At 49.9% G+C, this 71,496-nt stretch overlaps 1 protein-coding gene across 1 annotated transcript; it reads right to left on the bottom strand.

Annotated features, from left to right (window-relative positions):
- Positions 1-63,802: 63,802 nt before the first annotated feature.
- On the bottom strand, positions 63,803-71,159 carry LOC128831991 (fibrinogen-like protein 1-like protein). Its single transcript, XM_054018983.1, has 3 exons — positions 71,081-71,159; positions 67,810-67,920; positions 63,803-66,441 (listed from the first exon to the last, which is right to left on the bottom strand). Exons 1-3 carry the CDS (start codon positions 71,082-71,084, stop codon positions 65,930-65,932), a joined length of 627 nt encoding a protein of 208 aa, XP_053874958.1. The 5' UTR covers positions 71,085-71,159; the 3' UTR covers positions 63,803-65,929.
- Between the last annotated feature and the right edge of the window lie 337 nt (positions 71,160-71,496).

Here is a 71,496-nt window from a genome sequence, read left to right as displayed (position 1 = left end):
GCTGGAGCACCACGCCGCCCCCCTCCAGGTGCTGCCCCAAGCACAAGCTTGGTGGGCTGGTGCCTGGAGCCGGCCCTGGCAGGGGTAATAAAGTGGTGTTATCCTTGTGTGGATCAAGGGAAGCAGAACTATGTGAACATCATGATGGAGAGGCAGTTGGGCCAAACCTGAATGGTGCTGTGATCTGAAGAGCCAGGTCGTGATGCCTGGAGTGGGGAGTTGGGCCCAGCCCTTTGGGATAGGAACAGATGCTGCTGGGTGAGTGCAGGGTGGGCTCACTCTCTCACCAATGACTTATTACCTACCGCCTTCCCCCACCCTCCCCCCCGAGTTGCAAAACCTGGCTCTGCCATTGCTGGGGATCTTCCAGCTGGGGCTAGAAATTGATGGAGTCTAGTATTTTCCTTGATTTATCTTGTTTATTTACAAGGAATGTACAAAACCTCTCACATTTTCCAGGGTTAGGTACTGTGCTCGTAGGCTGTTGCTTGGCTTTCTTGCTTTTTGTCTGTTTTAGTTTGTCTCACACTCACTCTCTATACACAACACCCTCCAAGTGCTAGTTTCTGGGCAGACTCTGTTAGGCCTTGTTGTAGGTATGACCCCAGAGGTGTTGCTTACAGATTATCTGAAGTGAAGGGTTTTAACTCAACCTACAATGAGGATTAACCCAGCTCATAATACTATAAAACTACTCATTAAAGTGATATTCAATAGCTGTTGTTTTTAATTTAAACAGCTTACTTTGGGAGGAGCTAATGTCCCTGCCTTTAAAGCACTGGCTCCAGTTAATTAACAGTTGTAACTTTAGCTTGTCCCTCAGTCTCTTAAGAGCTGCAGAAACTGGAGGCTGGGAGAGGCCCTGACTAAACTGAACACAAAGCAACATACACACACACACCCCTCACATCCAGCCTTCATTCACATAGTCACTGGAGTAGGAAAAAGATAATTTCCATCTGCTCCTAAGACCACAATTGTAACACATTAGGTATGTCTGTGCCAAATTGTGACCTCATTTGGTCTCAGGGGCTCCACTTGGTATTGTAACTTTTATGTTTGAGTGTTACCTTCATACTATATTGCAACCTCTAATGTAGATAAGATCATCCATTTTGTGGCAGGGACAAGACACTAGGTCTGAGACACTAGCACAGAGCAACCTAGGGCCATCAGTTTTGCCTCTCAACGACCAGCTTATCTGCAAGAATGACTGTCTAGGCACAAGTTGACAAGGTTGGTGGTGGGGGTGTTGGAGGGACTGGATCTGGAAGTCCCTCAGCGGAAGCACATGGCTGAGAGATCGGCAGTTTCTCTTGCTAGCTGTAACAGCATGGCACCCACGTCTCACAAGCACCCCCTTCTGGTCAGATGTCTATAGTCTTTAAATCAGACCCAGCCATGGCATCAGGCCATACCCCCAGGACTTCCTCCCTGAAGACCATGGTTTCACTCTCAGTCTGTTTTGGACCCATCTGGGCCTCCTGACAGTTCAGTCCCCTTCTGGAGTTTATTGCTGTCCAATTGTAGGCCCTTTCCCACTGGCCTATGGCAGGGGACCCAGGCCCACTCACTTCTTCACATCCCAGCCCAGGGACCTCAAGAGTAGCAGCTATGCACCACCATATCCCCTTAGAAAAACTGCCTTCAGTCCCCTGGGCCACTTCCCCACAACCCCAATCTTCACTGAGGTTTTACCCTTAGCTTAGGGCTCTTCTGAGCTCAGGCCCAGCAGCCAGCCAGGAGCTCTTCATCACTCCCCTAGGGCCTATTAGCACTGAACTATCTATTGTCCAGCAATTCGCTTTGATCAACCAGGAGCACCATCTGCACTCCTCTGGTTCCAGCAAGGAACAGCCTCTTTCTGGTTCTGTAGCTCCTTTTTCTAGGTCCCTTCTGGGCCCTGCTGGACACCCTGCAGCCCCCCTGATTGGCTGCTTCCCCTACAGCCACTCTAGGCTGCTTGGAGGACCTCTCCACTGCTCCTTTCCTGAGATGAGTGTGGCAGGACCTTAAGGCCTCCAACAGAGGACCTCTGGGTCTAGTCTACCCCATCACTGACTGGAGGGGTCAGACTATATTTAAGAGGGAATATTCTCTGTGAAGGGGAGTCCACTGCCACATGCCAGAAGAAAAGGGTTGGAGGAGACGGAAGGGCTAAGGACACAGAACACGTGCTTCTTTTCCAAAGATTTTGTAACTCTCAAGTATCCTTTAAGAGTGAAGTCACTGTGGTTAAGAAATTCCTTTGCTAAAGCTCTGTTCTTTGCTTTCCTGCCACATCATCCCTGAAAGGGTTACTAGAGAAACCAGAGCTCCCACAGCTAGGTGAACTTTGTGGAAACATGTCTAAGCAACTGGGAGGGCTGTGGGACTAATTCCGGGGTTAAGTGGCCAGACTGCAGGGTTCCATTGCCCTAGAAGGGTGTCAGACATGGGGTCTGCACTGAGCAATGCACCTGAGAGACTGAGAGCTACCCAGATCCAGTGGGGCTTGGAAGTCAGCAATTGGTGCTACTCACCACAGACTGGTATCCATCCAGAGAAGGGGACTGAACCAGATTGTGACAACAGTAATAGCTCACAAAGTAGCAAACAAGAGCGTTACTATTGTGCCTTGTGCCTTTATTGAAAGATACTGTAGAATGTCAAAGCTTCTGATATATTACTAAAAGTTTAATGCTGTGGTATTTGGCAATGGGAAACTTAAGCTGATGACTCAAAAGCACCACCTGCTGATTCTTAACATAACTTTCCAAACTCCATCTTTCTTCTTAGAATGAAGATTTCTATAGTTGTAATTCTCTGGCTATTTCAATGCATCTAATATAGCAATGAGACAAGGTGGGTGATGTAATATCTTTTATTGGACCAACTTCAAGACCTGAAGAAGAAGAGCTCTGTGCAGCTTGAAAGCTTGTCTTTCACCAATAGAAGGTAGTCCAATAGAGAGAATACCTCATTCACCTTGTTCTTCAAATAACCTCAGACCAACACAGCTACAGAAACAATACAAATAATATCAATAGCATACTTCCTTTAATTAATATCACGACCACTACCTCTTAAGTATAGCCTAATAAGGATTTAAACAACATTAATAAAATCCCAAACCTACCATGTAGAAACTGGAAGATCAAGACACCGATTCCTTTTTTGAAAAGGACAACTCCTCATTTTTCAGTGATGTGTCTAGAATATAACTGTAGGTGCAGATTTGTGGCACAGCTAATTAAAGATGCATTTTGATGTCAAACTACTTGGCTTCTGAACAAAGTAAAATATGCTGTAAAATATGCCTGAAATTATTTTTGCCAGCAAAATTACACATACACATTTTCCCAAGTGGAAAATCTGAGGAAACTTCACATTAGGTCCTAAGTGTGTTAAGTATGAGATAAGAGGTACAAGCTCATCTTTACTATGTATAAATAACTTTTTATATTCCACGGCCCCTCAATGCAGGATTCTCCATTCTTCCCCATTGTTTACACCCACATCTTTTAAAGGCACAATCCAGTCTATATACCTTAATGCACCCATCACTGTGGTATTCAGTTGTCTTGCATAAGATCAAATAGATTCATAGATTTTAGGACTGGAAGGGACCTCGAGAGGTCATCGAGTCCAGTCCCCTGCCCTCATGGCAGAACCAAATACTGTCTAGACCATCCCTGATAGACATTTATCTAACCTACTCTTAAATATCTCCAGAGATGGAGATTCCATAACCTCCCTAGGCAATTTATTCCAGTGTCTAACCACCCTGACATTTAGGAACTTTTCCCTAAACCTCCCTTGCTGCAGTTTAAGCCCATTGCTTCTTGTTCTATCCTTAGAGGCTAAGGTGAACAAGTTTTCTCCCTCCTCCTTATGACACCCTTTTAGATACCTGAAAACTGCTATCATGTCCCCTCTGTCTTCTCTTTTCCAAACTAAACAAACCCAATTATTTCAGCCTTCCTTCATAGGTCATGTTCTCAAGACCTTTAATCATTCTTGTTGCTCTTCTCTGTACCCTCTCCAATTTCTCCACATCTTTCTTGAAATGTGGTGCCCAGAACTGGATACAATACTCCAGTTGAGGCCTAACCAGAGTAGAGCAGAAGAATGACTTCTCATGTCTTGTTCACAACACACCTGTTAATGCATCCCAGAATCATGTTTGCTTTTTTTTTTTTTGCAACAGCATTACACTGACTCATATTTAGCTTGTGGTCCACTATAACCCCTAGATCCCTTTCTGTCATACTCCTTCCTAGACAGTCTCTTCCCATTCTGTATGTGTGAAACTGATTGTTCCTTCCTAAGTGGAGAATTAAACCAAAGTAGCTCTCCTAGATATCACCTGCTAACTTTACTGTTACTTACTGAGAGTTTGTTCCTTTGTTCTTCTTTTCTCTGTTTCCCCTTCTCCCACTAAAAAAACACTACCTGGCTGATATCTACCATTATCATTCAGGAAAGGCATGCAGACAAACCAGGCCTTGTCTCATGGATTAAGAATGGCTTAGTCTTGGGTTATTCTAATCTCTGATTATAAGGAATTCCACATCTGGGGGGCAGGGGGGTATAGGGACTCTGCAAAGAACATTGTACCCCTGATCCTTGGCCTCTGTCAACACAGTTTTCTGAGGGAGCAAAGTTGCCTTGCTGGGTTATAGAGGTCACAAATAAAGAGTCAGCTATTGGAGCACACAGAGCACCAAGGTAATGTGCTCTTGTTGGAGTTTCCTGTGTGTGGTGGTGTGTTGTAATGGGGTTCACTTAGCACTCTAGCACCACCTGCTGGTTATCATGGGGAATTAGCTCTGCATGTTAGTGCACCCTCTTCAGGTGCCTCATCACCATCACTCCTCCTCTAGGACCCACATCTCTCCAAGGACCACTGCATCCTTTTCAGTGACACTGTGTCACACACTGTGCTCCCCCCTTCCAGGGGACCTGTAGTTCACTGTTCAGCCACTTCCCTTAGTGGCCACTTCCTCATAGCCCCAGCATCCTCATTGCTTCAGGACCTCAACCGACAAACTCCAGCAGCCAGGCAGAACTGTCTCTTGCTCCCTGCTAGGAGCATTGCTCTGTCTAGAGTGCTAGTAGTTCTCTCAGCCCTACAGAGACACAGTCCTTCCTCCCAGCAGAGAACTGCCTTCCTCTGCCCTGCAGCTCCCCTTTTCATATGGGCCTGCTTGGCCCTGATTGGCTGCTCCCTTCAGCCCTTCTCTGATTGGCTGCCTTCTGTACCACCTCCCTAGGGCTCTATTAACCCTGTAGATCCCAGTGTGGGGCAGACGCCCCAACACAGGTGTCCACCCCACACAAGACTTGAAGGGGTTAACTGGCCCACCGCCACCTTAACTCCCCAGGCTACACCTGGAGGAGCCAGGGAGCAGGGATTGATTAAATGAAGCTCAGGTGGACAGGATTAGGAGTGGCCTGTATAAAGCCCAGGAGCTGAGTGCAGAATAGGAGCTGCAGAAAGCAGTCTGCAATTACTCCCTAGCAGGTGTGTTTGGGACTACAGTTACTCCCTGGGAAGAGGGAGTTTGGGCTGATAAACCTGGGCAGGAGAGAGAGAACTAGAAAGGTAGGCAAGGCTTGCAGGAAAAGTAGTAAGGCATGGGGCAGAACTTGGGTGCTGATGAGTGGGAACCTGGAGCAGAGGGTGGGACTGGGTTCTCCTACCAGCCACTGGGGAAGTGCCACAGGCCAGGCAGTGGAGAGGGGACACCCTGGGATAGTTTGCCCTGAAAGACTTTAATACCCTGGAAGGGGAAAACACGAGTGACCTGGTTGGAGGGCTGAGTCACAAAGAAGAAGCAGGAGCTCTTGGCTGAAGAGAGGGGCTGTGGACAGAGAGAGAGAGAGAGAGAGAGAGAGAGAAAGAGATGGAGTGCGGCTGCAGGATGGGGCATTGGCCTGTCAGAGCTAAGCCCCAGAACCACCAGGAGGTGGCACCATCCTAGTGATGAGTAGAGTGTCCTGTCACAGATGGACTGCTGCCAGTTGGATAGTTAGAGAACCTCTGTGGCTGTGACTTTTGTCTGAGGTAGAGTATGTTGCAGTGTGCATTATCGTCGTCGTCTTTTTGTCTAGGGAAGGCTGGATGGGACTCCCTTTGGAACTGGAGCCCTTTGATGCCATTCTCATTGGCTGGAGAGGTTGCTGTAGAATGACATAAGGCACTGTTGTTAAGGGGTTTAGCTGTTGCTCCACAACATTCTGAATCTCTGCCAGCCCTGGGAGTGAGCAACCATCTGTGGAAATAGGAACCATGTGCCCCTTTCTTCACCTTAAACAATAATAACTATAGGGCTACTCAACCAGCCCCAGTGTTGCTTTTATATGGGGAGCAAAAAAGCAAGTAAATGTTAGGACTTAACAGCCAATCTTCCAGAGTTTGATGTATGTATGTTAAACTCCGTTCATGCTCCACGTGGATTGTGTGTGGGTTGGTGGAAGGAGAGGGTGGTTGGAAGCTTGCCCAGCCCTTGCTCAAGTTAGGGTCGTACAGAGGTATCAATGACTTACACCAGTGATCAGGGCCGTCCCTAGCCATTTGGGTGCCCTACGTAACTCCCCGCAGGGAGTCTGTGTGGGGGCCCCAGGCCTTCCCCCCCCCCCAAGGTCTGGGAGGCAGGAGCTGTGGGGGGCCACTTTTGGGGGCCCCACAGACCCAGAGTGGCCCGGAGGATTAGTGGGGGGCTGGGAGCAGCCCGCTCCGCTTCCCTTGCCCCGGCCCCAGCGTGTCGCTTGAGGGAGGGGACTTGGGGGAAGGGATCCCCCACTCACCGGCAGCGGCAGGAAGCGGAGCAGCCCGGCCCCAGCCCACTCTACTCCGCCAGCTCCTCGCCGCGGCGCTCCGCTTCCCGCCGCAGGTGAGAGCCGGGGCGGTCCTTTCCCCAACCTGAGCAACATGGCTGGGGCAAGGGAAGCGGAGCGGGCTGGGGCTGCACATCTCCGCTTCCCGCTGCCTGTGAGTGGAAGAAGGTGGAATAGGGGTGGGCTGGGGGCGGAGCAGGAGGGAAGGGTAAGAGGCAGGGCGGAGGGAGTTGCCCAGGGCCCCACCCCTCCTAGGGATGGCCCTGTCCCTTGCAGGGGAGGGCTGGCCGAGAGATAGGGCTGGTCGCCAAGGCTGATGCTGCTGCGTATGCAGCACGTAGCTGCCTAGGGCACCGTGAAATTTGGGGCAATTTGGTGGGACAGCCCTGCCAGTGGTGTAATGTCCTTCAAAGGCCTTATGCCAGCAAAGGACTGGGTATAGGAGAGCTTGGCTCTGCCATGCTCCATTTCATCTCTGTCCTGACCTGACCTCTAAGGCATTTCTGACTGGGATAAGGACACTTTGTGCTGCATAGGAGAATCCAGCCTTTCACCACTTTTGTTCAGCCCATCTGTTTTCTCCAGTGCTCTTACAGTGAAATAACTACTGGGGAGACAGCACAGGGCACAACATATCTTTATTACGTTGCTTGAACAAACTGAAAAGTTTTCCCAGGACTAGGCTGTCACTGCAATAAACTCATGTTAACGTGTTATACTGCATTAGTGAGAGTGATCCTAAAGGTATCAGACATGTTACCATCAAAGAGATTAGAATGCATTACCTATTTACTGGCATTCTTCATAACTTTATGATCCATTATGGTGCCTGCCCTTTGTAACGATTTAATGAGTAAGATATTGAGAATCAAACTCTATCTTGACACCTTCTTCCTGCCCTCTGTACTTATGTGAACGGGCATTTGACACTACTTTGAAATAAAATCATGAGCACAAAAACATTTCAGATACAACATGGATGCAACTCATGTACTAATGCCTGGCTATGGCTTTATTTTACTTAAGGAATTAATGAAACAGTGCTGGACTGGCAGCCCTTAGACTGATGTTATCTAGTGAACCACAGAACTGTTACAATAGAGGAAGCAATCGGCAGTTTGGGAAGCTTGTGCTGTCAGGACCCAGGGCCTGCAGCAGAGCCAGTTTCTGGGCAACGTAACGAGCACAGCAGGACTGTAATAAGCTGTCAGGCTACACTGCATGACTGGTGGGGTTGCTAACTTTCCAATTTCTGGAAACTGGACAGCCTTGCTCCACCCACTCCCCCTGAGGCCCTGCCCCTACTCCACCCCATCCCCCAAGGCCCTGCTCACTCCTCTTTCCCGCCACCCCCTGCATAGGGTTGTCAACTTTCTAATTACACAAAACCAAACACCCTTGCCTCGCCCCCTTCCCCGAGGCCCTACCCTGCCCCTTATCTGAGGCCCTCCCTCCATCACTCACTCTCCCCCACCCTCACTCACTTTCACTGGGCTGGGGCCACGGCGTTGAGGTACAGAAGGGGGTGAAGGCTATGGCAGAGGGTGCAGGCTCCAGGCTGGGGCCAGAAATGATGGGTTCAGGGTGTGGGAGAGGGCTCCAGACTGGGGTAGGGGGTTGGGGTGAGGAAGGTGGTGAGGGGCTTGAGCTGGGGGTGCAGGCTCTGGGGTCAGGCCAGGGATGAGAAGTTTGGGTGTGGGATGGGGCTTAGGGTTGGGGTTGGGCTTCAGGAGGTGGTGTGGGCTCCAGGAGGGAGTTTGGGTGAAGGAGGGGGCTCAGGGCTAGGACAGGGGGTTGGGATGTGGGAGGAGGTGTGGGGAGCAGGCTCTGGGCAGTGCTTACTTTGGGGTGCTCCCTGGAAGTGGCGACATGTTCCTCAACTCCTAAGTCCAGGGGTGGCCAGGCAGCTCTGGGCTGTGCATGCCGCAGGTGCCACCCCTGCAGCTCCCATTGGCTGCGTTTCCCAGCCAATGGGAGCTATGGAGCCAGCGGGCTGGGGCAGCACGTGGAGCTTCCCTGATCGCCCCTGCACGTAGGGGCCACAGGGACATTCTGGCTGCTTCCGGGAGCCATGCGGAGCCAGGGTAGGCAGGGAGCACCACTGCACCACTGATCGGACTTTTAACAGCTTGGTCAGCAATACTGAACGGAGCTGCCAGGGTCCCTTTTTGACCGGGCGTTCTGGTCTAAAACCGGATGCCTGGCCACCCTACCCCTGCGCCCAACCTGGGGATTGCCACACTCTCCCAATCCCACCAGTTACCTGCGGGGAGCTTGAGGGGGAAGCTCTCTCCTCCCCGCTGCACCTGCCCCAGCAGCTGGGCCTAGGTGGGGGGTGGCCTGCCGCCACCTCCCACAGCCAGGCTCTCTCTCAGGCAGCGCAGCCACCACACTGGGTGGCTGGGCTCTCACGTCGACTCAGAGCAGCTTGTGGGAGAAGTGTGTGGTCCACCTAGCCCTTTTGCTCCCCAGCACGTTTCCGGCTCACTCAGCCTCTGACTCTGGCAGCTGGGCGCAGGTGGCGAGCGGAAAGGGCGGGACCACCTACTTCTCCTTCCGGACACTCTGCTCTGGGTCATTGTGAGAGCCCAGCCGCCCAGCCAGCATGGCGGCTGCCTGCGAGAGAGAGACCCTGGCTGCGGGCGGTGGTGGCAGCAGTGGGAGAAGGACAGAGCCCCTCTCCCTGCCCTGGTAGGCCAATCTGGGGGGGCACTTGCCCCTGCATGTTCCCCCTACGCGTTGCCCCTGCTCCTGCAGGCAGCAACCGGACTTTTGGTGTCTGATCAGTGTTTCTGACTGGACAATGTCAGGTGCTGTTTTCGACCAGACTTTCTGGTCGAAAACTGGACACCTGGCAACTCTACTGACTGGTGGGAAGAATCAGCAGACGGGCTCTTAAGCCCTTCAGCTGCTCAAAGTATTTGTCCAGGGCTGTGATAATTCCTCTTTGCCCTCTGCCTGGGACCTAGCCCTGCCTCGCAACAGGTAACCAGCTGAGCTCTGACCCTTGGTTCCTATTCCTGACTTTGGCTCTGACTCAGACTCTAACCCTGGGTTCCTATTCTTGGCTACTGACTCTGTCTAACCACTGGGCCTGACCACTCAAGTCCTGGACTCTGACACTGCAAGGGCCTCAGGAGTAAGACTGAAACAACACTGCCAACATGTGTGATGGCTTCTGTGATCTGATCATTCATAATCTGACCGGCAGCATAAATCTCTTTTTGTCTCTTCTGATCATTAATTCTGGATTTGAGTCAAACTGGTGACACCTTAGGGAGCCTTTCATACTTTACATTGCCAGTCTTCTGAGTCTCCTTATTTTATCAATTGAACGGGGTTCAAGTGCCCTCTTCTGATAAAGAAATGCAGGACTAAGACTTTCATGCAGGTAAAGTGCATTGCAGTCAGTGTTTATAGGTTAGCTTAAATATTTTGACACAGACTAATGAAATGAAACCAATGTCTTGCCTACATGCACAGGGGCTGATTCTGACACCTGCTAAACCATTTTTATTCTGGTGAAGTTGGAGCCACTCCTGATTAGACTGAGGTATCTGAATTTAGATCAGGCCTCCTAGAATCAAATGGAAGAGATCTATAAGGCCATTAAGTCTTTTCCATCTGCTGGGGCAGGAAGGCCAAAATTTTCTGAGGTGGTGATGATTTTGGATATCCTACTGAGATCCTTTGGGCCTCTTCCTTCATACTTGCTGAGCACCTACAATTTCCATTTCCATCAGTGGGACAGACAGGTGCTAAGCACCTCAGACAATCGGACTCAAGGGCATGGATCCATAAAGATACTTAAGGGCCTAAATCCCGTTTTTATGCACCACCACAAAACTCCCAGGTGGCTGCTGCCTAACTCTGGAGGTGCCTAAAGTCATTCACTGCCTATGTTTTTGCAGTAAAAAGTTCCCTAGGTGCCCATGTTACTGCCTCTGGTCATGTGCATTGCTGCCTCACTCTAGGTGCCCAGATGCCTATCTCCTGCCTAAGTGCCAAAGCAATCTACAAGTTGGGGTGGAAAGATAGGTATTGGGCCCATATCCAGTAAACCTGTTCAGAGGCTACTTAATTCAGAACAGCCATTGGGGAGGGAGGAGGAGGCGGCCCGCCTGTAACCTTTAACCTAGTGGAGAGAGTACTCTGCCAAATCCCAGGTACTGGTTCAAGTCCCCCTTCTGCCGGATGAACAGAAGGGATTTCAACAAGGATCTGTAATCTCAGGTGAGTGCTCTAACCATTAGGCTATAGAGGGAATCTTACATTCTCTTGGCTCAATTAAGATTTAATTATTCAATTAAAGTGGAACAACTTGAATAGGGGAGATTTGATGGAGCCCCACTTCACTAGGCAAGAGAATAGCCTGGTTAGAGCACTCATCTGAGAGGTGGCTGAGTCCTGTACTCCTCTCTTCTCATCAGGCAGAAGGGAAACTTGAACTGGTCATCTCTCACACCTCAGGTAAATACCTGAACCATTGGGCTAAAGGCTATAAGGCAGCTCAGCCTCTTCTCCTCCCCCCTGCTGTTTTGTGTGGAGTTAGGTGGCCTCTAAGCATGCTTACTGGATCAGGTGCCACATCCAAGTTAGGTGGTGATGGGCTCATCTCCCCCCAGTTTATGGATCACAAACAGGAATAGGCACCTCCCTGCAGCCCAAACTTAGGTGCCTGGCTCCATCAGAGGGAGGGGGCATATACATATCATTGGTCTATCCCATCGCCTAGCTTAGGTGACTCCCTGCCTAGCGTGCAGACTTTGTGGATCATGGTCAGAGGCATCTGTCTCTTCCCATTCTCTGTATAGGGGGCCTAGGCACCTAACTGAGGCTGTGTAAATTGCAGTGTTGTTCCAGTGATATTTTTTTTTTGATGCCTCAAATTAAGCATTGCAAAGCTCAGTATTGCAATTCTTAAGTCCCTTTTGTAGATCCAGCCAAGATGTCCCAAATTGGGCACCTGTAACCTAAGGCATTTCCAGTGGCTGCTTTTGAAATCTTCAGCTGACATCTTAGAGAATGTATTGGGTATTAAATCGATGCCACCTCCAATTTAGTCCAAGGGCTCAGAAAATGAAATCTCTGTAGATCCATTCTCTTCATAAACACAGACAAAACAACTGCTCTTGTGGAAATAACACACATGCCCGCAAGTCTTTCTGGAGCTAAAACCATTAATAAGCCATGAATAGTTCCCAGGAAATGGCAGCATCAGTCTCAAAATAAAGCAGCACCACTGACAGGTTTTCATTTGACAGGAATGCACAGAGATGTTGGGCTGTTACGAGTTTCTTTTGAGAAGCTACATTTGACAGATGCTGCAGTCTCAGGAGTTGTCAGTCATATCCTCAGTGCTTGCAATGGTTTTATAAGGGGCCATGTTTAAAAAACAATATATATATTGGTACTTCAGGTTTCTTGCACTAGATTTATCTGTTAAAACCATGGATAGTTCACTGTCTATTGCATTTAGGAAGGATTAGGTTTTTGTCGTAAATGACTTCACTGTACAAATACAAACCAACAAAAAAAAATTCCATTGATTGAAATTTACAGATAAGCACAGTAAGAAAAATGCTGTGTGAGAACTTACGAGAGTTTGATTTAAGGTTATTTACTTTGTATATTTTGACATGGGATGTTGACAACTTGTGATTTAATGGTTATTGTTTTAACTTTTTGAATCTCAATATCTACTGTTAAACAATTGTCTGATCCTCTCCATAACTTTAAATTGATTATTTTTAAGCTTTTTAAAATTTTAATACTATATGTTAATTTGGGGGGCAGAGGGTATTGAATTCTGCCAAGCACACACAGGTCATTCCACTGTTTTTAAAATATTGTGCAAGACTTTTCTATCATTATTGTTAATTATTGTGAGCTATTAGTTGGGCAGATAGGAAAATGTCTTGGCCCTACATTCTGGGAACTCTGGTTATCATTCAGTCTTTCTAAGAAAGACAATAAAACTGTACCTGAGACAACCTTGGAGGTCCCTTAATATAATGGCTCCTGAAAAGCTGGGATATCATGGCATCAGAGAGGAATTTGTAACATAAAAAAATTGTAAAGACTGTATCCACTAAAAAAACTAAAACCCACTAAAACCTCTTCTTTGGATGGCTGCTGTGGATGGGAGAAGACTCTCACTCTTCATAAACAAACATTTGTGTTTTGTTTAAACTTTGCTATTTAGTGGTCATCTGCAAATTTATCTTCATTATAAAATGTAACTGATTAATCTTAAAGTGCATGTATATGTAACTCTGCTTTTAATTATTAAAAGCAGAAAAGACTCTTTCCAGCTGCCAACCTCTGGGATTCTGAGAAAAGATCTTGATAAACCAAGTTAGAAATTCTACAAACATAGGCTTTGTCAGAAAGTGAATTCCAGAACTAAGGTTCTCCACTGAGAACACCCTGCTACCATCGTCCTCTCTCTTTTCAAGCAAATATGCCTTCTTTCTCATGAAAGGCGATGAGATTTGTTCATGACAGTGGAGCTGCTTCACCTCACAATGATGTAACCTGTACATAAATCTGCAAATGTTCAGTGGCATTACACCACTGTCAGTGACAGATCTTGAGAGTTATCTTTATTTACCTATTTACCCACCATCTTGTTCACTTTGTATGCATGATATAGAGAACAACCTATATGCATTCCATCAAGATAATTAAAAATGTTCTTGCATCCAGAACTACATATAAATAAAAATGGCCACTTGAACCTTCTCACCACTTCAAGAACACATGAAGTACTTGCATTAAAATGTTTATGAAACACCATGCTTCTAGATAGATAGAAAGATATCCTGATTGTACAAGGAGATTGGAATGCTAAAGTGGGTACTGATGCACAGGCAGCTTGGTGAGATTATTGTGGCCCTTTCTGTAATGCGTTAACCAACGAGAGAGGATTTAGACTTTTGGAGTTTGCCAGCTATAACAATCGGGTTCTTGTAAACACATTAGGAGCACATAAAGCATCCAGTCGATCAACATGGTGTGCACCTAATGGTCTACATCACAGCCAGTTCAACTACATCATGATGCAAAACCAATTTCGTTCTGGGATTAACAGAGCTAAAACAAGGAGCTTCCCCGGTGCTGATACTGGAAGTGATCATGACCTTGCGATCCTAAATTTTTGGCTGCAGCTAAGGAAAATCGTCAGCCCAAAGTTCACCAGAACCAAGTTTGACTTAGAAGGACTCAGACTGAAACTTTGCAGAGTCATTCCAAGCAATGATCAGCTGAAAATTTGCCCCGCTGCTTGCTCTAGAGGAAGACCTAGAAACAATGACCAGCAATTTCAACACTGTAAAGAATTAGGAAGAAAGCAAAGAAAGAAGAAGTGGGACCGCTGAAGACTATAGCCGGAGAGGAGATTAAAGATAATCTAGGCATGGCGCAATATCTCAATGAATATTTTGCATCGGTGTTTAATGAGGCCAATGAAGGTATTAGGGATACTAGCACCGTTACAGAGGGGCATACGGGATGGGGGATTACCGCATCCGAGGTAGAAACAAAACTAGAACGCCTTAATGGGACTAAGTCGGGTGGACCGGACGATCTTCATCCGAGAATATTGAAGGAATTGGCGCGGGAAATAGCAGGCCCATTAGCGACTATATTTAATGAATCTGTAAACTCGGGGGTAGTCCCGTTAGACTGGAGAATAGCCAATGTGGTTCCTATTTTCAAGAAAGGGAAAAAAAGTGACCCGGGTAACTATAGGCCTGTTAGTTTAACATCAGTAGTGTGCAAGGTGCTGGAGAAGATTCTGAAAGAGAAACTAGTTGAGGACCTTGAAGTTAATGGCAAATGCGATAAATTACAGCATGGTTTTACGAAGGGCAGATCGTGCCAAACGAATCTGATCTCCTTCTTTGAGAAAGTAACGGACTTATTAGATAAGGGAAATGCGGTGGACCTAATATACCTGGATTTCAGTAAAGCGTTTGATACAGTACCCCATGAGGAACTATTGGTTAAAATGAAAAACATGGGGATCGATATGAAAATCCAGAGGTGGATAGGGAATTGGTTAATGGGGAGAATGCAGCGGGTCGTATTAAAGGGTGAATTGTCGGGTTGGAGGGAGGTTACTAGTGGAGTGCCTCAAGGTTCGGTTTTGGGACCCATCTTATTTAATCTATTTATAACTGACCTCGGGACCGATTGCAAGAGTGGGCTGATAAAGTTTGCGGATGATACGAAGGTGGGAGGAGTTGCAAACTCGGAGGAGGATAGGGATACTCTGCAGGGAGACTTGAATGAGCTTGTGAATTGGAGTATCAGAAATAGGATGAAATTTAATAGTAAAAAGTGTAAGGTGATGCACTTGGGGACGAATAATAACAATTTTAGTTACAAGATGGGGACGCATTGGTTAGAAGTAACAGAAGAGGAGAAGGACCTAGGGGTCCTTGTGGACCGCAGGATGACTATGAGTCGGCAATGTGACGTGGCGGTGAAAAAAGCCAATGCGGTCTTGGGATGTATTAGGCGAGGTATATCTAGTAGAGATAGGGAGGTCCTGCTTCCGTTGTATAAGGCGCTGGTGAGACCTCATTTGGAGTACTGTGTGCAGTTCTGGTCTCCAATGTTTAAAAAAGATGAACTCAAACTGGAACGGGTGCAGAGAAGGGCGACTAAGATGATCAGAGGAATGGAAAACCTGTCGTATGAAAAGAGATTAGAGGAGCTTGGGTTGTTTAGTCTGACAAAGCGAAGGCTGAGGGGGGATATGATTGCTATCTTTAAATATATCAGAGGGGTTAATACAAGGGAGGGAGAGGAATTATTCCAGTTTAGTACTAATGTGGACACGAGAACGAATGGATACAAACTGGCCGGGGGGAAGTTTAGGCTTGAAATTAGACGAAGGTTTCTGACCATCAGAGGGGTGAAATATTGGAACGGCCTTCCGAGGGAAACGGTGGGGGCGACAGACCTGTCTGGTTTTAAGATTAAGTTGGATAAGTTTATGGAGGGAATGGTTTAATGATAAAACATAGTAGCCAAGGAAAACCAAGCAATGGTACATGAACAGCATAATGGCCAACAAGGGTCAGGCTAGAGACTCTTGCCTATATGCTCGGGGTGTTACTGATTGCCATATTTGGGGTCGGGAAGGAATTTTCCTCCAGGGTAGATTGGCTGAGCCTCTGGAGGTTTTTCGCCTTCCTCCGCAGCATGGGGCAGGGATCACTAGCAGGAGGGTCCCAGCCGATTGAAGTCACTAAAACACAGGATTGGGGACTTCAACGGTAGAGTCCAGGGAAGGGTCTTGCGGCCTGCAGCATGCAGGGGGTCAGACCAGATGATCATAATGGTCCCTTCTGACCTTAATGTCTATGAGTCTATGAGTCTATGAGGAAGCAATGGACATCCTTGGGAAACATCATAAAAAGACAAAAACATGGGTCACAAATGAAATACTACAAATGTGTAACATTAGAAGAGAACTTAAGAGAGACAAGAACATCACTGAGGGAGCTGATAAATACAGAGTGATTGGCAGAAAGATCAAGAAAGGAATGAAGTGGCCAAGGAGAAATGGATTGAACAACAATGCCCTAAAATGGAAGAGTGTAGCAATAATAAAAATAGCAAACAAGCCTTCAACGTCATAAAAGATCTGATGATGGAAAAATGGACCAAAGCTAACGCAATTCAAGACAAAGAAGGGAACAGCCTTACAGAAGAAAGGGACATCATCAATATGTCAATAGATCAAACTACTGCTCTGATCTATATAACCACCAGACAAATGGACATTTTAGCGCCTTAGAGAAGGATGACTTTCTAATACTACGTGAAGAAGTGGAGACAGCTGTGAAATCACTCAAGAATGGAAAGGCTACAAGTATTGACATCATCCCAGCTGAATTGATGAAATTTGGAGGAGAAATAGTAATAGATGTACTCACCAAGATCTCAACAAGATCTGGCAGACCAGTGAGTGGCCCTCCACATGGACCCTGTCACTAATCATCACTCTGCCAAAGAAAGGTAACCTGCAATTGTGTCAATTACCAGACCATAAGCTTAATTAGCTATCCCAGCAAAGTAAGATTGAAGCCACAAGCAGAGAATATCATTGCTGAAGAACAGGCTGGCTTTCATGCGGAAGAAGTACCACAGAACAGATTTTCAACCTTCATGTTCTGTGTGAGAAGTACTTACAACACCAGCAGGACATCTACCATGTCTTTGACTTCAAGAAGGCATTTGACAGAGTAAGGCACGAAGCTCTCTGGGCAACCATGAAGAAGTACAATGTTGGTCGTAAGCTTATTCTAACCATTAAGCAACTGTATGCCAAGGCCAGCACTGCAGTTCTCGTCAATGGCACAATAGGAGAGTGGTTTCACACCACTGTTGGACTCCGGCAAGGCTGCTTTCTTTTGCCCACACTGTTCAACATCTACTTGGAGCACATAATGACTGATGCCCTAGAAGATCAAATATGCACAGTCAGCACTGTGGGGCAAACAATCTCAAATCTTTGGTTCGCTGATGACATTGATGGCCTGGCCGGCGCAAAGATGAACTTGCCAACCTTGTGAAATGATTGGATGAAACCTCCGCAAAATATGGCATGGAAATCAGTGCAGAGAAAACCAAGCTGATGACAAACAAACAAGATGGGATCAGCTCACATATCACTGTCAGTGGACAAGAGCTGGAGACAGTGAAATAGTTCATCAGTGATGACTATCCCCAAATACTTGAAGGATCCAAGGCAGAAATTTGGGCAAGAACTGCGCAAACAACCGTAGCCGTGGCAAAGCTAAAGCCAATTTGTAGGAATAAGAACATTTCCCTAGAATCCAAACTGAAACTGCTGCACATATTGGTCATCTCCATTTTTCTGTATGTGGGCGAGACATGGAGTCTTATGGCAGAACTTGAATGGAAAATAAAGGTAGCAGAGATGCGATACTTCCATAAAATCCTGGGCATCTCCTACTTCAACCACGTCACTAATGAAGAGGTCTGCAACATCATCACTCAATGCGCTGGGTCATATGAAGACCTCCCGACGACCGTGAAGAAGTGCAAGCTGAAGTGGTACAGCCATTTAACAAGACCATCTGGCCTATCCAAGATCATCCTTCAAGGGACAGTTCAGGGGAAGAGAAGAAGAGGTAGACAGAAGAAGAGATGGATTGACAACATAAAAGAGTGGACAGCAATGGACTTCACGGAGACTCAAGCACTGACACACAATCGTCAGGGGTGGAGACAGTTGGTTGATTGCTCATCAATGACGGTGCTCCAATGACCAATGGATTATGGGAGTGATGCTGCTGCTGTTGATGCCTCAAGATAATAGGGCAACTGTAAAATAGTCTTGAGTGGTTTTATTAGCATGTTTGCAATAAGTGGTGTTCATACATTCATTACTGAAGTTAACTTGTGGAAAAGATTAACTGGTGACTCAACAGATTCGATGGGTTATTATTGCTTAAATGTCAATGAGCTGGGAATTTTCAAGGTATCTGCTTGGAGCATCCTAGCAAAACCAGTAAGACAAACAAGGTGAGGAAAATGCAGAAGGAATAATTTATTTAAAAACCAACCCTTAGCATTGTAGAAAAATGTGCATTCTGACAGAATATTATACACCCAGGTGGAAGGTTTCACTTTCTGTATGATACAGGGAACAAAAACAAACGATATTTTTCATCTTTAGTCTAGTTTTCATTGTCCAAATATTCCAGAACAATTGTAATTTATTTAAAACAAATGTATTTTAGTGGCATGTATGATAATTTCCTCTGGGAATACAGAACCATGTGAGAGAGCGAGAGAGCTATGCTGGGCTTTAAACCATCAGCTCTTTGCCACACCAGTCTGTCCACCACAGTCTTACCCTTGCCTTGCAGATAACAATTAGTGAATTAGTTCCTGAGTTCCCCCAGAGACTTCTCTCTATAGCATCCAGTCCCTCTCAAGGGATGCGCACAGAAATTAAGTTTGCTGTCTCCAAAGAGACCATGCATACAACAGCTTGTTAGGGTAACTGAGGACTCACTCTTTGCTTCAATATAACAGCAGTGAGTTGGTCTATAGTAAAACCAAGAATAAGTTTATCAACAAAGACCAGCGATTTAAGTGATATTAAACAAGAGAAAAAGACAGTTGGGTTACAAACAAAACAAAACGTGCTTTCTAGCGACTGTAACTTGCTACAATTAAGTTTTAATCTTCGTTTAAGCAGTTTTCTCAGTTACATCAAGTTACTGGCATCTCCAGCTCTCCAGGCTTGAGGATCCAACTGTCACAAAATCTTGTGAGACTTCTGCTTAACGTTCTTTCAAACATCCATCCATCCATTCTAGGTATATATTTTTTCAAATATCAATTGATTTCTTTTTTTCCTGCACTGTTATGTATGGGAAAGGAAACATGAAAGGGCGGGGGGATGAGGAATAGTGTCAAGAAGTACAGACCGGTAAATGTCTACAACGTGTCGTTTAGCTGCACCAGGATGGGTCAAAGGTGCTGATATGAAGTGCAAGCTCTGATATCAGGGTATCTGCCAGTTCGTATTGCTGCCTGGGGCTCCTGGGGGAGCAGAGGCTTTCAGCTTCCACCCAAGGAGCTAGTGGCCATATAATAGTCTCAGGATGAGTGGTGAGCGTCTGCAGGCTTGATGTTTGCTCTTTGTAGGCTTGTTCTGTGTCTGTCATTTTCTCTTTGCTTTTCTTGATTTTTTTCACTCTGAGGCCTGCCTAGATTAAAAAAATGAGCAGTGTTTAGCAAAACGTGGTCATAACACCGTGTTGGACGATATTTAAATCCACTCACTGCTCCCATCCAGAGTCCTCATTCTCCCAAATCAGTGCCCCAACTCACTGCTTCCCACCCACAGCCCCCCTCCAGTCTCCAGAACCTGGGGGAAACTCATAGACTCATAGACTCATAGACTTTAAGGTCAGAAGGGACCATTATGATCATCTGGTCTGACCCCCTGCATGCTGCAGGCCATAAAACCGTCCCTACCCCTTCCCTGGACTCTGCTGTTGAAGTCCCCAATCCTGTTTTTAGTGACTTCAATCGGCAGAGACCCTCCTGCTAGTGATCCCTGCCCCATGCTGCGGAGGAAGGCGAAAAACCTCCAGAGGCTCAGCCAATCTGCCCTGGAGGAAAATTCCTTCCCGACCCCAAATGTGGCAATCAGTAAGACCCCGAGCATATAGGCAAGAGTCTCCAGCCCGACCCCGTTAGCCATTATACTATTTACCCACCATTGCTTGGCTTTCCTTGACTACTATGTTTTACCATTAAACCATTCCCTCCATAAACTTATCTAACTTTATCTTAAAACCAGACAGGTCAGTCGCCCCCACCGTTTGGTGTGCTGTGTTACCAGAGCCAAGACACGAGACGCCTCCCTAAGACTGGATAGGCTTCTGACGTTGATGGACTAGGATCCACGGGTGATGGTGCATATCCATACTAATGACACTGCATCATGGAATATCTCTCAGATTACTGATCGACTACTTCAGGGAACTCAGAAGGGTGCTGAGATAGAAGAATATTCAAGTGATTTTCTTGGAGATCATTCCTGTCCCATGAGCAAAGGAAGAAAGGAGGCAGAACGTTCTGGAAGTGAAAAGCTGGCTAGGTAAGTGGTGTAAGGTAGAGAGGTTTTGAAAGGCCTCAAACTAACAACAAAAGGAGAGAGTAAAAAGAGGGAAGAAATGAGCACTTATTTAACACACAACTCAGGTGGTGAGAACAAAAATAATCAAGAAACCAAAGGACGTAATGAGAAGAAATTATTTAATTGCCTATACACCAGTGCTAGGAGCCTGAGTGACAGACAAGAATTGAAGTTGCTCACTTGAGCATAAATTTGATCTAGCTGGAATGACTGAAACCTCATGGGATGATTCACATGATTGGAATGTGAACAATCAATGGTTTATAGCTAAGACTAAGATTTGTCATGGATATTTTTAGTAAAAGTCATGGACATGTCATGGGCAATAAACAAAAATTCACAGAAGCTGTGACCTGTCTGTGACTTTTGCTGTTGCAGCTCCATGTTTTCCCCCACCACCGCGGAGGCTGGAAGCTGTGGGGTTCTCCCTCTAGCCATGGCAGCTGGGAGCTGCAGAGTGACCATATTTCCCAAAGAGAAAATGGGACACCCCAGCCACTCGCCCAAGGCGTCCTCCTCCTCCTGCGCAAGGTTGTCGCCTGTCGCTGGAACCCTGAGAAAGGCCCCCTCAGGAGTCTGTCACCTGTCGCTGTAACTTTGCAGGGCCCCCCCTGTCGCTTGTAACTGTTGTTGCCTGTCACTGGAACCTCACCAGGGCCCGACTGGCTGTCAGCTCCAGAGTCCTGCAGCCCCTGGGACTGAAGCAGAGAATGGCAGGGAGGTCTCTGGAAGTCACGGGATTCCATGACTTCCATAACCTCCGTGACAAAGTTAGCTTTAGTTATAGCCTATTTACGAAGGCTCAAGTGGGCAAGAGGGGAGGAATGGCACTCCGTCAAACATGGCATAATCTGTTTCTGAGTCACTGTTAATTGGGAAGAAAATGATCTTGAATCCTTATGGATCAATGTTGTAACAGATAAAGCACAAGATGGGGGTATTAGGTGGTGTTTGCTACCACCCACCAAATTTCACTGGGGAGCAGGATGACAAGCTCCTTAAGCACTTCTCTCTCATGGGTAGGGCAAAAAAAGCTGCATAATCATGGAGGACTTCAGTCTGAGTGACACATGCTGGAGGTCTCATGCTGCCAGTACTAAAACATCCTGAGAATTTCTAAATATTATAGATGATAGTTTCCTAACTCAAAGTGTTGCATCCCATGTACAGGAGTTCTATATTAGACCTTGTCTTGATAGATAAAGAGAAACTGATCACAGAAACTAAAAATTAGTAGTAGCTTAGGTACAAGTAATCACGACCTGATCACATTTGTTAGGTACAATAGAATAAAGTCCAAATCAATAATGGTGACCCTAAGAGCACCTCAGTGCCAGCTGGTAGAGGACACTCTGTTCTGTAAACTCCTAACATATTGCTGACATACTATTTATCTGTAAAGCATGTTGTATGAAGTATCAAATGAAAGCTGGTGACACACCAGTCACTAATATTATAGGGAGTTATATACAGATGGTGTGTAAAGAGTTATGTATGTATGCTGGAAATATGTTCATGAAATATATTTTGGGGGCATACAAGTTTGTCTTAGACAGTGGAATGTTTTGCCTGTTTCTCTAATGTAAATTGAGCAAGGAGATGCCAGAGACAATGGGCAGTTAATTTGCATATGAGGTAAACACCAGTTATCAGGAGGAGGAGGAAACTGCATGTGTCAGCACACTAGAGGACACCCTGCAGCCTGAACCGCCAGGGGTCATCCTGACTTTTAAGACTATGACAATGAACTCTGGGAAAAGCAAAAGGACATCTAGTTATCCAGCACTTAGGAGACACAGAGGCCAGCTCTCTAACTTTGAAGAGTGGATCCCTTTCCATGTAGGAAAGTGACACTGAAAGGTTGCTTTAGGTAAGAAGCTTATCTTAGACAAGGATTGTGGCTTGTTGAGTTACTTTTTAATCACCAGAAAGCACGATTATACAAAAACAATGAGGAGTCCTTGTGGCACCTGAGAGACTAACGTGCCATAAGGACTCCTCGTTGTTTTTGCTGATACAGACTAACATGGCTACCACTCTGAAACCTGTCACCGTGATTCTACAGTAGAACCCCGTTTATCTGACCTTCCATTATCCGGTTCTCCTTATTAACTCAACAACCAGCGCGCACACGTCCAGAAGCGGGTGATCTTTCCTGTGGCCACTAGATAAACTGCAGCCTCACACTTTCCCATTCTCTGCATTAGCTGCATTTTTGATTATCCAGTCTGGCCCTGGTTCCAATTAGATTGGATAAACAAGGTTCTGTTGTACTTTTTGTTTTATTTGTAACCATTTTTTGTTTCTATTCTCTCTACTTAGAATTACTACAATCTCTGTTCTTTATTAATAAACTTATATTAGAAATTCAGTTCAGTCCTCAGCTGAGCCAACAGGCTGGTGTGTATGCTGTCTCTTTAGAGGCAGCAGACTGAGTAATTTCTGTAAGTGTCCAGTGATGGGCTGTATGCTGCAGAAGAGTGTTCTTCCATGGCGGTCAGTAACTGGAGGCTTCAAGTGTAACCTGCAAGAAAAGGACTGGCAAAATCATGAGGAGTTTGGTGATGTGACAGATTTTCGTTACCAATCTGCCTGGGCCACAGTTGACCAGGCTGGGCCAGAGGATCTTTTCAGGGAGGAGATGACGAAGCACACCAAGGGTCTAAGTTTTAAAGCTTTATTAATAAAATACAGCAGAGAGTGCTGGGAACGCTCCCACATCACTCAGGGGAAGAAAGAAAGCATTAGAGCCCCAAGCCCTAACCCACTTTCATACTCACACACGCACTATCCAAAACTGGCCAGGCTTGGGACTAATGTAAGAAGAAGAGACGGAGGGTGGACGGGAGTTCTTGCTCTGGGCCCAGGTCATCCGGGGAATCCGCTGTAATCTCGGAATTGCTCCAGCTCTCAGGAGGGTTTTTAAGTCCTGGGTTCCTTTGGGGGTGTCGTCGTCCAGGGCCCTCTGTGCCTGGTGCTCTTTGTACCAGTCCCAATCGGCTTACTGTGGCCTTCTCGGCTGCCCAAAACACACTGGCCCCGGAGAATTTGTTTTCTCTTCTGTTAGCCTTCACCATCGTTGCCTCATTCACTCTGTTTTCACTGCTATCTTTGCAGCTTTGCTCCACTTAGTTCTTCTCTTCTCACAACTGGGCAGCTGTAGATTTCTCGTCTGTAGATTTCTTGTCGAGCCCATGACCTTGCAGCATCTTATCTCCACACGGAGCGAGCTAAAGTGCTGAGTTAACCCGTGCTCTGCTTTTTCTTTCTCCCCCACCCCTTGGCCTCTCATACTTCCATTCCCCACTCACACACCTTTGACCTTCTCCAAAATACTTTGTGATGCTTGCAACAGCGTTAGTCACATAGAATGCTGATCTGCCTTCTCCGGGGACTCCCTGAGGGAGGGGACCATTGTGTTGTGACATTACCCCCATTGACCCCGAATCAACATTTTGTTGGGAGGGGTCATCACTTTGGTTTCCACCTACCCTTCCTCCCTCCCCCGATATGGTAGCAAGGGTTATTGTCGGTCTTCTAACTAAACAGCAATACAGCATGCACCAGATTGTTAGGACACAACAATTGTATCCACCAGCCACCACCTCCCACACATTACGATGGACCACCCAGTCCCAGAGGCAGCCTTCCCAAATGCCTGGTTGGATTTTTATAGTAGGGGCCCACACTCCTTTCATGGGAGCGAAGGCCGTGAAGGAGCAGGCTGTGCCTGTGCACTTCCAATTAGTGAGCTTCCAGAAATGGCGAAAAGGCCATTGTTCCCGGGGAATCCCTGAGTGGGAATGGATTTCATGGGGGATGATTCTGGCTCCAGGAAGCACATCCTCCTGAATGCTACGGATTTGTTGGGTCAAATATTGTTCGAGCTGGGAGCACACAGAATCCCATGCTAGTTGGTCCCAGGCCTCAATTTTGGTCTCAATCAATCCCTGCAAGGTATCCCGCGTGTGGAGGGCCAATTCGGCAGTATGTTTGAAGGTGGCAGTGGCCACTGTCAGGTGGGTGAGAGCTGCACTTGTGACCAGTCCCATGGCCTTTTCCAATTGTCCCAACCGCTCGTCTCTCATGGCCCCTTACAGAATATTCCAAATACTGACTGCCGAATTAGCCCGATCCCACAAGGAGTGTACTAGGGTCCGCTTTTTCCAGGGGGAACAACATCTGTGTAAGGAGGGGAAGTTGGAGGGTGCCACCCCCGTACAATTGGGGAGGAAGGTGGGGACCTGAAAGCATGTCAGGGTTTGGGATCCAATTGGGGAGGGATACACAGGGCCAGGGGACCTGGAGTTCTCGGCAGGGGGCCACCCCAGGAAAGATACCCAAGTAATACATGGTGTTACATTCCCACCCACCCCCCGCAAGTGGATAATTGATCGTTTCTTCCACCAGGGTCAATTTTGGATAGTGTAAAATTAACAAAGGAGGACACCCGAGGATTCCCATAGATATGTGCCACCATACATACATTGTATTCCACCAACAAATTCTGCAGGCCTGAAGCAGCAAGACCGGTCCCACCACTCCTGTTCGGGGTGTCCCTGGGCTCATGCTATTACTGCCTTGCCCTGTTAACAAAGCAAAAGGGAGGGAAAAAGGACATCGCAAATGAATCTATTGGAGAAACTGAGCACAAAGGATAAATTCTTTAAATCATTAGTTGTCTTGTTATAGCCATTCCTGGCTTTTGTTATGGATGTTGTTTGCCTGGTTTATGAGGTTACAGCAACAATATTGTGTTCAGGGATCAGGGTTTGCTATTACTTGTCAAAGGGCTTCCAGGCCACCACAGGAGGAATAGGGTTTGTCCCCATGGAGTCCAGGGGAGATTTGGGGCCACCCACCAGGTATTTTGCTGTTGCCCTACTGCCATCCCCAGACGTCTTTACTGATGATCCCCTTACACTTGGCCTTTTTCTTATCTAAAGTGGTCTCTGCAGCTTCACAGGTTTTACATAGCTCCTTCCTCAACTGGGCAAAGCTGAGACTTTTTGGTTGTGGCAAACAGTAAATGTGATTATTGGTAAACACAATATTTACGTTACATTTGCCTACTAGCCAGTATGGCCTTTGGCCCGCTCCACTTCCAGCAGCTCCCATTGGCCCGGAGCAGCGAACCGCAGCCACTGGGAGCTGCGATCGTCCGAACCTGCGGACGCAGCACGTAAACAAACCGGCCCGGCCCGCCAGGGGCTTTCCCTGCACAAGCGGCAGAACAAGTTTGGGAACCACTGCATTATCCAATTCATCCTATATACAGGATCCTAGTAAAATGTCTTTACTACAGGGCTCTGGAGCAACAGGCAAGGACAAGCACACTCACTTTTGAGGAGTCCACTTGGTACAACCTCTGGTATCCAATCGCTTCCCTCCCTCCCCAGCCCACTGGCTCGAGGTCTGGGGTAGCCAGACGGATTCCATGTGCAATATGGGGAGTGGGCTAGCTTTCCATATTTTTGATTCCAGAGCCTGTTGGTGTGCGATTTTAACAACAATTCCCCCAATTAAAAGGTCTGGCCTTACTATGCTAGAAACATACTTCATTCATTTATATTGGTAAGTATCAAACAGTGATCTTTTGCTTTGCTTTAGCAAGTGTCTTAAAACCTTAGTATTTCCTGATATTACCCAAAACATTTTGTATTCCAAGGTGGACAAAGCAAGTATTTGCATTTCAGTACATCCAATGTGCAATAGCAGTATGATTTTTCATTTCCATTTATTTTTGTATTAGGCTGTTCTGTAACTGGGACTGAGAGCTTAATTTATTCTTAATTACCTCCAAGCCTACAGTATTTATAATCCCTGCTCCAAAACCAATTTCTCCCAATATGTTGTCTGCTACCTGCGGAGGTTTCCCTGCAGCATTTGATACACAACATGCTAGCAACAAGATAAACAACACAAGACAACATAGAACACAAAACCCAATTTCTATTGTGAATGTAAATTCATGGTATCTTGGGTTGCTCTTTACCTGGTATCAGCTTTTCCTGAAAAACAAAAAGAACATGTTTCTACCTCTTTTGCGTGCACGACCGGGGGTGGGGAGGTGGGGGTGGGGATTATTGCTTAAAATATTCCTTTCTTTACAAATACCCTTGCTGATTGCAGGCAAAACAGAGGAATTACCTCCCATATTTTCCTGTGTTTGTTCTATAGGCAGGCCAGATTTCAATGGCTTTTACCTTTATCAGTTATTTAATTTGCAGTAACACAGATGCTTTCTAGCTTGCGTTTGGATTCAAAGCTATTAGTAGCTCAGAGACACAAAAGGGACACAATCAACTTTCACCAGAGTTTTGATTACTTTTAACTCCTGCTTCCAAAACACACAGTGAGTTGAAAAGGAAAACACAGCCTATTGTGGCTCCCTTTGGTAAAGTGACAATTTGATTCACAGAGCCACCTTATGGCTCAGTGTGGGGCACGGGCTTTCTCTCTTTTACTACAGGTCTTATCTGCTATTTTGTTCCCAAAAAACAGATGTAAAATCTTTTCCCATTCTCCTGGCTTTGACTGCCCTGTTGCAGCCACGACTTTGGTCTTTATTTAAAACATTTTAAATTTTGTAAAGCATTGAGTTACCTTCAGGTTTAAATGATAAATACCAAAGTTAAACAACACGAGTTACCTGTGTCTGGCAAAAGTGTTTCTTGATTTTGTAACTTTGAATGGAAGATTTCAAATGGATTTTAGTGGTACACCTCTACCTCGATATAACGCTGTCCTCGGGAGCCAAAAAATCTTACTGCTTTATAGGTGAAACTGCGTTATATTGAACTTGCTTTGATCCACCGGAGTGCGCAGTCCCACCCCCTCTCCCCCCGGGAGCACTGCTTTACCGCGTTATATCCGAATTTGTGTTATATCGGGTCACGTTATATCAGGGTAGAGGTGTATTATTTAAAACAACACCAATTTATCTCAAACCTACAAAACACCAGGAGTGTTCTTTTAGCAAATTTGACTAAATTGTTCTTAGTCAAATGATTTCACTTAGATAACCTCTCTGCCTGGATTATTTACAGACATTCCTTTGGAAAAGAGCCCATTTCCCTTCAGAATAATTGCAAAGAAACCAAGAATTCTCTTCTTCTTTAACATTTTTACAACATTCAACTGATTAATTCTCTCCAGCCTCTGCAGAGTTAACTTCTCATAGATTCATAGATTCATAGATTATAGGACTGGAAGGGACCTCGAGAGGTCATCGAGTCCAGTCCCCTGCCCGCATGGCAGGACCAAATACTGTCTAGACCATCCCTGATAGACATTTATCTAACCTACTCTTAAATATCTCCAGAGACGGAGATTCCACAACCTCCCTAGGCAATTTGTTCCAGTGTTTAACCACCCTGACAGTTAGGAACTTTTTCCTAATGTCCAACCTAGACCTCCCTTGCTACAGTTTAAACCCATTGTTTCTGGTTCTATCCTTAGAGGCTAAGGTGAACAAGTTCTCTCCCTCCTCCTTATGACACCCTTTTAGATACCTGAAAACTGCTATCATGTCCCCTCTCAGTCTTCTCTTTTCCAAACTAAACAAACCCAATTCTTTCAGCCTTCCTTCATAGGTCATGTTCTCAAGACCTTTAATCATTCTTGTTGCTCTTCTTTGGACCCTTTCCAATTTCTCCACATCTTTTTTAAAATGCGGCGCCCAGAACTGGACACAATACTCCAGCTGAGGCCTAACCAGAGCAGAGTAGAACGGAAGAATGACTTCTCGTGTCTTGCTCACAACACACCTGTTAATGCATCCCAGAATCATGTTTGCTTTTTTTGCAACAGCATCACACTGTTGACTCATATTTAGCTTGTGGTCCACTATAACCCCTAGATCCCTTTCTGCTGTACTCCTTCCTAGACAGTCTTTCCCATTCTGTATGTGTGAAATTGATTTTTCCTTCCTAAGTGAAGCACTTTGCATTTGTCTTTGTTAAACTTCATCCTGTTTAACTCAGACCATTTCTCCAATTTGTCCAGATCATTTTGAATTATGACCCTGTCCTCCAAAGTAGTTGCAATCCCTCCCAGTTTGGTATCATCCGCAAACTTAATAAGCGTACTTTCTATGCCAATATCTAAGTCGTTGATGAAGATATTGAACAGAGCCGGTCCCAAAACAGACCCCTGCGGTACCCCACTCGTTACGCCTTTCCAGCAGGATTGGGAACCATTAATAACAACTCTCTGAGTACGGTTATCCAGCCAGTTATGCACCCACCTTATAGTAGCCCCATCTAAATTGTATTTGCCTAGTTTATCGATAAGAATATCATGCGAGACCGTATCAAATGCCTTACTAAAGTCTAGGTATACCACATCCACCGCTTCACCCTTATCCACAAGGCTCGTTATCCTATCAAAGAAAGCTATCAGATTGGTTTGACATGATTTGTTCTTCACAAATCCATGCTGGCTGTTCCCTATCACCTTACCACCTTCCAAGTGTTTGCAGATGATTTCCTTAATTACTTGCTCCATTATCTTCCCTGGCACAGAAGTTAAACTAACTGGTCTGTAGTTTCCTAGGTTGTTTTTATTTCCCTTTTTATAGATGGGCACTATATTTGCCCTTTTCCAGTCTTCTGGAATCTCTCCCGTCTCCCATGACTTTCCAAAGATAATAGCTAGAGGCTCAGATACCTCCTCTATTAGCTCCTTGAGTATTCTAGGATGCATTTCATCAGGCCCGGGTGACTTGCAAGCATCTAACTTTTCTAAGTGATTTTTAACTTGTTCTTTTTTTATTTTATCCGCTAAACCTACCCCCTTCCCATTAATATTCACTATGTTAGGCATTCCTTCAGACTTCTCGGTGAAGACCGAAACAAAGAAGTCATTAAGCATCTCTGCCATTTCCAAGTTTCCTGTTACTGTTTCTCCCTCTTCACTAAGCAGTGGACCTACCCTGTCTTTGGTCTTCCTCTTGCTTCTAATGTATTGATAAAAAGTCTTCTTGTTTCCTTTTATTCCCGTAGCTAGTTTGAGCTCATTTTGTGCCTTTGCCTTTCTAATCTTGCCCCTGCATTCCTGTGTTGTTTGCCTATATTCATCCTTTGATATCTGTCCTAGTTTCCATTTTTTATATGACTCCTTTTTATTTTTTAGATCGTGCAAGATCTCGTGGTTAAGCCAAGGTGGTCTTTTGCCACATTTTCTATCTTTCCTAACCAGCGGAATAGCTTGCTTTTGGGCCCTTAATAGTGTCCCTTTGAAAAACTGCCAACTCTCCTCAGTTGTTTTTCCCCTCAGTCTTGATTCCCATGGGACCTTACCTATCAGCTCTCTGAGCTTCCCAAAATCTGCCTTCCTGAAATCCATTGTCTCTATTTTGCTGTTCTCCTTTCTACCCTTCCTTAGAATTGCAAACTCTATGATTTCATGATCACTTTCACCCAGGCTGCCTTCTACTTTCACATTCTCAACGAGTTCCTCCCTATTTGTTAAAATCAAGTCTAGAACAGCTTCCCCCCTAGTAGCTTTTTCAACCTTCTGAAATAAAAAGTTATCTCCAATGCAGTCCAAGAATTTGTTGGATAGTCTGTGCCCCGCTGTGTTATTTTCCCAACTTATATCTGGATAGTTGAAGTCCCCCATCACCACCAAATCTTGGGCTTTGGATGATTTTGTTAGTTGCTTGAAAAAAGCCTCATCCACCTCTTCCACCTGGTTAGGTGGCCTGTAGTAGACTCCTAGCATGACATCTCCCTTGTTTTTTGCCCCTTTTAGCCTAACCCAGAGACTCTCAACACTTCCGTCTCCTATGTCCATCTCTACCTCAGTCCAAGTGTGTACATTTTTAATATATAAGGCAACACCTCCTCCCTTTTTCCCCTGTCTATCCTTCCTGAGCAAGCTGTACCCATCCACACCAACATTCCAATCATGTGTATTATCCCACCAAGTTTCAGTGATGCCAACAATGTCATAGTTGTATTTATTTCTTAGCACTTCCAGTTCTTCCTGCTTATTCCCCATACTTCTCGCATTTGTATATAGGCATCTAAGATACTGGTTTGATCTTTCCTCCCAGTTTTGTCCTGACTCTCCTTTCTCTCTGCCAATATAGCCCACACTCCCTCTCGTTTCCGACCCATCTCCCTGGTCTCCATGTTCCCCACTTACCTGTGGGCTTTGCTCACCTGTCCCCGTCAAACCTAGTTTAAAGCCCTCCTCACTAGGTTAGCCAGTCTGTGCCCGAATAGGGTCTTCCCTCTCCTCGAAAGGTGAACGCCATCTCTGCCTAGCAGTCCTTCCTCGAATAGCATCCCGTGGTCTAGGAAGCCAAAGCCCTCCTGGCGACACCATCTTCGCAGCCATCTTCTCACTCTCTTCCCTTAAATCACTTGCTTATCTCCCAAAATAACACCTTAATCAACTCAGATTTTACCATTCCAAGTACCATTTCAGGGATTTAAATTCCCCATGTCTGCACTTATTCCTTTTTTCACTCCTGCCACTATGCCCTCAAGGCTGTTTTTGCTGAACCATTTTTTTTCACTAAACCGTTTCTTTCCATGGGCACAGGCTTTGTTCCACTACCAATTTAGCAAGGAGGGTGGGCTCCTTAATTAGCCCCCACCCCTCCTGGTCCCTTTCTTTTTCATAATTACCCCATGGGGTGTTTTCCTTGTAGCTGGGGGTGCCGTATATACGACTTTCTCCCCCTTCACCCGCTGGACCTCTCCTCGGTCTTAATGAGGGCCGCTATAGGGGTGCAACGAGGTTCCGCCCAAAATTGAGGATCCTCACAAAGGGAGAGATCAAAGCCAGCCCTCACAAGGGTCACCCGAATCATCCCCCATGAGGCTTGCTGCGTGGACAGAACACAGGGCTAGCTGACATTTTAACTGTTCAATCTCCTTTTCAGGGCGAGCACACTGCTGCTGCGGTGTATGCTGAGCACAAATGGTAAAATGTTTGAGTCCCTGAAGGACCGGTACCTGCTTAGCCAGTGCTTCCAGGCGGGTGCGTTCCGCCTTTTCCGCCTGGAAGTCCTGTCTCAAGGCTTGCAACTTGTCCTGGGCATAGGCCTGGATTGCCGCCTGGTTAGTGATCTGCGCTTTCAGTTGTTTAATTTCCACCAGCTGTTGGGTACACACCTCCTCCCTTCTCCTCAACTCCTCTGTCTGTCCCGATAGCATTTGATACCACATGGCTGCTGCAGTCCAAATTAATCCCACAGCTGCCCCTAGGTTCTTACCCTTCTGCTTTTCATACTCAGTATATAGATCCAACAAATCCTGCCAAGAATGCACCCTTTTCTGAAGCTCCATCACGGAACCCCAGGGATTGTATCCCACCTTGGTGAGAGTCCTCTCCAGCGGGGAGAGGTCTTCACCTCCCTTTGAAAGAGGTAGCAGAGTCCCATCCCTCTTTGCTGCTCTCCCATGGCTCAGGCATCAGCTGACCGGGCAGCCGGACTACCATGTTGTCCGTGCTCCCTACAGCCTATACGTCCAACATTGAACCCATCGCTGATGCCATCGCCCACAACTGCGGGACTCCCAGGTCCGCAGCTGTACCCTTCTGTTTCCTGAACATGCTGACTCAATCCATCAGTACAACTCTTAAGATCTTTCAATCACTTGAGATTTCACGTTGCTCACACTGACTGGCACCAGGGCTTACAGTGTTCCCCCCACCCCCCAGGCCGGAGGGAAAGACACTAAGCCTCCCTCCATATTACTTGGTCCAATATCACTGAGGGCCCATACACCAAAACCCTTCCCAGGCGGAGTGAGACACCTTCCATTCTCCTCTTATATTCAGGCACACTACGGCTGAGGGCGTATAAACCGAGGATTATTTCCTTGGAGCAAGAATCTCTAAATCCTCCTCCCTTCTATCACCGGGGGTGTAGCCACCTGCACCCTCTCCCAGCGACCGGGGTGAAGAGAGGAATGCTAAATCTCTCTCCAGTTCTCAGGCATACTACGGCTGAGGGTGGGCACCACCTTTATCATAAAATCCTCAACATGCAATACCAACAGTGCCAGACAGAGCAAACATGAAATACCAAGGGCAAAACAGTTGGTGCACTCCGCAGGGCTCCCCCACTCCACAATTCTCCACCAAATCTGTGACAGATTTTCGTTACCAATCTGCCTGGGCCACAGTTGATCAGGCTGGGCCAGAGGATCTTTTCAGGGAGGAGATGATGAAGCACACCAAGGGTCTAAGTTTTAAAGCTTTATTAATAAAATAATAAAATACAGCAGAGAGTGCTGGGAACACTCCCACATCACTCAGGGAAGAAAGAAAGCATTAGAGCTCCAAGCCCTAACCCACACACGCACTACCCAAAACGGGCCAGGCCTGGGTGTAACGTAAGAAAAAGAGGGGGAGGGGTAGACGGGAGTTCTTGCCCTGGGCCTAGGTCGTCCGGGGAATCCACTGTAATCTCCTAATTGCTCCAGCTCTTGGGAAGGTTTTTAAGTCCTGGGTTCCTTTGGGGGTGTCGTCGTCCAGGGCCCTCTGTGCCTGGTGCTCTTTGTACCAGTCCCAATCAGCTTACTGTGGCCTTCTCGGCTGCCCAAAACACACTGGCTCCGGAGAATTTGTTTTCCCTTCTGTTGGCATTCACCATCGCTGCCTCATTCACTCTGTTTTCACTGCTGTCTTTGCAGCTTTGCTCCACTTAGTTCTCCTCTTCTCACGACTGGGCAGCTGTAGATTTCTCATCTGTAGATTTCTCATTGAGTCCATGACCTTGGGCCGGGGCCAGCGTCTTATCTCCACATGGAGCGAGCTAAAGTGCCGAGTTAACCTGTTCTCTGCTTTTTCTTTCTTGCCCCGCTCTCTTGGCCTCTCGTACTCCTGCAAAGGAATCTTCCATTCCCCACTCACACACCTTTGACCCTCCCCAAAATGCTTTGCAATGCTTGCAACAGCGTTAGCCACATAGAATGCTGATCTGCCTTCCCCGGGGACTCCCTGAGGGAGGGGACCATTGGGGGTGTGACAGTGGACTGGCTAGCAGACTGCAGTCTCAGGGAGCTGACATAGTTTAGCAGCAACAAATCTCTCTCTTGTGGAGGCAGAGGTGTTACAAGATGACTCCCAGTTCTGGACACCCCACGAAAGCATCACAGCAATCTATATTTACTTGGTCCACGAAGCTGAAAACAACTACGAGCCAAATTAGCTGAAAGGAAGAACTTAAACAGAAAAATGTGAATGACAATTGGGCAGTGTTTAAGATCACTTTATGAAATGCCAAGAAAGCCATAATTCCACAACTGAGGGAAGGCCACACTGGTTAAAAAACCCAATTTGGTTTAGAGGGGAAGTGAAGGTGGCTATAAAAACAGTATATAGCAATGGAAGAAAGGGGAAGCTGAAGGTAATGAATATGGAACAGAAGCTGGGAACTGTAGAAAATTGATAATGAAAACAATGACTAGAAGAAACCTATGACCAGCATTGTTAAGGACAATGAGTTATTTATACTAGGAACAAAAAGAATCTTAAAAGTATTATCTATTACTATATAGAAACAGTATTATTAGTGCAGAAAAAGCAGAAGTGTACCCTAGATATTTCTGTTCTGTGTTTGGGAAAGAAACTGATGCCATATCATGGGCTGTTGATACACTTTCCATTCCCATTTCCCATCATAACTCAGGAGGATTTTTAAACTGTAGCTGCTAAAGGAACACGTTAAATCTGCACATCCCACCAGGGATTTCCCTACAGCCCCCCTGAATTTCCCCAACATCTCCCCTCCCCCACCAGTTTTGTGAACTAGTTACATGCAGTGTTGCCAATTTAGTGATTGTTTGAAAATTTGAATTGAAATTGAAACATTAATACACACTTTAAAAGCATATAAAGTGTATGATAAAATATGTATCTGAAAAAGTATAATAGATTTGAAAAGTATGAACATAGACTAGCTTCCTTATACAGCTGTTGTTTTTTATGACAATGTCAGTGCATTCATTTCGGTGATGTTGGCCAACCTAATAATTTCAAATTATGATTTGTAAGCAAAGTCTAAATGAGCTCTCCTTGACAGCTAGTGATGAACTGGGGGCTGGGAGGAAAGGCGTCAGGACCAGATTGTATTTACATTCACACCTAATCTACCTAGGTATCCAGCAAACAGAGCTGTGTTGCCCAAGTGATAGATTCTGGCTTGGGTTGGGTTACAAATCACTTGAATGCGGGTGTGTGTGTGTGTGTGTGTGTGTGTGTATAATATGAAATGTTGTTATTCTTATTGTATGAGTAAAGGGCAGTAGAACTGTACTTAGACTGGTGCTGATTGAGGGCATCAAGAGAAAGCAGGGCCGGCTTTAGGCCAATTCCACCAATTCCCCCAAATCGGGGCCCGTGCCTAAGAGGGCCCCGCACCCAGTGGCAGGGCCGCCCAGAGTGGGGGGCAAGTGGCAGAGAATCCCTTCCCTGGCTAAAGGCGCCTTTTTAATTTTTACTCACCCAGCGGTGCTCCAGGACTTTGGCAGCACTTTGGTGGCAGGTCCTTCAGTGCCGCCAAAGACCCGGAGCGAGTGAAGGAACCGCCACCAAAGTCTAGGAGCGCCGCCCGGTGAGTACAAGCCCCATGTGGGTTTTTTTTACGGGTTTTTTTTTTTTTTAGTCATCCCTATGGGGGCCCTGTCAAAACTGTTCGAATCGGGCCCCACACTTCCTAAAGCCGGCCCTGGGTGTGGGGCAGGGAGCTGGGACACTGCGCGGTGGGTCATTGTCTGGCCCAGGCCCTTCCTAGCAGGAGGCCGAGGCCGAGGCATTTCCTTCAGGTCACCTTCTGCTGCAGCTTGGCCACGGTCCCCCATAGCCACTAGCCCAGCCAAGGATCCCAAGTGGGGATTGTCACGGCTGGCTCCTCCCTGCCGCCAGCAGCTCTTCACTGCCAGGAAATTCCTGAAATCCTGTGTGCCCCTCCCCCACCCACCTCCTGGGGCTGTGAGTGCCCCCCCCGGACAGCCCCTCCCCCGAGCTCTGAGTGCCCCTGGCCAGTCCCTCCCCTCAGCCCCCCCCCACTTCCTGGGGCTCTGAGTGCCCTCAGCCAGTCCCCCTCCCACACCCCGGGGCTGAGTGACCTTGGCCAACCCCCGTCCCTTCAGGAGGAACTCCCAGTACCCACCCAACCCCCACACCTCAGGGTTCCCCTCCCTACGGCTCTGTGGCCATACCCCCACCAGGGCCGGCTTTAGGCCAATTCAACCAATTCCCCTGAATCGGGCCCTGGGCCCAAGCCCCGGTACGGTGTACTGGCAAGAGCCGGTGCGCTGTACCAGGGTGGCCTGGCTTCCCCAGGGGGCAATTTAAAGGACCTAGGGCTCCCAGCAGGGGCCGGAGCCCCAGGCCCTTTAAATTGCTACCAGACCCCCACTGCTGGAGCCCTGGGGTAGGGCTGCGGGGCTCTGGGGGCTATTTAAAAAGTCCGGGACTCCCGCTGCCTCTACCGCCCCGGCCCTTTAAATAGCTGCTGGAGCCCCGCTGCTTCCCCAGGGCTCCCGTGGCTATTTAAAGGGCCGGGGCGGTAGAAGCAGGGGAGCCCTGGGCCCTTTAAATAGCCCCCAGAGCCCTGGGATAGCGGGGGACTCGGGGGCTATTTAAAGGGCCGGGGCTCCAGCTGCCGCTGCTGCACCCCGTCCCCGCACCAGCCCCGCACCCCCTGCCCGCAGCCAGCCCCATCTCCAGCCAGCCCTGCACCCCCTGTCCGCAGCCAGCCCCTGCTGCACCCCTGCCCTACCTCCAGCCCCGCCCCCCCTGTTCTGCCCGCACCAGCCCCGCCCCCTGCCCTGCCTGCAGCCAGCCCTGCACCCCCTGCCCACAGCCAGCCTCTGCTGCACCCCCTGCCCTGTCTCCAGGCAACCCCTGCCGCACCCCCCTGCGGCCCTGCCCAAAGCCAGCCAGCCCCACACACCCCTGTCTCCAGCCAGCCCCGCACCCCTTGCCCTGCCTGCAGCCAGACCCTACCTCCAGTGAGCCCCTGCCCTGCCTCCAGCCAGCCCCATGTCCACTGGTGCCCTGCAGTTCCCAGGGCAGTAACCCTGCACACCTGCTTCAATGAGGGGGGGCAGGGAGCAGATGGGACCCACACATGTGCACACCACTAGGGTGACCAGACAGCAAGTGTGAAAAATCGGGACAGGGAGTGGGGGATAAATAGGATCCTATAAGAAAAAGACCCAAAAATCGGGACTGTCCCTATAAAATCAGGACATCTGGTCACCCTAGCACACCCTCAGGGAGTGGCGGGGACCCACACACGTGAAACGGAGCTCATTAATAACCGATCAACAGCATATATGATGCAATGTACATAATATATAATTTTATTATTTATATAGTTATGGAAAGTAAATAATACATGGAAGAAATGAGAGCTTTTTTGTCCATTATCTTTTTTGTTAGTCATCCCTGCCGGGGCCCCGCCAAAAATGTTCGAATTGGGCCCCGCCCTTCCTAAAGCCGGCCCTGCTGGAGAGAACAGGAGGATTCAGTCAGCAGGGGCTGCCGATCCATCCCATTCACCAGGGCTGCCATCCTGCGGCTTCAGCATTAGTGGCTGGGGTGATTTGGGGAAAAGTCTCAACCTCCCCACATCCCACTTCACTGCTGCCAGAATCCCTCCTGCCCCCCCCCCCCGCTACAGTCCCCTCCCTACCCAACCTGGGTGGGGCTGGAGAGGGGTCTGAGAACTTGAGCTGTGGATTGGAGGTGGAACAGCTGTCAGGGGCACTGAGGGGGAGGTGGCAGGAGCTCCCCGTACAAGGAGGGGGGTTGCCACTGGAGGTCACTAGGAAGGACAACAAGACTCCATCCTGGGGGTCAGGAGGGGGAATCCATCCCTCAGAGGTGGGCAGGGGCTGGGTGGAAATGCTGCTGGTTCCAGGGGCCGTTAATCCCCCCTGATTCCTCGGAGGCGTCTGAGTCTCAGACAGGTTCTCGTTCCCTTGCAGCAGGAGGACGTCACGGCCAATGTGATGCGCCAGCTCCGTATCATGCGGCACTTGCGCCAGGTGCCCGAGGTGCTGCAGGGCCTGTGCCTCTGAGGCCACCAGCAACTCCTGCTCCCTGCTGCAGGTACTGCTCTGGCTCTCTGTAAATGGGGAGCTAGTAGAAGGAGAAATGGAGCCCTCTGGCACTCACAGAAAGCTGATTACAGAATGAGCCCGAACTGAGAGGCACCATATCCGCCCCCCTAAAGAGCCAGACTTCAGTGGTGATACAGCCCAGCTGGGGTAGCAACAGGATTGAGAACGAGGTAGGAAGTTCAGAGCAGCAAGGAAAGCCTGGAGGGGAACTTGAGAAGAGAGGTTGGAAAAGTGCAGCAAAGAGAAAGGTGCAGACCTAGCTGTTGGGTCCAGGGCCCTGAGCTGCTATCAATGTCAGGGTGGGACTGGGTTCCCCTACCGGCCCCAGAGGAGGCGGCGTACACGCACCTGGAGAGGGTTCCCAAGCCCAGCAAGGGGGCTACAGGCTGAGCAAGTGCCCCAGCGATGGCAGAAGGACTTCTGTCTGTGGAAAGACCTCTTTGGACTTTTACTGTGAGGCAAGCTGGGCCCCAGAAGGGTGGACTAAAGGTGGTGACCTGGCCGGAGTTACCAGGCAGAGAAACTGCCGTGGTGCTGGAGCGACCATGGATGGGGGACGCTAGCCCAGCGAGAGGGCTGTGATGCCATGCCTGGCCGCCGGGGGGCACCTAACAATGAGTAGATTCATTTATGATTGGCATAGTTGGCAGGATTGAGTTCCCCCTGTGATCCGTGAGGGAAGTCTTGGTTGCTGAAGGAATCATAGAATATCAGGGTTGGAAGGGACCTCTGGAGATCATCTAGTCCAACCCCCTGCTGAAAGCAGGACCAATCCCCAGACAGTTTTTTGCCCTGATCCCTAAATGGCCCCCTCAAGGATTGAGCTTACAACCCCTGGTTTAGCAGGCCAATGCTCAAACCACTGAGCTATCCCTCCCCCAAGCAGGTGTATCAAGGGACCAAGCTGGTCGCTGGATTTCCCACTTCAGTTCCAGGGACTGGCTAAGTAGCCAAAGCAGATCTAGGGGTTTCTCCAGCAGCTCCTAGAAGACCAACAGACGCAGAAGGAAGTGCAGGTGGAGCTACAGACGCAGCAGCAGCAATACCTGTGAGAGATCCTGCAAAGGGAAATCAACCCAGGGTCTGCTATGCCCATGGACAAAAAGAGCAGAGAAGGAGAGCATGCCTGGGCTGTGCTGAGAAGGTTAGCCCAGGGAGAAGGGCATGAGAAAGTGTACAAGCGTGGCCTAATGCCAAGATGGGAGCAAGAGTTCTTTGTTTTGGGGGCAGAGAAGCAGGCCATATCAAAAGACACGGCCTGCTTAGGAAACTGCTGAGTGGCTGAATGAGGGGCCAGGGCCCTAAGAAGTTAGAAAGAAAGGAGAAGGTGTCCTCTAACACAAACCCCCATGAGGCAGGCAAGGTGGAGGTGGCTGGGGTGGCCATGGACCTTGCAGACCCTCCACCAACACACCCTGTCGGGTGCTGCAGGGAGATGAAGGACGGAATGATTGGCCCAGAGATGAAGCAGACTGGAGGAGGGACAAACACAAGGGTGGAGCAGTCCATGGTGGGTTCTCAGACCCTGACCGAAAAGGTTTTGGCATATGCAGCGGCAGTAGCAAAAAGGCAACAGAAGACGCTAAAGGCTTCAGAACAGGCTCTGCAAGCAGCTGTTCATGAGACTGAGTGGCTGCAGGAAGAGCGTCGGGATACTGCAGAAGAGAAGGTTTGCCCCGAGCGAGCTGGCAGTGGAGCTGCAGACACTGCGCACAGGCTGTACAAGCGCGCAGCCGGTGACAGCGATGAGATGAGGAGGGATAAAGCTTGGAGTAGAACTTGCCCCCGCGTGGGCCAGGTTCTAAGGAGGAGGGTATATAACGGGGGGCTTGGCCTGTGGGCTATAAAGCCTGGAGCTAGGCCAAATGGATTACAGAGTGAGCTCCAGCTGAGGGGAAACCAGGGGAAACCGCAACAAAGGTACAGGAGCAGGCCTAGCTGTTCGGTACAGGGCCTTGGGGCAGAACCTAGAATCCAGGGTAGGACTGGTTCTCCCACGGTCTCTAAGGAAGGGGATGTACAGGGCCATAGAAAGGGCTACCAAGGCCAGCAAGGGCAGGCCGAGCCAAAGTCAGGCTGAGGAAAAGCCCCCAAGGGACAGAGGATCTTGTTTCAGTTAAAGACATTTTTTTGACTTTTCGTTTGGGATGAGCGCGACCCAGGAAGGAGTGGACTAAAAGATGGTCGCCTGGCCGAAGGGCTGAGTTCCCAGCCAAAAACCTGCTGGCGGGCGTGCTAGCCCAAGAAATCTGTGACCCCAGGCCTTGAAGGAAGGGGCACCTATCGGTGAGTGAACTCTGTTACAAGCCTGCTTCCATTGTGGAAACAGCCTGGTATTGGAGAGTGGTGGGGATGGCCTGTGGGCGAGGATGGCTGGAGGGGTCATACAGGAGGGGCAGCAGCGTCCAGTGAGGAGATCAGGGAACGGGTTGTTTGCAGTCCTGCCACTGAGCGGTAACGTGATCCTGGCCAGGTCACTCTCCCACCTGGTGCATCACTTTCTCTATCTTTGAAATGGGGATCATCCCGACCCACATTAAGAAAGGGTTTGATCCTCTGCTCTTGCTTCCCAAATCCCTGCCCTCCTTGCCCCACACAGGCCTCTGCCCTGTTGCTCAAACTCCCATGCACATGTTAGTGCCTGTGTCACCCCCGCAACTGCAAGGTCTCATGTACAGTCTCCTGCCAGCAAACTGAAGCTGCCACTAGATCCAGAATAGGAATCGCAGTTCCTGTGCGCTGCCCTGAATGGAGTCTAAACCCTGGGCATGGGGAAGGCCAACGCTCACATCCAGGTAGATCATCAACCTACTCCTCTGTCCCAGGAGCAGGAAGGCCTCTGGTTCATGCTCCCTTCGGTAGCTGGAGCTGCTGAGTTGGGAGTGTGGTGGGCAGAGATGGGAACAGGCCATAGGATGAATCAAGTGTCAGGGGGAGACTCCCTGTGTGTGGGAGATGATGTTGCCCCTCTGTGGGGAATCCCTTCCTTGCAGATGCTGGGCTTTGGGTGCTGGACTCTGCCAGGAAGCCCAGCTCCCATCCCTAGCAGCTTGGCTGTTCCCTACACTGCTGTGCACCAGGCCCTCTGCAGAGAGCTGCTTTGGGCAAGGACTACAGGGCCTGCTGTCATCCTGGCAGGTGTCACAACAGGTTCCATAATCCTGACCCCTGGTCTCCCTCCGCTGGCAGGCTCTGAGCAAGGCCTGCCCAGAGAACATGGATGATGAGCTCTCGATCCTGCTGACAGTACCCCCCAGCATAGACAAACTCCAGCACATCTTGGAGGTGAGCAGAATGGGGAGGGGCAGCAGGGGTTTTACCTTAGCCCTGGGGACTCCTAGAAAGAAGAGACTGTAAAATCCATGTTTCTATTGGATCCTTCCGAGTATGCATTCGTGATATAAACTCACTGGGTGACCTTGGGGTAACTCACTTCCCCCTTACGGCATCAGTCTTCTCCACTATCAAATCTACACTGGGGAAGAAGGACAGAAGCCCCGACAATCACCTTCACCTCTGGGTGTCTGGTCCTGGGAGCCGAAACCAACTGGACTATCTGCCCCATCTCCTAAACTGCCCTGTCTTTCCCTCCTAGGGCCTTGTCCTTAGTGCTCAGCCTGGCCCCTTCCCAGCTTGTCCCTGACCTTTAAAGGACTCTCCAAGCCCCTCCCATGCCTGCTTCCCTTGGGGTCTCTCTCCTGGCTGAGCACAGGCTGCCCTTCTATCTCTCAGCAGGCCTGGGTCCTAGTCACAGGCTGCGTCTTGTCACGTGACCCCCACACTTATTCCCATCCCCCTAGGGAGCTGCATCACCTGGGCCAGGTGCAGTTGAGCTCCAACCCCTTTCCTGGCCATCTCACCCTGGGACAGGTTGAAACTGGAAACCTGTGGGTAACAGTAACTGGTTGCTTGCAAAGGTGCTGAAGACACAATGGAAGAGGAAATCCTTTGGCCTGGATTGAAATTATTCTGACTGAAAGTGAATGAGAGAAAATAGGTTCAGAGTTGTCTTCCTAGCAGCAGAAAATGTAGCGATTGATAGAGGTTCAGGTCAGAAAGGACCATTATGTGCATCTAGTCGCCCTTCCTGTATAACTCAGGGCCTAGAATGTGACCAAGTGGTTCCTTCAGCCAACCATAGCATGGGACTGAGCCAGAACACGACTTTTGGAACGACATCCACATGCAGGAGAGCCAGCTGGCTACCAGAAAATCTCTCTTCTGCAGTGACGTGGGGTTAAGGGACATGGTGGAAAAGACATGGCGGCTGTGACTAAACTTAGAGCAGGGTGGGAAACCGAGACACAGTTGGGACCTGTCTACACTACAGGTCTGTCGTGCATTTGTAAGCTGCTGACCCCCACATGTTGTTCAGAGCCTATGGACAACACAGCTCCTAAAGTGTGTGTGTTCTGTGCTTATCCGGTATGTACCAGCAGGGCTGGACAGTCTTTCTCACTGTGCTGTGGGGAGCAGGTCCTGGGTACTAAGGGTCTGAAGAAGCTCTCAAGGACTAATTTTTTAAAATAATTGTTATCAATGAATTGGGAGAAAACATACAATCACTGCGGATAAGATTGGGGGGTGACAAAATACAGGCAGAGTGGTAATTCCTGATGGTGAGAGGGCAGTGATATACAGCGATCTGGCTCATTCGGCCAGCTGGACCCATTCAAAGAAAACAAGTTTGAGCAGAGCCCAATGCAAGGTCCTATACGTAGCCACAAGGCACACCGGCCACACCTCCAGAATGGGGATGTGTATCCAGGAAAGCAGTGACTCTGAAAAGGATTTAGGGGCCATAGTGGAGAAGCCACTCAACATGAGCTCCCAGTGTGATGCTGTGGTGAACAGGGCTAAAGCCATCATTAGATGAAGGAGCAGAGCCGTGAGTAGGATAGGGAGGTGACACAGCAGCAGTGAGACTGCTATTGGAATACTGCCTCCAGTGTTGGTGTCCTCCTTTGAAAAAGATGGTCCTAGAAATTGGAGCTGGGGCAGCAAAGAGCCACCAAATGTTCTGAGGGCTGGAGAAAAATGCCTTCTAGTGAGCTATTGAAAGAGCTCAACCTGTTTAGCTTATCAAAAGAAGATTGAAAGGTGACTTCACTGAAGTGTTGAAATGCCTTAATGGAGAGAAAATATTGGGTATTAAAGGGCTCTTTAATCAAGCAGAGAAAGGCAGAACAAGACCCAATGGCTGGAAGGTGAAAAGAGACAAATTCCTATGACAAATAAGGCACAAATATTCAACAGCGAGGATGATTGACCACAGGAAGAAGCTACCATGGAAAGTGGTGGATTCTCCATCTCTTGATGTCATTTAATAAAGACTAGATGCCTTTCCGGAATGTGTTTGCCCCAAAAGTAGCTATTGTGTTAGACAGGAGGCCTGTGTTATGCAGGGGGTCAGATTAGATGCTCTAACGGTCTCTGCTGCCCATAAAGTCTACTCATTTCTAAGAAACCGAGTGTAGCATTGGGAGCAGCCTCTGCTTATTAAACAATCAGTTTGTCAGCACCTGCAGGACAATTTGGTTCTTAGGACTAGTGAGCATGGACTTGTCAAGAACAAATCATTCCAGACCAATCCTAGCTCCTTCTTTGGCAGGGTTAGGGGCCTAGTGGAGGTGGGTAAACAGTAGATGTGATCTATCCTGGTGTTAATAAGGCTTTTGACACAGTCCCATAGGACATTCTCACAAGCAAACAGATGCTGCTTAGCACTGTCAGAGCAGCTTTTGCTGGGGGATCCTCCCAGCACTTTCCAATAGTGGGAAAGTATGAAATCCCCATTTGACTGCTGGGGACAGAGCCTAGAGGGGGCAGCAACTTACCCCAAGTCCCACAGGTCAATAGGAAATCAGCAATGGAACCCAGGAGTCCTGACTCCCAGTTCCCTGCTCCAATCACTCCAGTGGAGTACACTCCCTCTCAAAGCAGGGGGACCGGACATGAGGGCCTGGTTGTAATTGCCAGCTGTGGGAGGGAGTGTGCAGCAGTGGTTAGTGAAGGGGCCTGGAAATAAGGACTGCTGGGTCTATTGGAGAGTGTCACTAGGAGCAGTGCATAAGATGAGGTGTCCTATCATGTTTACTCAGATCAGATTAGGACATAATAGAATGGCTGAAATAGTTTATTTTATTTGTATTGTATTATTTTGCAATTGTTAAGAGCAGCAACTACTTAGCTCAGACTGAAGCATCTCATCTAATTTTTGAGATCTAAGTGTCTCCTCTTTGAGTGCGACGAGACAATTTAACACATTGTGACAAAGAATTTTCATTGCCACTTGTTATGATTTCAAGAAACAAACTGGTTTAGTTTGAATAGGATTTTCGGTCAAACGGTTTCAATGAAATTTCCCCACCATCTCGATTCCTGGGCTCTATCTCTGACTTTCGGGGGGGGGGGGGGGAGGAGGGCGGGTTGCTGCCTGTTAGAACAGGAGTCTGATTTGGATAGGGATAGAGACCTCTTCAATGTTTTTAATGAAGTAAATACTAATGGGAATTGTGTGATCATGGGAGACTTTAACAGATATAGACTGGAGGACAAGTGCTATTAATATAATAGGGCTCAGATTTTCCTAGATGTGATAGCTGATGGATTCCTTCACCAAGTAGTTGCTGAACCAACAAGAGGGGATGCCATTTTAGATTTGGTTTTGGTGAGTAGTGAGGATCTCTTAGAAGAAATGGTTGTAGGGGACAGCCTTGGTTTGAGCGATCATGAGCTAATTCAGTTTAAACTAAATGGAAGGGTAAACAAAAATAGATCTGTGACTAGGGTTTTTTTTTTCAAAAGGGCTAACTTTAAAAAATTAAGGAAATTAGTTAGGGAAGTGGATTGGACTGAAGGACTTGTGGAACAGATGGATCAGACTGAACAGGTTCCAAACCTCTCGGAGGCTCTTACCTTCTAAACAGGGACGTCTGTTTTCTAGTAAACTCAGGAAAAAGAAAGGAGAAAACTCAAAAGAGGTTCCTCCTGGCTCTCACGTACGTGACCCCTAATACTCTCTCAGTCCTCAAAGAGAGACCGCGAGAAGGAGACTTGCTGAAGCAAAGCTACAGGGGACTCAGAGATTTCCCTGGCCCTGAGCCCCTGTCCTGCCTGGCTGATGTCAGCATCTCTCTGTGAGGTCACCACCTCCCCAGCACCTTTGACCAATAGGCTGAGGTCCTGCAAAAGGCCTCTGTGATGTCACTGTCACACCCACCCCTCCCCCGCAGTGCTAATGTCCTGCCACAGGGCAGACACTTTGGAGGTTTGAGCTACTCTCTGTGGATCACCCTGCTCAATGAGGGTTCATTCTAGGAAGCAAGCCGGCTAGACAGTAAAACAGCAGAGGCTGCTCCCAATGCTACAGTCGGTTTCTCAGAAATGAGTAGACTTTATGGGCAGAAGAGACAGTTAGAGCATCTAATCTGACCCCCTGCATATCACAGGCCTTTCTGCACCATATGGGGCAGGCAGAGCTCTGCCTGGGCGCAGGGGGAATGGGATGGGGGTAGATCAAGGAAAGGGGGGAGGGGAATGGGTGTGAGGGAAAGAGCTCCTGTCCCAGATGAAGGAATTTGGGGGCAGAGGAAAGGACCCTGCTCCACAGAGAGGGGAGAGGGTTTCTGTGAGTGCCAGGGGGCTCTATTTCCCCTTCCACTAGCTCCCCATTTACAGAGAGCCAGAGCAGTACCTGCAGCAGAGAGCGGGAGTTGCTGGTGGCCTCAGAGGCACAGGCCCTGCAGCGCCTCGGGCACCTGGCGCAAGTGCCGCATGACACGGAGCTGGCGCATCACATTGGCCGTGACGTCCTCCTGCTGCAAGGGAACGAGAACCTGTCTGAGACTCAGATGCCTCCGAGGAATCAGGGGGGATTAACGGCCCCTGGAACCAGCAGCATTTCCACCCAGCCCCTGCCCACCTCTGAGGGATGGATTTCTCCTCCTGACCCCCAGGATGGAATCTTGTTGTCCTTCCTAGTGACCTCCAGTGGCAACCCCCCTCCTTGTACGGGGAGCTCCTGCCACGTCCCCCTCAGTGCCCCTGACAGCTGTTCCACCTCCAATCCACAGCTCAAGTTCTCAGACCCCTCTCCTCCACCCCCACCCAGGTTGGGTAGGGAGGGGACTGTAGCGGGGGGGGGGCAGGAGGGATTCTGGCAGCAGTGAAGTGGGATGTGGGGAGGTTGAGACCTTTCCCCAAGTCACCCCAGCCACTAATGCTGAAGCCGCAGGATGGCAGCCCTGGTGAATGGGATGGATCAGCAGCCCCTGCTGACTAGGGTTACCATACGTCCGTTTTTTCCCGGACATGTCCTGCTTTTCGGCAATCAAACCCCCGGCCGGGGGGAATTGCCGAAAAGCCAAACATGTCGGGGAAAATGCCGGCCGGGCACTTCCCCTCCCGCGGCTGCTCTGCTCCGCTCCTCCCCTCTCAGACTTTAAGAGCCGAGCTGCCCGAGCCAGTGCTACCGGCTTCGGGCAGCCCCCGCTGCCTCCGGACCCCGAGCCACGGGCCAGGCACTTCCCTTCCCGGTTCCAGCTGCTCTGCTCCGGCGGCTCGGGGGAAGCGCTGGCCAGGGGCGCAGGGTCTGGGGGCTGCCCGGCAAACCGTGAAGCCGGTAGCGCTGGGGCAGCCCTTTCCCCATGACTGGGAGTGGGAGGGAGGAGGGGGCGGAGTTAGGGCGGGGGAAGGGGTGGAGTTGGGGCGGGGCTAGGGGAGGGGAAATGGGCGGGGCCAGGGCCCGTGGAGCGTCCTCTTTTTTTATTTATTAGACATGGTAACCCTACTGCTGACTGAATCCTCCTGTTCTCTCCAGAACGGGTCCAGCCTTGCCAGCAGCAGGACAAGCGTCCCCTTCCCATGTGCCTCAGCCCTGCCTGGTCAGACGCCATCACCCGTCAGTCCTTGGCCTCCCAGGCTGCCAGTGATGGGAGCAACTCTGGGTGGTGGCTCGGGTGACACAGACACCAGACCACTAGAAATTGGGTGCGGCCCTGTGGGACAGGAGAGTCTCGCAGAGGGCACTTGGAGGACTCTCCTGCCCTTCCCAAGAGCAATAGCACCCTGTCCTAAGAACATAAGTCTGGGATGAGGCAAAGCTTGTCATTAATTAGCCTGGCTAAAGAGCTGGGTGGAGCTGCTCCGGGGACAAGCTGGCTCGCTCCTGCTCATGGAGGTGAATTCATCTCCCTTCCCAGGAGCACCTGCTCTCCCTTTCATTCCCCACCAGGCAACTTGTGCCATGCCAGCGAATGGCCACAGGATGGGAATGAGGCCTGGGCCCCGCCCCAATCTCCTGAGTCTAATGCAGCTGCTCACCTTGTCCCCCATCAGCTGCTGGGTTTCCCCCAGGAGGGAGTAGGTGACAGGGAGAGAGACACACATACATTTGTCCTTCTGGTTGCAGGGCTTGTGTCCTTCCAATCCCATTGGTGGCTGCACAGTGGGCAGAGTCCTCGCTGCGTGCCCGGCCCAACAGAATTACAGGGCGTGGTGTGGAACACAGAAAGAGATAGAGAGACTCATCCTCCAGCCGGGGTCAGTCTGAGAGAAATTGGCTGGGGTCCCAGTCTCACTCTTCTAGCGGGTGCCATTTCCCAGCTGGGTTCCTTACCCCTCTGGTGCAGCAGCAGCTGGTAGAGCCGGTAAACCCCCTCTCTGGCCTGCCGGCTAATGTCCTTGGCTGGGTCACTGACGGACAGAGCCAGCTGTGCCGTGTGGTGACCCATCCTGGGGAATTCCGCTGAGTTCTAATGGACGGGAGAGGGGACTCCATCAGCATTTTCCTGTCAGCTCCCAGTCCCCCCCGGGCCAGGACTCTCCTTCCCCTCAGCCCCTCTGCAGGAGATGCTAGAGCCAGACCCTTAATTTCCTCTGCCCCCAAGGAAGCCTGGAGCACAGGGCTGTGGACAGGGCCCTCCATGAGGACTTGCTTCCCCAGCTGCTCCAGGATGATAGGGAGGCATGAACCTGGAGCACAGTCCCCTTAAAAGCCCAGAGTCACCACTTAACTAGGACAAGAAGAACTTGACTCAAGCCAGGCTCACTCTCTGCTCTGACTCTGCCTCCCCAAGAGGAACACTCCTAACCCACAGCCCCTGTAGCAGCAGATCCTACAGCCCGTCGGAGCCAGATCACCTACGCCTGGAGTCAGGAAGCTGGGGTCAGAGGTCACTTATGTCAAACTCAGGGAGGGTGATGGTGAATCTGAGCAGGGCCGTGCTGCTCTTAACGGCCCTGGCTCTCTCTCGCGGCACCCTGGACACGATCCAGTAGTTAATGTGCTGTGGGGAAAGGAGGCAGATCAATGGGCAGGTGCACGTATTGTGGAAATGAGACACAGACACACACCCATCCCCACGGGGCTGAGACATTGTGCGCAGGGTGGAATATCTGATTCATTGATTGCAGAGCTTTGGAAGGGGATTGTTGCCCGCAGGACGATTCTTGAATCCTGCAGGTCACAACTTGTCATTGTCTCTCTGAACTGGAACAATGTTCAGTGTCGGGGCTGGTCCCATCCTCCCTGCACTCCTGATTCCTGAACAATCCCCTCAGAAATCTCAGGGCCCGTCGGAGAGACGGGCTGATTCTCTGGGGCCCTCCTGTTTCTCTAGGAAGGAGCCTGTGACTCTTCTCTGAGGACCCTCTTCTGGATCTCCCAGGAGGGGTTCAGACTCTCACTCCCCAAGCCAGCCAGGGGCCCTGTGGTTAGTGCTCAACACAACCAGGCAGAGCTCTGGCTTGAAGTCCCAGCTCCTTCCTCTGTCCTTTAAGGAGGAAGGGCCTGACACTGCATTGCACTGACTGCCCTGACCAAGGATGCCCACTGGGGGCTCAGCTAGGAGGACAGACTGGAAAATGGATCTAAGAGTGAAGGTAAAATTGCCCCCACCCCTCTCATCGGGCTCACCTCCAAGATGTACTGGAGCCTGTCGGTGTCTGGGGACTCTGCCAGCAGGTTCCCCAGCATGGTGTCCAGGAGGTCTGGCAAGACCTTAGGCAGATCCTGAAAGCAAGGGAGAGCCATGGGTCAGAGTTAGGGAAACTGGGGCTACACCTGCCACAGGATGGGAAGTGGGGTCTCTGGGAAACACTGGTGAGACCCCCAAACACATATCCTGGCCTCTCTCATTCACATCCCACTGCAGGCAATTAGCAAGGATTCATGGCAGGATGACAGCTGGCTCTTCAATCCATGACTTTAGCTGATCTACCTGCACTTGGGTGGTGTCCTTCTCCATGCCCAGGGTGAAGACGACGTGCAGGGCAGCTCGGAGGAGGTGGGTCTCCAGCTCTGGCTCCAGGGCAGGTGTCATGGTGCTGGCAAGAGAGAGGAGCCAGCATTAGACTGTGCAGTGCGGGGATGGGACTGGCACCAACATGCAGGTGAAACTGCAGGGAAATAGGCACAGGCTGGCGAGAATGGAAACTGAGGCACCGAGCCAGGGAATGACAAGGCCAAGGTTTCTCAGACAGACAGTGGCAGGGCAGGAATAGCACCTGTTCCCTGGACCCTGCTGCCCCTCCTGTATCTGATCCTGGGTGTGAGCCTCTCCCCAAAGCCGTTGCAATGTTACTGGAATGAAAAGAACAGCCCAGCCAGGAGAGAGTGAACCTTCCCCCCACCTCTGCCAGAGGAGCCACCCTTGGGCGGTGACCTGGGAGTGGGAGGGGCAGTGACTCCCAGCCCTGGGCCTGAGCAGCACTGGGGTTAGGGGAACCGGGCCGGAGGGTCTCGGTACCTGAGGTTGCCCACAGCAATCAGGGAGTTAGCGAGGACGGCGCCGGGTGGAGAGTTATCAGGCAGCTCCTCAATGAGCTCCTGTGAGACCCAACGGAGACAAAGGAGCGTGTGAGATTCGGGCCACACTGACACTTCTCAGTGAGGAGATTACACAGCCAGGGCCCCACACAGCCAGCAGGATCCCCCCACCTGCCCCCCGCTCCTCCGATTCCTGCCCAATAGTGACCACTGTCCGAATTTCTCCCGTCTCTTCTCCCCAGTCTTCAGCCTCAGCAATCCCTGCCCTCTGCTGCCCCTCCAGCACCAACAATCCCCCATCCATTGGCCTGGGGAGACCCCTGCCCCTCCCATGTCTCTGTCTTTCCTCCAGGTGCTGGGCACCGTGTCTCGCTCACCACAATCCTCTCCGCCACAGCCGCCTTGCAGCAGTGCGGTTCCACTGTGTCCTGCCCTCTCTGCTGTGCAGCGAGAAGCGGGGTGGATGGCGTACAGGAACACGAGCTGCTGGGCCTCCTCCTGCACCCACCAGGAGTGGGGTTAGGGGAGAGAGAGCCAGTTAGCCAGGGACCTCCCTGCCCCCCCACAGCAGCTGCAGGACTCAGGCCTGAATGGGGGATAGTGGGGACCCGCCCATTGTCCAAATCACCCACCACTCCACCACAAGCAGGGTCAGGAACTGGGACAGTGCCTGTGGGGGGAGGAGACCCGGCTGGTGTGTGACAGACACCCCCACCTCTGGGGTCCCAGATCATGGAGGAGAAAGGTCCCCATTAGGGCTGGTGGATCATCAGGGACAAGACCCTCTGCAGGGGGTCAGGTGCTGGGAAGGGGCAGGACAGTCTCGGTTCCAGCACAGCTGGGGTACATTTGTACCTTTTCTCCACCTTGGAGCTGCTCTCGGCTGTTATTGAGAGCAGCCTCCTCTGTGGCCACGTCCACCCATTCCTCCTCCTCGTCCCCTGAGTCCCTGGCGGTCCCTGCACCAGGGAGAGAAGGGGACAGGGTGACGCCTGCTGCCACTTGGGGGAAGGACAGGGGCACGGTGGGGCAATGTGTCCCCTTCCCACCTCTGGGACCCAGGGCAGATCGGGCCCCACACTCCCCCCTCTCAGTGATGCCTTCAGCCCCCAACTCCTTCAGGAGCCCATAGCAAAGAGACCCCCCCACGCTGTCCTGGACTCCCTGGGAGGTGCCTCCCCCCAACTGGAGCACCAAGGACCAAAGTGGCAGCATCTAGTGTCAGTGGGGTTCATGTGGCTCAAGCCAGACCCCTGGGCTGGGGACCCGCCCCCATAGCACTGATCGAGGGCCTGGGCCCAGGGTGTTCAAAGCCCCGCCCTCACCTCTCTCTGAGCCCAGCCTGACTCCTCACCTAGAACAAAGCAGCGGCGCCCATCGGCCTCGCTGCTGCCCGAGTCCCAGGCACTGCTGCTGTCCCATGGGGAGCGGGCCGAGCTGCTGGTGGTGGGACAGGGATCCTCCACCTCCTGCCCTGGGGAGGCTGGAAGGTCCTCAGTGACCGGGCAGGGCGATGCCTCCTGCTGGGAATCAGGGCTGGGCTTCTGGGCCGCTGCTGCCCACACAACATGCCCCAGAGTCACCCTGCCCGGCTCCCCTCCTGCGCTGGGTCTTGCCTGCCCAGCCGCAGCCTGGCCCAGCTCCATTTCGACCTGGCCTCTCCCACCTCAGCGCCTGCGCTGGGAGCGGGTTTTCTCCGCCAGAAGGCTGGGCACTTCCACCTCCTGGCCTGGCCGGGAGATCCTTCCCCGCCAGTGGGGACGGAGGAGCCGCTCCGCTCCTGGGGAAGATGGCAGCTGCTTCCCTCAGGCTCTGGGGCCACCTGCAGAGCCTTCTTCCTGAACATCCTCAGGAGTCTGGCCATCCTGGAACCGAGCGGGGAGCGGGCGTGAGTCTGGGGTCAAAGCAGCCTCTGACTAACCAGCCTGTTTGGTCCCTCCCCATCCCTGCCCCAGCCAGAGCAGCTCCTCCTCCCACCACAGGGGTGCATGTAATGCAATCTACACGCACTGGTAGGAGTTCATTGCATGATCTGCTTCCTGCTGTTTGGTTCTGGGCTGTTGGAGTACGGGCTTGCAAGCATCTGTGCACACATATTATACTAATTGCATCTAGACCACATCTCCCTAGTTTGTTTGTGAGAATGTCCTTATTAACACCAAGATGGATCACGTCTACTGTTTACCCACCTCCACTAGGCCCGTAACCCTGCCAAAGAAGGAGCTAGGATTGGTTTGGAATGATTTGTTCTTGACAAGTCCATGCTCACTAGTCCTAAGAACCAAATTGTCCTGTAGGTGCTGACAAACTGATTGTTTAATAAGGAGTTCCAGTATCTTTCCAGGTATGTTAATGGATGGGAAGACGTTCTTTTTCAGGGATCTCTGACGAGAACTGGGGCACAGCACTTAGTTTGTTGAGGCCATAAAATGGAGACAGGCACCTCTTCTCTCCTCCCAGCACCCCAGATACCTAAAAAGGTGGGACTCACATCCTTCAATGGGCTTTAAAAAAGACAATGGTTACAATGTGGCCCCGACCATTTCTGGTTTCTGCAGATTAGATGTTTTAGCAAAGTTTAGAATTCCTTGGTGCTCAACACCGTGAAACTCCCCTTTCTCCTTCACAAAGGGCTTTAACGCCCCTTATCTCACCGAGGCTCTCGACTGCCCAAAGTTGGAGAATTGTCCCTGTTCCCATTGCAGAGCACCCCCCATGACACACACACAGAGTCCTCCTGGTGGTGGGAGGGGAACAGAGGAAAGGACAGAAGATGTAAGAGATGAAGAGAAAGGAGGGAGAGATGAAGGAAAAGGTAAAAGAAAAAGGACAAACCCTAATGTCCCCAGTAATTCTAAGGGACAAAATCCCAGGTGGGGAATAAAATTCGACCACCTTAAGCTAGTGTTTTCCATGCCTAGAATTCAGCTGGCGCCAGATGCATAAGACTGAACAGGTTCCAAACCTCTCGGAGGCTCTTACCTTCTAAACAGGGATGTCTGTTTTCTAGTAAAATCAGGAAAAACAAAAGAGAAAACTCAAAAGAGGTTCCTCCTGGCGCTCATATACGTGAACCTAAATACTCTCTCAGTCCTCAAAGAGAGAGACCTCGAGAAGGAGACTTGCTGAAGCAAAGCTACAGGGGACTCTGAGGTTTCCCTGGCCCTGCGCCCCTGTCCTGCCTGGCTGATGTCAGCATCTCTCTGTGAGGTCACCACCTCCCCAGCACCTTTGACCAATAGGCTGAGGTCCTGCAAAAGGCCTTTGTGATGTCACTGCCACACCCACCCCTCCCCTGCAGTGCTAATGTTCTGCCGCAGGCCAGACACTTTGGAGGTTTGAGCTACTCCCTGTGGATCACCCTGCTCAATGAGTGTTCATTCTAGGAAGCAAGCCGGCTAGACAGTAAAACATCACAAGCTGCTCCCAATACTACACTCGGTTTCTCAGAAATGAGTAGACTTTATGGGCAGAAGAGACAGTTAGAGCATCTAATCTGACCCCCTGCATATCACAGGCCTCCTGTCTACCACAATAGCTACTGTTGGGGTAAACACATTCCAGAAAGGCATCTAGTCTTTATTAAATGACATCAAGAGACAGAGAATCCACCACTTTCCTTGGTAGCTTCTTCCTGTGGTCAATCATCCTCGCTGTTGAATATTTGTGCCTTATTTGTCATAGGAATTTGTCTCTTTTCACCTTCCAGCCATTCCCAAACCTCAGCCAGTATTTGTAGGTGACAAATCTCATGAATTGTCACAGATTGCGGTGTTACTAGAGGAGGTTTTGGAATTAACTGATAAGTCACTGGGACGAGATGGCATTCACCCAAGAGTTCTGAAAGAACTCAGATGTGAAATTGCGGAACTACTAATTATGGTTTGTAACTTGTCCTTTAAATCAGCTTCTGTATCCATGACTGGAAGATAGCTAATGTAACGCCAATATTTAAAAAGGGCACTATTGGTGATCCCGGCAATTACGGACCAGTAAGTCTAATGTCAGTACCGGGCAAATTAGTTGAAACAATTGTAAAGAATAAAATTGTCAGACACATAGAAGAACATAAATTGTTGGGCAAAAGTCAACATAGTTTAGGTAAAGGGAAATCGTGTCTTACTAATCTATTAGAGTTCTTTGAAGGGGTCAACAAACATGTGGACAAGGGGGATCCAGTGGATATAGTGTACTTAGATTTCCAGAAAGCATTTGACAAGGTCCCTCACCAAAGGGTCTTATGTAAATTAAGTTGTCATGGGATAAGAGGGAAGATCCTTTCATGAATTGAGAACTGGTTAAAAGAAAGAGAACAAAGGGAAGGAATAAATGGTAAATTTTCAGAATGGAGAGGGGTAACTAGTGGTGTTCCCCAAGGGTCAGTCCTAGGACCAATGCTATTCAACTTATTCATAAATGATCTGGAGAAAGGGGTAAAAAGTGAGGTGGGAAAGTTTGCAGATGATACTAAAGTGCTCAAGATAGTTAAGACCAAAGCAGACTGTGAAAACTTCAAAAAGCTCTCACAAAACTAAGTGATTGGGCAATAAAATGGCAATGAAATTTAATGTGGACAACGTAAAGTAATGCACATTGGGAAAAATAACCCCAACTATACATACAATATGATGGGGGCTAATTTAGCTACAACGAATCAGGAAAAAGATCTTGGAGTCATCGTGGATAGTTCTCTGAAGACTTCCACGCAGTGTGCAGCGGCAGTCAAAAAAGCAAACAGGATGTTAGGAATCATTAAAAAGGGGATAGAGAATGAGACGGAGAATATCTTATTGCCCTTATATAAATCCATGGTACACCCACATCTTGAATACTGTGTACAGATGTGGTCTCCTCATCTCAAAAAAGATATACTGGCATTAGGAAAGGTTCAGAGAAGGGCAATTAAAATGATTAGAGGTTTGGAAGGGGTCCCATATGAGGAGAGATTAAAGAGGCTAGGACTTTTCAGCTTGGAAAAGAGGAGACTATGGGGGGATATGATAGAAGTATATGAAATCATGAGTGATGTGGAGAAAGTGAATAAGGAAAAGTTATTTACTTGTTCCCATAATATAAGAACTCCACTAGTAACCTCCCTCCAGCCTGACAGTTCACCTTTCAGTACGACCCGTTGTAGTCTCCCCTTTAACCAGTTCCTTATCCACCTTTCAAATTTCATATTGATCCTCATCTTTTCCAATTTAGCTAATAATTCCCCATGTGGAACCGTATCAAATGCCTTACTGAAATCGAGGTAAATTAGATCCACTGCGTTTCCTTTGTCTAAAAAATCTGTTACCTTCTCAAAGAAGGAGATCAGGTTGGTTTGGCACGATCTACCTTTTGTAAAGCCATGTTGTATTTTGTCCCAATGACCATTGACCTCAATGTCCTTAACTACTTTCTCCTTCAAAACATTTTCTGAGACCTTGCATACTACAGATGTCAAACTAACAGGCCTGTAGTTACCTGGATCACGTTTTTTCCCTTTCTTAAAGCTAGGAACTATGTTAGCAATTCTCCAGTCATACGGTACAACCCCTGAGTTTACAGATTCATTAAAAATTCTTGCTAATGGGTTTGCAATTTCATGTGCCAGTTCTTTTAATATTCTTGGATGAAGATTATCTGGGCCCCCCGATTTAGTCCCATTAAGCTGTTCGAGTTTGACTTCTAACTCAGATGTGGTAATATCTACCTCCATATCCTCATTCCCATTTGTCATCCTACCATTATCCCTAAGCTCCTCATTAGCCTCTGAAAGGCTGAGGCAAAGTATTTGTTTAGACATTGGGCCATGCCTAGATTATCCTTAACCTCCACTCCATCCTCAGTGTTTAGTGGTCCCACTTCTTCTTTCTTTATTTTCTTCTGATTTATATGGCTATAAAACCTTTTACTATTGGTTTGAATTCCCTTTGCAAGGTCCAACTCTACATGGCTTTCGGCCTTTCTCACTTTATCCCTACATGTTCTGACCTCAGTAAGGTAGCTTTCCTTGCTGATCACTCCCATCTTCCACTCCTTGTAGGCTTTCTGCTTTTTCTTAATCATCTCTCTGAAATGCTTGCTCATCCAACTTGGTCTACAACTCCTGCCTATGAATTTTCCCCCCTTTCTTGGGATGCAGGCTTCTGATAGTTTCTGCAACTTTGACTTGAAGTAATTCCAGGCCTTCTCCGCCTTTAGATCTACAAGTCCTTCAGTCCAATCCACTTCCCTATCTAATTTCCTTAATTTTTTAAAGTTAGCCCTTTTGAAATCAAAAACCCTAGTCACAGATCTATTTTTGTTTACCCTTCCATTTAGTTTAAACTGAATTAGCTCATGATCGCTCAAACCAAGGCTGTCCCCTACAACCATTTCTTCTAAGAGATCCTCACTACCCACACCAAATCTAAAATGGCATCCCCTCTTGTTGGTTCTTCAACTACTTGGTGAAGGAATCCATCAGCTATCACATCTAGGAAAATCTGAGCCCTATTATATTACTAGCACTTGTCCTCCAGTCTATATCTGGGAAGTTAAAGTCTCCCATGATCACACAATTCCCATTAGTATTTACTTCATTAAAAACATTAAAGAGGTCTCTATCCCTATCCAAATCAGACTCCTGTTCTAACAGACAGCAAACCCCCCAAAGACAGGGATAGAGCCCAGGAATCGAGATGGTGGGGAAATTTCATTGAAACCGTTTCTGTCCGAAAATCCCATTCAAACTAAACCAGTTTCTTTCTTGAAATCATATCAAGTGGCATGAAAATTCTTTGCAAAAATATTTTGTTGCAAAACAAAAGCATCTTCTGTGTCACAAAAAGAACAGGAGTACGTGTTTGTCTCATCGCACACAAAGAGGAGACACTTAGATCTCAAAAATTAGATAAGATGTTTCAGTCTGAGCTAAGTAGTTGCTGCTCTTAACAATTGCAACATAATAAAATACAAATAAAATAGACTATTTCAGCCATTCTATTATGTCCTAATCTGATCTGAGTAAACATGATAGGACACCTCATCTTATGCACTGCTCCTAGTGACACTCTCCAATAGATCCCCATCCTCCACCTGTCGGGAGGTAGGTAGAAGCGGATTGTTATCCCTACTTGAAAGAGGGAGAAGCTAAGGCTGAGAAAGGAGAATTGACTTGTCTTAGGTCACACAGCCAGTCCGTGGCAGAGTTGGGAATAGGACCCAAGAGCCCTGACTTTCAAACTAACCATCGGATCTTGAATTTCAGACACTGAATGACCTGAATAAAGTGCTCTCAAGTGAGTTCCAGACCAGCAAGGGTTCATAGTAATTATTCAGCAAGTATTTTAGGAGAACTGGAATGGTAGAGAAAATAATGAACTGCAGAGAAGCAGCAAAATTTGTCGAACATATGACTGGTTATGACTATTTACTTGGTCTTAAAAGAAAACAACAGGGACCTGAGTCTCCTCCCTGTCAATAACGCCCTGCTCAGCCAATCAGGGTAGAGACCGAGGGGCGGGAGGATGAGGGTTCTCACCAGAGAGCCCAAAGGATGGCCCAGGTCACAGCTGGGGATCACTGTCTGAGCACTATTTCAGCCCCACATTTTTCGGTGGACCTCCCACAATGGGAGTTGTAGAGCAACCCCCACGACACACACACACCCCTCCTGGTGGTGGGAGGGGAACAGGGGAACAGACAAAAGAAGTAAGAGATGAAGAGAAAGGAAGGAGGGATGGAGGAAAAGGTAAAAGAAAAAGGACAAACCTTAATGTCCCCAGAGATTCTAAGGGACAAAATCCCAGGTGGGGAATAAAATTTGGCCACCTTAAGCTAGTGTTTTCCATGCCTAAAATTCAGATGGTGCCAGATGCATCAGACTGAACAGGTTCCAAACCTCTCAGAGGCTCTTACCTTCTAAACAGGGACGTCAGTTTTCTAGTGAAATCAGGAAAAAGAAAGGAGAAAACTCAAAAGAGGTTCCTCCTGGTGCTCACGTACGTGACCCCTAATACTCTCTCAGACCTCAAAGAGAGATCTCGAGAAGGAGACTTGCTGAAGCAAAGCCACAGGGGTCTCTGAGGTTTCCCTGGCCCTGCGCCCCTGTCCTGCCTGGCTGATGTCAGCAACCCTCTGTGAGGTCACCACCTCCCCTACACCTTTGGCCAATAGGCTGAGGTCCTGCAAAAAGCCTTTGTGATGTCACTGCCACACCCACCCCTCCCCTGCAGTGCTAATGTCCTGCCACAGGGCAGACACTTTGGAGGTTTGAGCTACTCCCTGTGGATCACCCCGCTCAATGAGTGTTCATTCTAGGAAGCAAGCCGGCTAGACAGTAAAACATCACAAGCTGCTCCCAATGCTACAATCGGTTTCTCAGAAATGAGTAGACTTTATGGGCAGAAGAGACAGTTAGAGCATCTAATCTGACCCCCTGCATATCACAGGCCTCCTGTCTACCACAATAGCTACTTTTGGGGCAAACACATTCCGGAAAGGCATCTAGTCTTTATTAATGACATCAAGAGATGGAGAATCCACCACTTTCCATGGTAGCTTCTTCCTGTGTTCAATCATCCTCGCTGTTGAATATTTGTGCCTTATTTGTCATAGGAATTTGTCTCTTTTCACCTTCCAGCCATTGGGTCTTGTTCTGCCTTTCTCTGCTCGATTAAAGAGCCCTTTAATACCCAATATTTTCTCTCCATTAAGGCACTTCAACACTTCAGTGAAGTCACTTTTCAATCTTCTTTTGATAAGCTAAACAGGTTGAGCTCTTTCAATAGCTCACTAGAAGGCATTTTTCTCCAGCCCTCAGAACATTTGGTGGCTCTTTGCTGCCCAGCTCCAATTTCTAGGACCATCTTTTTCAAAGGAGGACACCAACACTGGAGGCAGTATTCCAATAGCAGTCTCACTGCTGCTGTGTCACCTCCCTATCCTACTCACGGCTCTGCTCCTACGTCTAATGATGGCTTTAGCCCTGTTCACCACAGCATCACACTGGGAGCTCATGTTGAGTGGCTTTTCCACTCTGGCCCCTAAATCCATTTCAGCGTCACTGCTTTCCTGGATACACGTCCCCATTCTGGAGGTGTGGCCGGCGTGCCTTGTTGCCACGCATAGGACCTTGCATTTTCTGCTCAAACTTGTTTTCTTTGAATGGGTCCAGCTGGCTGAATGAGCCAGATCGCTCTGTATCACTGCCCTCTCCCCATCAGTAATTACCACTCTGCCTGTATTTTGTCACCCCCCAATCTTATCCGCAGTGATTGTATGTTTTCTCCCAATTCATTGATAACAATTATTTTAAAAAATTAGTCCTTGAGAGCTTCTTCAGACCCTTAGTACCCAGGACCTGCTCCCCACATCACAGTGAGAAATGCTGTCCAGCCCTGCTGGTACATAGGGGAAAAGCACAGAACAAACGTACCTTTAGGAGCTGTGTTGTCCATAGGCTCTGAACAACATGTGGGGGTCAGCAGATTACAATCGCACGACAGACCTGTAGTGTAGACAGGTCCCAACTGTGTCTCGGTTTCCCACCCTGTAAAATGGGGAGAACAAACAAAACCTTGATTAGCTCCATTTGATAGCTGGGGAAACCGAGGCACCCAGCGGTGCAGAGACTCGCTCATGGTCCCAAAGCCAGGAATAGAAAACAGCAGATCTGATAGCCAGGCCTGGGACCTAACCCTGGTTTTCCTGGCCTTGCTGCTCTAAGTTTAGTCACAGCCTCCATGTCTTTTCCCCCGTGTCCCTTAACCCCACATCACTGCAGAAGAGAGATTTTCTGGTAGCCAGCTGGCTCTCCTGCATGTGGACGTCATTCCAAAAGACATGCTCTGGCTCAGTCCCATGCTATGGTTGGCTGAAGGAACCACTTGGTCACATTCTAGTCCCTGAGTTATACAGGAGGGGCGACTAGATGCACATAATGGTCCTTTCTGACCTGAACCTCTATCAATCGCTACATTTTCTGCTGCTAGGAAGAGAACTCTGGACCTATTTTCTCTCATTCACTTTCAGTCGGAATAATTTCAATCCAGGCCAAAGGATTTCCTCTTCCATTGTGTCTTCAGCACCTTTGCAAGCAACCAGTTACTGTTACCCACAGGTTACCAGTTTCAACCTGTCCCTGGTTGAGATGGCCAGGAAAGGTGTTGGAGCTCAACTGCACCTGGCCCAGGTGATGCAGCTCCCTAGGGTGAAGGGAATAAGTGTGGGGGTCACGTGACAAGACGCAGCCTGTGACTAGGACCCAGGCCTGCTGAGAGATAGAAGGGCAGCCTGTGCTCAGCCAGGAGAGAGACCCCAAGGGAAGCAGGCATGGGAGGGGCTTGGAGAGTCCTTTAAAGGTCAGGGACAAGCTGGGAAGGGGCCAGGCTGAGCACTAAGGACAAGGCCCTAGGAGGGAAAGACAGGGCAGTTTAGGAGATGGGGCAGATAGTCCAGTTGGTTTCGGCTCCCAGGACCAGACACCCAGAGGTGAAGGTGATTGTCGGGGCTTCTGTCCTTCTTCCCCAGTGTAGATTTGATAGTGGAGAAGACTGATGCCGTAAGGGGGAAGTGAGTTACCCCAAGGTCACCCAGTGAGTTTATATCACAAATGCATAGTCGGAAGGATCCAATAGAAACATGGATTTTCCAGTCTTTTCTTTCTAGGAGTCCCCAGGGCTAAGGTAAAACCTCCCCATTCTGCTCACCTCCAAGATGTGCTGGAGTTTGTCTGTGCTGGGGGGTGCTGTCAGCAGGATCGAGAGCTCGTCATCCATGTTCTCTGGGCAGGCCTTGCTCAGAGCCTGCTAGCGGAGGGAGACCAGGGGTCAGGAGCCTGCATTAGCACCGGTGTGCCATTGCCCAGGAGCTGGCTGAGGTAAGCGCTGCCTGGCCGGAGCTGGCACCCAGAAACCCTGCCCCAGGTCGGAACCCCCTCCCACACCCAAATTCCCTCCCATACCTCACACCCGGCACCCCAACCCCCTGCCCCAGGTTGGAACCCCCTCCTGTACCCTAATCCCCCCCAGACCCCACACCCCCACCCGCACCCCAATCCCCTACCTCAGCCCTGAGCCCCCTCCCGCACCCAAACTCCCTCCTAGAGTCCGCACCCCAACCCTCTGCCCCAGCCCGGATCCCCCTCTGGCACCCCAAACCCCTAATCTCCAGCCCAATCCCAGAGCCCACATCCCCACCGGAGCCCTCACCCCTCCCTGCACTCCAACCCCCAGCCCCAGCCCAGTGAAAGTGAGTGAGGGTGTGAGAGCGAGCGACTGAGGGAGCTGGGCTGGGCTGGAGTGAGTGGGGGTGGGGCCTTGGGGAAGGGCATGAAAGGGGTTGGGTCAAGGGCATTTGGTTTTGTGCAAGTAGAAAGTTGACAACCCTACTTAAGGACCTTTGAAAAGCAGCCTCCTTAGCACCGCTCCTGATACCAGGGGCCAAGGCGCCCCCGGACATGAGAACCACAATAGGCCAGAGCAAAATGCTGTGTTAGAAATCGGAGTTCAAGCTGCCAAGCGAACGATAGCTGACAGACAGGAGATGCAGGAATTAAGGTTGTGCCTTCAGCCAGCAACTGGTGTTCATCCGTTTGCACCACACACACACCTGTAGGCAGGGCCACTATTTCCTTGTCTGTCTGCCTGTTTAGCGTCTCTCGGTCCTTACTGTGCCCATCACCGTGGTGTCTGAGTGGCAAACCAAGGGTTTGACGTGTGCATATGAAACTGCCTGACTGGAAGGACGTGGTTTGGTGTGGATCAGTGACTGCTGGGGCGATTGGTGGCAGAAGGCTCTGAAGGCCTGGCTCATTCCGACCTGGCTCATTCCAATGGCTTCTACAGCTGAGAGCAGCCCAGTCTCCTGCCTGGGTCCGACGCAAACCAGGAAGTACAGGACCACGGTTAATAAGAGCAGCTCAAAAGATCATTTTCGCTGAGCCCAGCCCTGCACAGATTTCCAGCTTAGGTTTGCATTTTCAGCAAAAGTTCTTGTTGATTATTTTCTCCCAACCCCTTTGTGCCTCCATAATAGCCAGCCACCCCGTCAGTCGCATCCTGGGGCGCTCCAGGGACAGCGTGTGTGCGTGTATGTGTATGTCTGTATATATATGTATGTGTACATGTGCGTATGTATGTGTGTACGTGTATGTGCACATGAGTGTGTGCACGTGTGAGTATGCGTGTGTATGTGTGTACATGTACCCCAGTCAGATGTATACATCTGGATTTCCTTTGAAAGAATTTTCAAATTGAGCTGATCAAGTGCAATGGCAAAGCACCCAATTCCTCTGCCCCCCAATTGCCTTCGCTCCTTTAACGTTCAACCTGCTCTGCTGACACCTCTGACTCCTGAAAGCCCTAATGCTCCAGGGGAGCAGGCTGTGCCCTGCCCTGCCCTGGCTGCCCCAGGTGTTACCTCGGAGGGAATCGTTCCAGAAATTCAATGAGTGGCAGGTCCAGGGAAGAGCCTTATCTGGGGAGAGGCTGTACCAGACCCGCCCGACCCAGGCAGGCTCCCAGGTACTCTCTGCTCGGGGCTGATAAGGCTCCTTAGCAGTTTCTCTCCAAACAAATTCCAGTTCAAGACACCTGAGAGCTCCACAGCAGGGCAGCATCCCCAGAGCGCAGCAGGGCAGGGGTTAGGGGGAGCAGTCGGTAGCAGCACCTGCCCCTTGTACGGCAGGAGCGAGAAGTGCCAGCCACGTGCTGCCTCCATCCCCAGAAGCCAGGTGAGAATGAATTCCCACGTCTCCACACGATTGGTTCCGTCACTCTTCTACACTTACATGGATTTCCAGTGTCAATGTTTCTAACATCAGCTTTGCCAGCTCTCCTTACACCTTTGTCTGCTAGAGCAAAAACCTGAAATGCAGCTACCTCCTCCTGCTGGGTGACTATAGACCTTAATGACAGACCTCGGAACTGCTTAGTCAAGCTGACTATCTGCAGCCCCTCAGGTTGCCTGCTTGAAGGTGTGCTGGCCAGGCCACAAGTCATTTCTGTGCCTCTTCCCTGCTCCTTCTCAGCATTTGAACATCATTCGACTAGTGTGAACAAGAGTCTATACTGGGGAGAGCCCAGGGTGAGAGTCACTAGACACTGGTTATACAGTGCTCTGTCACGGCTCTGAGGTGCAGTTAACTTCACTTGCTGCACAAGGAACCAGTCCCAGAATCTGAACCAATTGTCCATCAGCGAGTATTTGACTCCCTCTGTCCGGGATGGATGAATTGGGATTCTTGGCCCCTGCATTTGTGTTTCAAGCTTCACTCTGGCTCATCCCTTTTCAGCTGCCCCGTGCGCTCATCTCCTGCTCCTCACCCAGGAGCGCCGCCAGCTTTTTTGCCGCCCTAGGCGGCGGAAGGTCCCGCCCCCTAAATGCCACCCCCGACAGAGGCGGCGGAAAGTCTCGCCCCCGAAATACTGCCGATGACCGGGGCGGCCCGAAACGATGCTGGTTCTGGTGGGACCCAACTGAGAGTGCCAATTCAGGACAAATTGCTCAAACAGGGCAGTTACAGCCCAAGGCTGGGGGTTTTCCACCTCTAAGGCAAACCAAACCAAACCAGCCAGACAGTGAAGTCTTGGGTCTCACCCCACTGGCTAACCACAAGTCACACAAGCAATTCCCTTAGACACTCCAGTTTCCCAGTATCACCACCAGTGCCACTCGATATGGGGACAAATGGTTATGAAAACCAATACCCCAGTAAAAGGGAAAAAAAGGTTCTCTCGATCCCGAAGGACCAAGCCCCAGACCCAGGTCAATATACAGATTAGATCTTACCCACAAATCAAGCTGTTGCCAATCCTTTAGAATCTAAAGGTTTATTCATAAAAGGAAAAAGATATAGATGAGAGTTAGAATTGGTTAAATGGAATCAATTACATACAGTAATGGCAAAGTTCTTGGTTCAGGCTTGCAGCAGTGATAGAATAAACTGCAGGTTCAAATCAAGTCTCTGGAACATCCCCAGCTGGGGTGGGTCATCAGTCCTTTGTTCAGAGCTTCAGTTTGTAGCAAAGTCCCTCCAGAGGTAAGAAGCAGGACTGAAGACAAAATGGAGATGAGGCATCGGCCCTTTTATAGTCTTTTCCAGGTGTAAGAACACCTCTTTGTTCTTACTGTGGAAAATTACAGCAAAATGGAGTCTGGAGTCACATGGGCATGTTCCTGCATACTTTGCTGAGTTACAAGGCGTAACTGCCTTCTCTCCATGGGTCAGTTGTATAGCTGATGGTCCTTAATGGGCCATCAAGCAGGCCAGGCAGAGCTAACACCAACTTGTCTGGGATGTTTCCCAGAAGCATAGCGTAAGTTTGAAATACAGACAGTACAGAGCCAATATTCATAACTTCAACTACAAAATTGATACACACATATAGACAACATAATCATAACTAATAAACCATAACCTTGTCATATACACCTCATTTGACCCCCTTTATAGAAGATTTGGTGTCACTACCGGACCTTGGTTGCAACCATGTTCTATATGGTCCCAGATTATATAAAAAACATCACACAGCCGAAGATCCGGCTGCCGCAGTCGCCGCCCCCCAAATGTTAGCGCCCTAGGCGACCAACTAGGTTGCCTAATGGGTTGCACCGGCCCTGTCCTCACCTGCCTGCTGGCCCTGACAGCCCCACTTCTCACCACAGACACACGAAACCCGCCCATCTGAACGGGATTCATCCATGCAATCAGGAACTTCCACCCAAAGAAACTGAAGACAGGTGTGTCGTGTATCTGCTCCTTTATCCCTCACCCCTGTCCCTGGAGCGCCCCAGGATGCGACTGACGGGGTGGCTGGCTATTATGGAGGCACAAAGGGGTTGGGAGAAAATAATCAACAAGAACTTTTGCTGAAAATGCAAACCTAAGATGGAAATCTGTGCAGGGCTGAGCTCAGCGAAAATGATCTTTTGAGCTGCTCTTATTAACCGTGGTCCTGTATTTCCTGGTTTGTATCAGACCCAGAAGCAGCAGTAGCATGAGGCTTTCTCCCAGGATTTCCATTAAGGCCAAACCCCAGATACGTCCGTAATTGGTGAGAAGGGCTGACTTTACAAGGGGAGAGGGATAGCTCAGTGGTTTGAACATTGGCCTGCTAAACCCAGGGTTGTGAGTTGAATCCTTGAGGGAGCCATTTAGGGATCTGGGGCAAAAATCTGTCTGGGGATTGGCCCTGCTTTGAGCCGGGGGTGGGACTAGATGACCTCATGAGGTCCCTTCCAATCCTGATATTCTATGATAAGATTTCCAGACCACCCACATCCTACTTATCTTGAGACAAGTACCAACAGTTTGGACGCCTGTCCCAGCTGAACCTCTGCACTATGGAAATTCAGCACCGGTAGGGCTCCCAGCTTCCCTCCCCCTGAAAAAATCCCTCTTTCCAAACCTGCCCCCCAAACTCCCTCCTACTCACGCTCTCCATGCAGGCTCTGTCAGGAAGGCCAATTGGACAGGGCCTTGTGTCCTGGGGATGCACTGAAGGGCCATGGTCAGGAGGGGAATGGAAAGATGCAGTTTTGGGGGGGGCAACGCCCCTTCACATTCCCCCGCATCTTCACCCCTGCCAGTGGACCAGCCAGGACTACATCTTGGGAGGAGCATAGAGAGCTTTTGGGCCAGGTGCTGGATAAAGAGGCTTGGAGCTGAGAGTAGGGAGGCTAATCCCTGCTGTTGGTTCCTGCTGTGTTTGGAGAAGCAGGACTATGTATGTTCCTTGTAAATAAACAAGACATCAAAAAATTACCAGACTCCATTGCCAATTTCTGCTCCCCACTGGAACATCCCCAGGGCCCCAAACTTTGACTAGCCCCTTGGGTTGAAGAGGGACACCAATATCTTTATTGTGTGGTTTCGTTGCACGTCTATCTAATCTCAGTGGTTTATCAGCAATTAAATACTGTTGCAATGTTTTCTCATGTAATAACCATATTTATTAAAAACACAGAGGCCAGGTTTTTGAACCCAAACTCACCACTGCTAATACATGCAGGATTCAGATGTAAAGTCCTGGTTTTGAGTCATCCCCCATTTAAATGCTCAATTACAGTTGCTAGAAATCCAGTGTCATGATTCATTGATCACTAATGCCAAGGGGCAGTGGCAGGGCTGGGAGAAGCAGAGGTAAATGTGGGTCTAAAGTTGTAGTGAGTGACATGGCTTCCAGCGAGGCAGAGTGGAAGCGGGGCTCCAGTTATACACACCAATCACACTCTTTGTGTCATTCGAACGCACCGGCGGGGTCGGCTCTCAGCATTTATTCCAGGGGATTTACCATGTAGAAGCCAACAGGAAGGGAGTGAGCAGAGTGGAGGCATTGCAGGGACTGCACTGATTAGGTGGGGGATGGCGCTCCGTGTCTGATCTAATATTGTCTCCCCTTCTCAGCGGCGCGGGCTCCCAAGGAGGATGGGCTCCTCCTTCCAGACCCAGCACACGTCTGTTGGCTTAACCAGGATGAGGGAAGACTTGCAATCCCCACTCTTACAGAACCCTGCCCAGTAGATGTAGCCTTTCCCATTGAGCAGGACGTTCTGACACTTGTCGTACCACTAGCCTCCATAGCTACTTGCGCAATTCCCACTGGTCTGGTCCTGATCCTTGTCAGTCGTGCTGAACTTCATGTTGTCGTGTATGCCCCCCAGGCCGGAGTGGTAGGTGGTGAGATAGTCCTCGCCGTCCCCAGAGTACCTGCCCAGCCTCAGCGGGTACCCGCTAGGCTCATCCTCGACACTGAAGATGTCGTACTCTGCGTAGCGGGTGTTGTTGGATTTGTCCTCCACGACAAAGCGGACCTTGTAGGTGTTCTGCCGCGTGAGCAGGGACAGGTACTCGTTGCCCGGCCAGTAATCCTGCTGCATGTTCCCAAAGCCATACTTGTAGGTGCTCCAGGACTCCTTCCAGGTGATCTCTGTGTTGTAAGAATTTCTTTGGACAACGGTCCAGCCTTTGCCTTCGGTGTCCATGTCACACCACACCACTCGAGGGGGAGAGCCTGCCGTCTGGATGACATGGACCCCGCTGGGGCTGTCCCTGGGAATGTTGCTGCAGTCTTTGGGGAACCCTGAAATGCCACGAACATCGGTTAAGGGGGCAGGTGGGGGTGGGGGAGTGAGCGCTAGCTAGCTCGATCAAATCAGCCTGGGGTAACTGGAGGCTGGGTTTTAGAGGCAGGTCCTGTGTATTTCACAATACTACAGCCACAGAATCCGCCCCGGCCATTCCTGGCCACAGAATCCCGCTCCAGATCTTACACTTTCATTTTACCAATAAAATAAAATAAGAATAGTTTCTTGCTCTGCTGGTTTTGAAGAAACCTTGAGGAGATGAATCAAGTGTAAACCAAGGCTCTGTATCCTTCCTGAGTCCGTACTGCTGAAGAAATCGTTTGGGGAGGGTGGGGGAGACGCTGCCAGATCCATCTCAGCGAATGTTAATTATGAAACCCATCGGTGACAATTTAAATGGGAGTTTTCAAAGAGCCTAAGGGAGTTTGACACCCGACTGTGATTGGAATTCAGTGGGATTTAGGCACCCAACTCCCTGTGGCACCTTTGAAAATTCCAGACATCCTATTGAGGGGCTTGTCTTTGGGGCGGAAATCGTCCCGAACTATCCTGGTAGAATGAGAGCACTGTGGTTATACTGCCCCTCCCCTCCCCAGGGTCCTCCCTCGAGCCTGAGCCCCCCCAGCTCCCCTACCCCCCAGACAATCCCCCTGTGTGCCCCTCCCCCATAGCTGAGCCGAGGGGGAGGAGCTGCTGAGCACTGCGGGGGCAGGGGCTCAGGGCCACCTCTGGAGCTGGTTTGGCCCCTGGCCTGCCTGGGCAAGCCCCTGAGCAGCTCCCAGAGCCGCTGGAGGTGTGGGGAGAAGGGAATGAAAACCCCTGACAAGGAGGAACTGGCTCTCCCTGCTACCTGGATTCTGGGCGCAAGGCTTCTAGGCATGAGCGAGAGATCCCCAGCTGTTAGCCGGGGCTAGCCCTAGTATAGGAGTTGGTAAGATGGAAGGGTAGAACTCCCAGCCAATTTGGGGGGGTGCCTGGTTCCCACACGCTGCCCTGCGGTTGGCACCAGCGCTCTTCAGTCACTGCCGGCATCTTGGCAGCCGTTACCAGAGAAAGGGATAACGAAGCTGTGTAAAGCAAACAGCCAGTCGAGCAGCACCTCCCCCACCCCGGCTGGCCCATTCCCAGGCGCTGGAGGCCTGCGAATGGGAGTAGTGGGCTCACTAGCGCAGGCCGGCGATCCCTTCGGAGAACTCAGCGTTTCTTTGGGCCCAGCGCTGGCGGGGGGGCTGGAAGGTGCATTCAGTGGATAAGTGGATCTAGGGGTGACCCCGGCATGGGGGAGAGGAGCAGAATCAGGCCCACGATGCCCTGATCTCGGATATGGCAGATGATAGAAGCTCTCAGACGGGTTCTCTACTCACCCCTCTCGACCTTCTTGTGGGCCAGGGCCCCGTTGCCCTGCACGGGGGCTACGCAAAGGAGTGCCATCATGGACAGCACAGACAGAAACACGAGAGAGCTGGACTGGAACCCTGCAGGGGACAGAAACCGCTGGACATGAGACCAGGAGAGAGTTTCACAAGTGCCTAAATCCCACTAGAAGTCACTGGGATTTAGGCACTTAAGTGACTTAGCCACTCTTGAAAATGTTACCCTTAGACGCTAAGGCCAGAGTTTTCAGAGGGCTCAACTACTGGGCCAGATTTTCAGAAGAGCTCAGCTCCCAGATAGGCACCGCAGGACATGGCTGGATATTCAAAGGGGGTCAGCATGGGGGGGGTGGGCCCAAGTCTCTGGAGACGGGGTGAAGCCCACCATTCACCTCTCCCCCGGCCCGGCCACTGTCTCCGTCTCTGCAGCCGGCCCGATTAGCACACAGCTGGGACCCAGCTGCATGGTAAAAACCAAAGATTGCGGCTCCGATTGCCTGGCTCCCGGGTCCCGGGCGGGTCAGGGCCAGCTGGAGCGCTCCCTGTGGTGGGGAAGGAGCTGCCTCCTCTCTCCCCCCGCTGCACCGCTGCAAGGGGAGTGCTGTTCGGAGCAACCCCCTCTGTCCCAGCTCCCCCTGTCCACAGTCACTACCACCAGCCGGAGGGCAGTGCCCGCTCACCCACACAGAGACAGCAGCTGGGCAGCCTCCGGCAGGGCTCTGCCCCCCTCAGATGAGCGCCAGGTGAGAGGGGACCAGGGCACAGAGCTGCTGTGTGCCCCACGCCAGGCATGCTGCTCCCTGCACTGCAGCCCAGCAGCCCAGAGGGGGACACGCTGCTGACACTGCAGCTGTTCTGTGGGCCCAGCTCAGGCCAGGCTTAAAGTGGGCAGAGTCGCCAGGGGCCACAGTCCTGGCCAAAAAGAGTTCAAAATGGAGCCGGGTCCCTGAGAGGTGCACTGTAAGCGCGGCCCTAGCAAGGGCATGGCCATTTATTTCAGCCGGGATTATCATAGACACCCCTCCCCCGCCCCACACATGCTTTTCCCAGGCCACCTTCAGCACTCAGCGCAGGGATTCACAATGACCTTGCCGGGATCAGCAGCCCAGAGCAATCCAGACTCTTGGACAGAAACCGGCTCATTCACCCCCCGCCCTCCCCCAGGTATATCTATCACGGCCCTGGTATTACATCTTGTGTAGCTACAGCCCACATAACGCAGAGCACGGCATATGCAGCCCCCAATGGTAAATAGGTTGAGAACCCTACAGCAGAGGCTCACGTGTGAAGCTCCAGAGGTCCCAAGTTTGATTATAGCTGCTGCCGGCCCATGACAGTTGCAAAATGGCAGCTTTTTGTGGGGTGGGGTGAGGCGGGCCGGGCAGGGTGTGTGTGTGTCAAAGTGCTTTCTGTCAGCCATCATTGTATTCATGTGGTGTTGCAAAGTTAGAAAGTCCACAACTAACCCCACAAGTGACCTATACTGTTAGTCTTAAAGGTGCCACAGGACCCTCTGTTACTTTTTACAGATTCAGACTAACACGGCTACCCCCCTGATACTTCCCACAAGTGACCGTGATACAAATGTGCAAATGAATTAGAGAGAGAGAGAGAGAGAACACCGTGTAAACACACTGCTGCAATGGAAACACTTTGCCCAGACATGCAGGGCCGGCTTTAGCAAGAGCGGGGCCCGATTCCTGGGGGCGGGGCTTGCTGCAAGCCCCGCCCCCAGGAATCGAGCCGCGCCGCGGGGGGGGACGGGGGGAGACCTGAGCCGCGCCGCGAGGGGGGGGACGGGGGGAGACCCGAGCCGCGCCGCGGGGGGGACGGGGGGAGACCCTAGCCACGCTGCGCCACGGGGGGGGGGACAGGGGGAGACCCGAGCTGCGCCGCGGGAGCCGCGCCACGGGGACCGGGCCGGGCCAGAGCCGACCCGAGCTGCAGGGGCCGGGCTGTAGCCAAGCCGGGCCAGAGCCGCTGGGGCCTGCAGGAACGGGCCGCACCTCCCCGGAGCCCTTCTCGCGCCCCCACCACCCCAGCTTACCTTGTGCTGCCGGCCCGCCCCTGCTTCTTTTCAGACTTCCCGCGAATCTCTGATTCGCAGGAAGCAGGGGAGGGGGCGGAGCGTTCAGGGGAGGGGAAGAGGGGGAAGTGAGCTGGGGGCGGGGCGGACAGCTGCAGCGCGGGGCCCTCTTGGCGCTAAAGCCGGCCCTGCAGACATGATCCACAGACAGATTGCATTGGAAACACCTTCTTTTTGGAGCTGCCTGGACCCCAAATTCTTCAGATAATGTCACAGCCCAAGTAACTGTGACACGCTGCCAGCAATCTCAGGTATCCTTGTGAGAGGGAGGAGAGAGGCATAACCCCATGGCAGGCAAAGGGTTAAAGCTTTAAAGGAGAAGGATTTCAGTGAGTCTGACAAGCCAGAACTACAATGTTTGGAACTGAAGTGAAATAACAATCTGGAGTCACTCATCCTTGAAAACACGCCTCCCCTTCTCCTGACGCCCCAGAGGAGCGGGGACGCTGCCAGCTAGCAGCCGTTCACACACTCCAATAGTCTAAGACACAGAGGGCCTGAGTTCGACTTGTGACCTTGGAAAACTCATTACACTGCACCATATCTCAGTTTCCCCATTTTTAAAACATGGTTTATGCTAGTTCCTTTGTGTTCTAAAGTATTTTGGCCCCAATGCCCAAAGGTACCTGGGGCAGGGAGGGAGGATTCCTGCCTAGGGTCCAGCAGAGCGCTGGGCAGGGGATCCCCGCCAGGCTCCTGGTACCCCATGGCCCCGGGGGCACTCTTTACCCACCAGGAGGCACTGCCAGACTCCTAGCTAGCCAGGCTCATGCTGCAGCATGCACTTGCTGGGGGAAATGCTGCTCCGTTTCAAAGGAAAAGCAGCATGTACCTCACTGCCCCCCCATCCCTTGTGCCTCGGCCAGGCAGGGTCGGGAAAGCAGAGGATGCACCAGGGCTCCCCTCCCTCTTGTGCACCTGCCCGGGCTGAGGGGCGGCACTGAGAGGAGTGCAGGCTGCCCCTCTCTATGCGGTAGTTACTGCGTCTGTATGGGCACGTTCCTTCCTGTGCCCGGGCACTCAGGGCACATGGTGTCCCACAGGGGCCACATAGCATACCCTGCCACTGCACCTCCCCCACGTGCCCACACCGCCTGGGGCTCTGGTGCCCATCACCAGGCTCTGGCCCTACATCTCCAGGCTGTGTGAAATACTAGGCATTTCAATAAAACTCACCCATCCCAAGGCTGCAGGTGAGCGGATGAGTTAGTACCCTGAAGCGTCCCCCACTTCCACATCAGAAACCAGAGCCGGGGCTCCATGCCTTTATGGGGAAAGCACCACTCTACACCCAGCTTATCTTGCTTTTTCAACCGTTGGCCTCAAGCCTGGCCTGTGGGCAGGGAGGGAGCCCCCTCCGGAACGTCTGCCCATCCTTTATTTACCGCAGATACCAGATTTCTTGGGCTCCCTCCCTCCTCCCCGAGAATGCCAACGTTTCTGAAGCCGGGCAGGTGTGAGCCAGGGATTTAATTTCTCAGTGGGACTCTGCGGCATTACTGTATCATCGGCCTTCCAGACGAAGGACGCACTAAATGGAGAGGATCAAGCCAGAGGAGATGGCAGGAACGGGGGTTGTGCAGAACGCCATG

The sequence above is a fragment of the Malaclemys terrapin genome, chromosome 2 (genome assembly GCF_027887155.1).
Source record: "Malaclemys terrapin pileata isolate rMalTer1 chromosome 2, rMalTer1.hap1, whole genome shotgun sequence".
Classification (NCBI taxonomy): domain Eukaryota; kingdom Metazoa; phylum Chordata; order Testudines; family Emydidae; genus Malaclemys; species Malaclemys terrapin.
The sequence above is the reverse complement of the archived record's forward strand: the minus strand, read 5'-3'. Positions and strand labels throughout refer to the sequence as shown.

What these genes read in the sequence shown, in the direction of transcription:
- LOC128831991 (XM_054018983.1), bottom strand. An exon ending in CCACAAGAAGGTCGAGAGGG is followed by an intron (nt 66,442 to 67,809) that starts GTGAGTAGAGAA and finishes GTGGCATTTCAG; the next exon opens with GGTTCCCCAAAGACTGCAGC.